Source organism: Nomia melanderi, unplaced genomic scaffold (genome assembly GCF_051020985.1).
Source record: "Nomia melanderi isolate GNS246 unplaced genomic scaffold, iyNomMela1 scaffold0030, whole genome shotgun sequence".
NCBI lineage: Eukaryota > Metazoa > Arthropoda > Insecta > Hymenoptera > Halictidae > Nomia > Nomia melanderi.
In genome coordinates this window covers 1,261,045-1,333,133 of record NW_027475145.1, presented here as the reverse complement: position 1 = coordinate 1,333,133, position 72,089 = coordinate 1,261,045, and positions in this window count along the sequence as shown.

The following is a 72,089-nucleotide window of genomic DNA, read 5'->3' as shown; positions in this document are numbered from 1 at the left end:
GTGCTATTACAGATAGCGCAATAAATCAAAGTGCATTGTCTGTAGGAGGCCCTGGCGCATGAATCTGCGCAGCGGGAACGACCTCGGACCACCAGGGGCCGAGAAAACCACCGTCTCATGGGGCCGGACACTCAGGGTCAGTGAAAAATCCAATATATATCTGGTGATATCTCGGGTTCTATTACAGATAGCGCAATAACTCAAAGTGCATTGTCTGTAGGAGGTCCTGGCTCATGAGTGTGTGCAGCCGGAACGACCTCGGACCACCGGGGGCCGAGAAAACCACAGTCTCATGGGGCCAGACACTCTGGGTCAGGGGAAAATCCAATATATATCTGGTGATATCTCGGGTGCTATTAGAGATAGCGCAATAAACCAAAGTGAATTATCTGCAGGAGGCCCGGGCGCATGAATCTGTGCAACGGGTACGACCTCGGACCACCAGGGGCCGAGAAAACCACAGTCTCATTGGGCCGGACACTCAGGGTCAGGGGAAAATTCAATATATATCAGGTGATATCTCGGGTGCTATTAGAGATTGCGCAATAAACCAAAGTGAATTATCTGCAGGAGGCCCTGGCGCATGAATCTGTGCAGCAGGAACGTCCTCGGACCACCAGGGGCCGAGAAAATTACAAATATTCGGAATCCGTCACCCAAGGTCATGTAAAAATCCAGCATATATCTGGTGATATCACGGGTGCTATTACAGACAGCGCAATAATCCAAAGTGCCTTGTCTGCGGGAGGCCCTGGCGCATGAATCTGTGCAGCGGGATCGACCTCGGACCACCAGGAGCCGAGAAAATCACCGTTTCATGGGGCCGGACACTCAGGGTCAGGGAAAAATCCAGCATATATCTGGTGATATCTCGGGTGCTATTAGAGATAGCGCGATAAATCAAAGTGCATTGTCTGCAGGAAGCCCAGGCGCATGATTTTGTGCAGCGGGAACGACCTCGGACCACAAGGGGCCGAGAAAATCACAGACTCATGGGGCCGGACACTCAGGGTCAGGGGAAAATCCAATATATATCTGCTGATATCTCGGGTGCTATTAGAGGTAGCGCAATAAACCAAAGTGAATTACCTGCAGGAGGCCCTAGGGCATGAATCTGTGCTGCGGGGACGACCTCGGACCACCAGGGGCCGAGAAAACCACAGTCGTATGGGGCCGGACACTCAGGGTCAGGGTAAAATCCAATATATATCTGGTGATATCTTGGGTGATATTAGAGATAGCGCAATAAACCAAAGTGAATTATCTGCAGGAGGCCCTGGCGCATGAATCTGTGCAGCGGTATCTACCTCGGATCACCAGGGTCCGAGAAAATCACCGACACATCGGGCCGGGCACTCAGGGTCAGGGAAAAATCCAATATATATCTGGTGATAGCTCGGGTGCTATTACAGCTGGCGCAATAAATCAAAGTGCATTGTCTGTAGGAAGCCCTGGCGCATGAATCTGTGCAGCGGGAACGACCTCGGACCACCAGGGGCCGAGACAACCACCGTCTCATGGGGCCGGACACTCAGGGTCATGGAAAAATCCAATATATATCTGGTGATATCTCTGGTGCTATTAGAGATAGCGCAATAAACCAAAGTGAATTATCTGCAGGAGGCCCGGGCGCATGAATCTGTGCAACGGGTACGACCTCGGACCACCAGAGGCCGAGAAAACCACAGTCTCATTGGGCTGGACACTCAGGGTCAGGGGAAAATTCAATATATATCAGGTGATATCTCGGGTGCTATTAGAGATTGCGCAATAAACCAAAGTGAATTATCTGCAGGAGGCCCTGGCGCATGAATCTGTGCAGCAGGAACGACCTCGGACCACCAGGGGCCGAGAAAATTACAAATATTCGGAATCCGTCACCCAAGGTCATGTAAAAATCCAGCATATATCTGGTGATATCACGGGTGCTATTACAGATAGCGCAATAATCCAAAGTGCCTTGTCTGCGGGAGGCCCTGGCGCATGAATCTGTGCAGCGGGATCGACCTCGGACCACCAGGAGCCGAGAAAATCACCGTTTCATGGGGCCGGACACTCAGGGTCAGGGAAAAATCCAATATATATCTGGTGATAGCTCGGGTGCTATTACAGATAGCGCAATAAATCAAAGTGCATTGTCTGTATTAGGCCCCGGCGCATGAATCTGTGCAGCGGGAACGACCTCGGACCACCAGGGGCCGAGAAAACCACCGTCTCATGGGGCCGGACACTCAGGGTCAGTGAAAAATCCAATATATATCTGGTGATATCTCGGGTGCTATTACAGATAGCGCAATAAATCAAAATGCATTGTTTGTAGGAGGCCCTGGCGCATGAATCTGTGCAGCGGTATCTACCTCGGATCACCGGGGCCCGAGAAAATCACCGACTCACAGGGCCGGGCACTCAGGGTCAGGGAAAGATCCAATATATATCTGGTGATATCTCGGGTGCTATTATAGATAGCGCAATAAACCAAAGTGAATTATCTGCAGGAGGCCCTGGCGCATGCATGTGAGCAGCGGGAACGACCTCGGACCACCAGGGGCCAAGAAAACCACCGTCTCATGGGGCCGGACACTCAGGGTCAGGGAATAATCCAATATATATCTCGTGATATCTCGCGTGCTATTAGAGATAGCGCTATAAACCAAAGTGAATTATCTGCAGGAGACCGTGGCGCATGAGTCTGTGCAGCGGGAACGACATCGGGCCACCAGGGGCCGAGAAAACCACAGTCTCATGGGGCCGGACACTCAGGATCAGGGAAAAATCCAATATATATCTGGTGATATCTCGGGTGCTATTACAGATAGCGTAATAAATCAAAGTGCATTGTCTGTAGGAGGCCCTGGCGCATGAACCTGTGCAGCGGGTACGACCTCGGACCATCGGGGGTCGAGAAAACCACCGTCTCATGGGCCGGATACTCAGGGTCGGGGAAAAATCCAATATATATCTGGTGATATCTCGGGTGCTATTACAGATAGCGCAATAAATCAAAGTGCATTGTCTGCAGGAGGCCCTAGCGCATGAATCTGTGCAGCGAGATCGATCTCGGACCACCAGGGCCGAGAAAACCACCGACGTATGGGGCCGGGCACTCAGGGTCAGGGAAAAATCCAATATATATCTGGTGATATCTCGGGTTCTATTACAGATAGCGCGGTAAATCAAAGTCCATTGTCTGCAGGAGGCCCTGGCGCAAGAATCTGTGCAGCGGGAACGACCTCGGACCACCAGGGGCCGAGACAACAACCGTCTCATGGGGCCGGACACTCAGGGTCATGGAAGAATCCAATATATACCTGGTGATATCTCGGGTGTTATTAGAGATAGCGCAATAAATCAAAGTGCATCTTCTGCAGGAGGCCCTGGCGCATGAATCTGTGCAGCGGTATCTACCTCGGATCACCAGGGTCCCAGAAAATCACCGACACATGGGGCCGGGCACTCAGGGTCAGGGAAAAATCCAATATATATCTGGTGGTAGCTCGGGTGCTATTACAGATAGCGCAATAAATCAAAAGTGCATTGTCTGTGGGAGGCCCTGGCGCATGAATCTGTGCAGCGGGAACGACCTCGGACCACCAGGGGCCGAGAAAAACACAGTCTCATGGGGCCGGACACTCAGGGTCAGGGTAAAATCCAATATATATCTGGTGATATCTCGGGTTCTATTACAGATAGCGCGATAAATCAAAGTGCCTTGTCTGCAGGAGGCCCTGGCGCATGGATCTGTGCAGCTGCAACGACCTCGGACCACCAGGGGCCAAGAAAATTACAGATTTTCGGTATCCGTCACCCAAGGACATGTATAAATCCAGCATATATCTGGTGATATCTCGGGTGCTATTAGAGATAGCGCAATAAACCAAAGCGCATTGTCTGCAGGGGGCCCTGGCCCATGAATCTGTGCAGCGGTATCTACCTCGGATCACTAGGGTCCGAGAAAATCACCGACACATGGGGCCGGACGCTCAGGGTCAGGGAAATTCCAATATATATCTGGTGATATCTCGGGTGCTATTAGAGATAGCGCAATAATCCAAAATGAATTATCTGCAGGAGGCCCTGGCGCATGCATGAGTGCAGCGGGAACGACCTCGGACCACCAGCGGCCGAGAAAACCACCGACTCATGGGGCCGGACACTCAGGGTCAGGGAAGAATCCAATATATATCTGGTGATATCTCGGGTTCTATTACAGATAGCGCAATAAATCAAAGTGCATTGTCTGTAGGAGGGCCCGGCGCATGAATCTGTGCAGCGGGAACGACCTCGGACCACCAGGGGCCGAGAAAACCACCGTCTCATGGGGCCAGACTGTCAGGGTCAGGGAAAAATCCAATATAAATCTGGTGATACCTCGGGTGCTATTACAGATAGCGCAATAAATCAAAGTGCATTGTCTGCAGGAGGCCCTTGCGCATGAATCTGTGCAGCGGGAATGACCTCGGAACACCAGGGGCCGAGAAAACTAACGTCTCATTGGGTCGGACACTAAGGGTCAGGGAAAAATCCAATATATATCTGGTGATATCTCGGGTGCTGTTAGAGATAGCGCAATAAATCAAAGTTCATTGTCTGTAGGAGGCCCTGGCGCATGAATCTTTGCAGCGGGATCGACCTCGGACCACGAGGGGCCGAGAAAACCATCGACACATGGGGTCGGACACTCAGGGTCAGGGAAAAATCCAATATATATCTGGTGATATCTCTGGTGCTATTGGAGATAACGCAATAAACCAAAGTGCATTGTCTGCAGCAGGCCCTGGCGCATGAATCTGTGCAGGGGGAAGGACCTCGGACCACCAGGGGCCGAGAAAACCACCGTCTCATGGGGCCGGACTGGCAGGGTCACGGAAAAATCCAATATATATCTGGTGATATCTCGGGTGCTATTACAGATAGCGCAATAAATCAATGTGCATTGTCTGTAGGAGGCACTGGCGCATGAATCCGTGAGGCGGGAACGATCTCGGACCGCCAGGGGCCGAGAAAACCACAGTCTTATGGGCCCGGACACTCAGGGTCATGGGAAAATCCAATATATATCTGGTGATATCTCGGGTGCTATTAGAGATAGCGCAATAAACCAAAGTGAATTATCTGCAGGGGGCCCTGGCGCATGAATCTGTGCAGCGGGATCGACCTCTGACCACCAGGGGCCGAGAAAACCACCGTCTCATGGGGCCGGACACTCAGGGTCGGGGAAAAATCCAATATATATCTGGTGATATCTCGGGTGCTTTTAGAGATAGCGCGATAAATCAAAGTGACATATCTGCAGGAGGCTCTGGCGCATGCATCTGTGCAGCGGAAACGACCTCGGACCACCAGGGGCCGAGAAAACCACAGTGTCATGGGGTCGGACACTCAGGGTCAGGGAAAAATCCAATATATATCTGGTGATATCTGGGGTGCTATTGGAGATAGCGCAATAAATCAAAGTGCATTGTCTATAGGAGGCACTGGCGCATGAATCTGTGAGGCCGGAACGATCTCGGACCGCCAGGGGCCGAGAAAACCACAGTCTTATGGGCCCGGACACTCAGGGTCATGGGAAAATCCAATATATATCTGGTGATATCTCGGGTGCTATTAGAGATATTGCAATAAACCAAAGTGCATTATCTGTAGGAGGCCCTGGCGCATGCATCTGTGCAGGGAGAACGACCTCGGACCACCAGCGGCCGAGAAAACCACCGTCTCATGGGCCGGACACTCAGGGTCGGGGAAAAATCCAGTATATATCTGGTGATATCTCGGGTGCTATTACAGATAGCGCAATAAATCAAAGTACATTGTCTTCACGAGGCCCTGGTGCATGAATTTGTGCAGCGGGAACGACCTCGGACCACCAGGGGCCGAGAAAACCACCGTCCCATGGGTTCGGACACTCAGGGTCAGGGAAAAATCCAATATATATCTGGTGATATCTCGGGTGCTATTACAGATAGCGCAATAAATCAGAGTGCATTGTCTGTAGGAGGCCCTGGCGCATGAATCTGTGTAGCGGGAACGACCTCGGACCATCAGCGGCCGAGAAAACCACAGTCTCATGGGGCCGGATACTCAGGGTCAGGGGAAAATCCAATATATATCTGGTGATATCACGGGTTATGTTACAGATAGCACAATAAATCAAAGTGCATTGTCTGTAGGAGGCCCTGGCGCATGAATCTGTGCAGCGGGAACGACCTCGGACCACCAGGGGCCGAGAAAACCACCGTCTCATGGGGCCGGACACTCAGGGTCAGGGAAGAATCCATTATATATCTGGTGATATCTCGGGTGCTATTACAGATAGCCCAAGAAATCAAAGTGCATTGTCTGTATTAGGCCCCGGCGCATGAATCTGTGCAGCGGGAACGACCTCGGACCACCAGGGGCCGAGAAAACCACCGTCTCATGGGGCCGGACACTCAGGGTCAGTGAAAAATCCAATATATATCTGGTGATATCTCGGGTGCTATTACAGATAGCGCAATAAATCAAAATGCATTGTTTGTAGGAGGCCCTGGCGCATGAATCTGTGCAGCGGGAACGACCTCGGACCACCAGGGGCCGAGAAAACCATAGTCTCATGGGGCCGGACACTTAGGGTCAGGGGAAAATCCAACATATATCTGGTCATATCTCGGGTGCTATTAGAGATAGGGCAATAAACCAAAGTGAATTATCTGCAGGAGGCTCTGGCGCATGAATCTGTGCAGCGGTATCTACCTCGCATCACCAGGGTCCGAGAAAATCACCGACACATGGGGCCGGGCACTCAGGGTCAGGGAAAAATCCAATATATATCTGGTGATAGCTCGAGTGCTATTACAGATAGCGCAATAAATCAAAGTACATTGTCTTCACGAGGCCCTGGTGCATGAATTTGTACAGCGGGAACGACCTCGGACCACCAGGGGCCGAGAAAACCACCGTCCCATGGGTTCGGACACTCAGGGTCAGGGAAAAATCCAATATATATCTGGTGATATCTCGGGTGCTATTACAGATAGCGCAATAAATCAGAGTGCATTGTCTGTAGGAGGCCCTGGCGCATGAATCTGTGTAGCGGGAACGACCTCGTACCACCAGGGGCCGCGAAAACCACAGTCTCATGGGGCCGGATACTCAGGGTCAGGCGAAAATCCAATATATATCTGGTGATATCTCGGGTTCTATTACAGATAGCGCAATAAATCAAAGTGCATTGTCTGTAGGAGGCCCTGGCGCATGAATCTGTGCAGCGGGAACGACCTCGGACTACCAGGGGCCGCGAAAACCACCGTCTCATGGGGCCGGACACTCAGGGTCAGTGAAAGATCCAATATATATCTGGTGATATCTCGGGTGCTATTAGAGATAGCGCAATAAACCAAAGTGCATTGTCTGTAGGAGGCCCTGGCGCACGAATCTGTGCAGCGGGAACGACCTCGAGCCACCAGGGGCCGAGACAACCACCGTCTCATGGGGCCGGACACTCAGGGTCATGGAAAAATCCAATATATATCTGGTGATATCTCGGGTGCTATTACAGATAGCGCAATAAATCAAAGTGCATTGTCTGTAGGAGGCCCTGGCGCATGAATCTGCGCAGCGGGAACGACCTCGGACCACCAGGGGCCGAGAAAACCACCGTCTCATGGGGCCGGACACTCAGGGTCAGTGAAAAATCCAATATATATCTGGTGATATCTCGGGTTCTATTACAGATAGCTCAATAACTCAAAGTGCATTGTCTGTAGGAGGTCCTGGCTCATGAGTGTGTGCAGCCGGAACGACCTCGGACCACCAGGGGCCGAGAAAACCACAGTCTCATGGGGCCAGACACTCTGGGTCAGGGGAAAATCCAATATATATCTGGTGATATCTCGGGTGCTATTAGAGATAGCGCAATAAACCAAAGTGAATTATCTGCAGGAGGCCCGGGCGCATGAATCTGTGCAACGGGTACGACCTCGGACCACCAGGGGCCGAGAAAACCACAGTCTCATTGGGCCGGACACTCAGGGTCAGGGGAAAATTCAATATATATCAGGTGATATCTCGGGTGCTATTAGAGATTGCGCAATAAACCAAAGTGAATTATCTGCAGGAGGCCCTGGCGCATGAATCTGTGCAGCAGGAACGTCCTCGGACCACCAGGGGCCGAGAAAATTACAAATATTCGGAATCCGTCACCCAAGGTCATGTAAAAATCCAGCATATATCTGGTGATAACACGGGTGCTATTACAGATAGCGCAATAATCCAAAGTGCCTTGTCTGCGGGAGGCCCTGGCGCATGAATCTGTGCAGCGGGATCGACCTCGGACCACCAGGAGCCGAGAAAATCACCGTTTCATGGGGCCGGACACTCAGGGTCAGGGAAAAATCCAGCATATATCTGGTGATATCTCGGGTGCTATTAGAGATAGCGCGATAAATCAAAGTGCATTGTCTGCAGGAAGCCCAGGCGCATGATTTTGTGCAGCGGGAACGACCTCGGACCACAAGGGGCCGAGAAAATCACAGACTCATGGGGCCGGACACTCAGGGTCAGGGGAGAATCCAATATATATCTGCTGATATCTCGGGTGCTATTAGAGGTAGCGCAATAAACCAAAGTGAATTACCTGCAGGAGGCCCTAGGGCATGAATCTGTGCTGCGGGGACGACCTCGGACCACCAGGGGCCGAGAAAACCACAGTCTCATGGGGCCGGACACTCAGGGTCAGGGTAAAATCCAATATATATCTGGTGATATCTTGGGTGATATTAGAGATAGCGCAATAAACCAAAGTGAATTATCTGCAGGAGGCCCTGGCGCATGAATCTGTGCAGCGGTATCTACCTCGGATCACCAGGGTCCGAGAAAATCACCGACACATCGGGCCGGGCACTCAGGGTCAGGGAAAAATCCAATATATATCTGGTGAAAGCTCGGGTGCTATTACAGCTGGCGCAATAAATCAAAGTGCATTGTCTGTAGGAAGCCCTGGCGCATGAATCTGTGCAGCGGGAACGACCTCGGACCACCAGGGGCCGAGACAACCCCCGTCTCATGGGGCCGGACACTCAGGGTCAGTGAAAAATCCAATATATATCTGGTGATATCTCGGGTTCTATTACAGATAGCGCAATAACTAAAAGTGCATTGTCTGTAGGAAGTCCTGGCTCATGAGTCTGTGCAGCCGGAACGACCTCGGACCACCAGGGGCCGAGAAAACCACAGTCTCATGGGGCCAGACACTCTGGGTCAGGGGAAAATCCAATATATATCTGGTGATATCTCGGGTGCTATTAGAGATAGCGCAATAAACCAAAGTGAATTATCTGCAGGAGGCCCGGGCGCATGAATCTGTGCAACGGGTACGACCTCGGACCACCAGGGGCCGAGAAAACCACAGTCTCATTGGGCCGGACACTCAGGGTCAGGGGAAAATTCAATATATATCAGGTGATATCTCGGGTGCTATTAGAGATTGCGCAATAAACCAAAGTGAATTATCTGCAGGAGGCCCTGGCGCATGAATCTGTGCAGCAGGAACGACCTCGGACCACCAGGGGCCGAGAAAATTACAAATGTTCGGAATCCGTCACCCAAGGTCATGTAAAAATCCAGCATATATCTGGTGATATCACGGGTGCTATTACAGATAGCGCAATAATCCAAAGTGCCTTGTCTGCGGGAGGCCCTGGCGCATGAATCTGTGCAGCGGGATCGACCTCGGACCACCAGGAGCCGAGAAAATCACCGTTTCATGGGGCCGGACACTCAGGGTCAGGGAAAAATCCAGCATATATCTGGTGATATCTCGGGTGCTATTAGAGATAGCGCGATAAATCAAAGTGCATTGTCTGCAGGAAGCCCAGGCGCATGATTTTGTGCAGCGGGAACGACCTCGGACCACAAGGGGCCGAGAAAATCACAGACTCATGGGGCCGGACACTCAGGGTCAGGGGAAAATCCAATATATATCTGCTGATATCTCGGGTGCTATTAGAGGTAGCGCAATAAACCAAAGTGAATTATCTGCAGGAGGCCCTAGGGCATGAATCTGTGCTGCGGGGACGACCTCGGACCACCAGGGGCCGAGAAAACCACAGTCTCATGGGGCCGGACACTCAGGGTCAGGGTAAAATCCAATATATATCTGGTGATATCTTGGGTGATATTAGAGATAGCGCAATAAACCAAAGTGAATTATCTGCAGGAGGCCCTGGCGCATGAATCTGTGCAGCGGTATCTACCTCGGATCACCAGGGTCCGAGAAAATCACCGACACATCGGGCCGGGCACTCAGGGTCAGGGAAAAATCCAATATATATCTGGTGATAGCTCGGGTGCTATTACAGATAGCGCAATAAATCAAAGTGCATTGTCTGTAGGAAGCCCTGGCTCATGAATCTGTGCAGCGGGAACGACCTGGGACCACCAGGGGCCGAGAAAACCACCGTCTCATGGGGCCGGAAACTCAGGGTCAGTGAAAAATCCAATATATATCTGGTGATATCTCGGGTGCTATTACAGATAGCGCAATAAATCAAAGTGCATTGTCTGTAGGAGTCCCTGGCGCATGAATCTGTGCAGCGGGAACGACCTCGGACCACCAGGGGCCGAGAAAACCACAGTCTCATGGGGCCGGACACTCAGGGTCAGGGTAAAATCCAATATACATCTGGTGATATCTCGGGTGCAATTACAGATAGCGCAATAAATCAAAGTGCATTGTCTGTAGGAGGCCCTGGCGCATGAATCTGTGCAGCGGGAACGGCCTCGGACCACCAGGGGCCGAGAAAACCACCGTCTCATGGGGCCGGACACTCAGGGTCAGGGAAAAATCCATTATATATCTGGTGATATCTCGGGTGCTATTACAGATAGCCCAAGAAATAAAAGTGCATTGTCTGTATTAGGCCCCGGCGCATGAATCTGTGCAGCGGGAACGACCTCGGACCACCAGGGGCCGAGAAAACCACCGTCTCATGGGGCCGGACACTCAGGCTCAGTGAAAAATCCAATATACATCTGGTGATATCTCGGGTGCTATTACAGATAGCGCAATAAATCAAAGTGCATTGTCTGTAGGAGGCCCTGGCGCATGATTCTGTGCAGCGGGAACGACCTCGGACCACCAGGGGCGGAGAAAACCACAGTCTCATGGGGCCGGACACTCAGGGTCAGGGGAGAATCCAATATATATCTGGTGATATCTCGGGTGCTATTACAGATAGCGCAATAAATCAGAGTGCATTGTCTGTAGGAGGCCCTGGCGCATGAATCTGTGTAGCGGGAACGACCTCGGACCACCAGGGGCCGAGAAAACCACAGTCTCATGGGGCCGGACGCTCAGGGTCAGGGGAAAATCCAATATATATCTGGTGATATCTCGGGTGCTATTAGGGAGAGCGCAATAAACCAAAGTGAATTATCTGCAGGAGGCCCTGGCGCATGAATCTGTGCAGCGGGAACGACCGCGGACCACCAGGGGCCGAGAAAACCACCGTCTCATGGGGCCGGACACTCAGGGTCAGGGAAAAATCCAATATATATCTGGTGATATCTCGGGTGGTATTACTGATAGCGCAATAAATCAAAGTGCATTGTCTGCAGGAGGCCCTAGCGCATGAATCTGTGCAGCGAGACCGATCTCTGACCACCAGGGGCCGAGAAAACCACCGACGCATGGGGCCGGGCACTCAGGGTCAGGGAAAAATCCAATATATATCTGGTGATATCTCGGGTTCTATTACAGATAGTGCGATAAATCAAAGTGCATTGTCTGTAGGAAGCCCTGGCGCATGAACCTGTGTAGCGGGAACGACCACGGACCACCAGGGGCCGAGAAAACCACAGTCTCATGGGGCCGGACGCTCAGAGTCAGGGGAAAATCCAATATATATCTGGTGATATCTCGGGTGCTATTAGAGATAGCTCAATAAACCAAAGTGAATTATCTGCAGGAGGCCCTGGCGCATGAATCTGTGCAGCGGGAACGACCTCGGACCACCAGGGGCCGAGAAAACCACCGTCTCATGGGGCCGGACACTCAGGGTCAGGGAAAAATCCAATATATATCTGGTGATGTCTCGGGTGGTATTACTGATAGCGCAATAAATCAAAGTCCATTGTCTGCAGGAGGCCCTAGCGCATGAATCTGTGCAGCGAGATCGATCTCTGACCACCAGGGGCCGAGAAAACCACCGACGCATGGGGCCGGGCACTCAGGGTCAGGGAAAAATCCAATATATATCTGGTGATATCTCGGGTTCTATTACAGATAGTGCGATAAATCAAAGTGCATTGTCTGTAGGAAGCCCTGGCGCGTGAATCTGTGCAGCGGGAACGACCTCGGACCACCAGGGGCCGAGAAAACCACAGTCTCATGGGGCCGGACACTCAGGGTCAGTGAAAAATCCAATATATATCTGGTGATATCTCCGGTGCTATTATAGATAGCGCAATAAATCAAAGTGCATTGTCTGTAGGAGGCGCTGGCGCATGAATCTGTGCAGCGGGAACGACCTCAGACCACCAGGGGCCGAGAAAACCACCGTCTCATGGGGCCGGACACTCAGGGTCAGTGACAAATCCAATATATATCTGGTTATATCTCGAGTGCTATTACAGATAGCGCAATAAATCAAAGTGCATTGTCTGTAGGAGGACCTTGCGCATGAATCTGTGCAGCGGGAACTACCTCGGACCACCAGGGGCTGAGAAAAACACAGTCTAATGGGGTCGGACACTCAGGGTCAGGGTAAAATCCAATATATATCTGGTGATATCTCGGGTGCTATTAGAGATAGCGCAATAAACCAAAGTGCATTGTCTGCAGGAGGCGCTATCGCATGAATCTGTGCAGCGAGATCGATCTCGGACCACCAGGGCCCGAGAAAACCACCGACGCATGGGGCCGAGCACTCAGGGTCAGGGAAAAATTCAATATATATCTGGTGATATCTCGGGTGCTATTAGAGATAGCGCAATAAACCAAAGTGAATTATCTGCAGCAGGCCCTGGCGCATGAATCTGTGCAGCGGGAACGACCTCGGACCCTCAGGGGTCGAGACAACAACCGTCTCATGGGGCCGGACCCTCAGGGTCAGGGAAAAATCCAATATATATCTGGTGATATCTCGGGTTATATTATAGATTGCACAATAAATCAAAGTGCATTGTCTGTAGGAGGCCCTGGCGCATGAATCTGTGCAGCGGCAACGGCCTCGGACCACCAGGGGCCGAGAAAACCACCGTCTCATGGGGCCGGACACTCAGGGTCAGGGAAGAATCCATTATATATCTGGTGATATCTCGGGTGCTATTACAGATAGCCCAAGAAATCAAATTGCGTTGTCTGTATTAGGCCCCGGCGCATAAATCTGTGCAGCGGGAACGACCTCGGACCACCAGGGGCCGAGAAAACCACCGTCTCATGGGGCCGGACACTCAGGGTCAGTGAAAAATCCAATATATATCTGGTGATATCTCGGGTGCTATTACAGATAGCGCAATAATCCAAAGTGTATTATCTGCAGGAGGCCCTGGCGCATGAATCTGTGCAACGGGAACGACCTCGGACCACCAGGGGCCAAGAAAACCACCGTCTCATGGGGCCGGACACTCAGGGTCAGTGAAAAATCCAATATATATCTTGTTATATCTCGAGTGCTATTACAGATAGCGCAATAAATCAAAGTGCATTGTCTGTAGGAGGACCTTGCGCATGAATCTGTGCAGCGGGAACTACCTCGAACCACCAGGGGCCGAGAAAACCACAGTCTCATGGGGTCGGACACTCAGTGTCAGGGAAAAATCCAATATTTATCTGGTGATATCTCGGGTGCTATTAGAGATAGCGCAATAAACCAAAGTGAATTATCTGCAGGGGCTCCTGGCGCATGAATCTGTGCTGCGGGAACGTCCTCGGACCTCCAGGGGCCGAGACAACTACCGTCTCATGGGCCCGGACACTCAGGGTCAGGGTAAAATCCAATATATATCTGGTGATATCTCGGGTGCTATTACAGATAGCGCAATAAACCAAAGTGAATTGTCTGCAGGAGGCCCTGTCGCATGAATCTGTGCAGCGGGATCGACCTCGGACCACGAGGGACCGAGAAAACCATCGACGCATGGGGCCGGACACTCAGGGTCAGTGAAAAATCCAATATATATCTGGTGATATCTCGGGTGCTATTACAGATAGCGCAATAAATCAAAGTGCATTGTCTGTAGGAGGCCCTGCCGCGTCAATCTGGGCAGTCGGAACGACCTCGGACCACCAGGGGCTGAGAAAACCACAGTCCCATGGGACGGACACTCAGGGTCAGGGGAAAATCCAATATATATCTGGTGATATCTCGGGTGCTATTAGAGATAGCGCAATAAATCAAAGTGAATTATATGCAGGCGGCCCTGGCGCATGAATCTGTGCAGCGGGATCGACCTCGGACCACCAGGGGCCGAGGAAATCACCGCCTCATGGGGCCGGACTGTCAGGGTCAGGGAAAAGTCCAATATATATCTGTTGATATCTCGGCTGCTATTAGAGATAGCGCAATAAATCAAAGTGAATTATCTGCAGGCGGCCCTGGCGCATGAATCTGTGCAGCGGGATAGACCTCGGACCACAAGCGGCTGAGGAAATCACCGCCTCATGGGGCCGGACTGTCAGGCTCAGGGAAAAGTCCAATATATATCTGTTGATATCTCGGGTGCTATTAGTGATAGAACAATAAATCAAAGTGCATTGTCTGTAGGAGGCACTGGCGAATGAATCTGTGCAGCGGGATCGACCTCGGACCACGAGGGACCGAGAAAACCATCGACGCATGGGGCCGGACTGTCAGGGTCAGGGAAAAATCGATTATATGTCAGGTGATATCTCGGTTGCTATTTGAGATAGCGCGATAAATCAAAGTGCATCGTCTGCTGGAAGCCCTGCCGCATGAATCTGTGCAGCAGGAACGACCTCGAACCACCAGGGGCCGAGAAAACCACCGTCTTATGGGGCTGGACTGTCAGGGTCAGGGAAAAATCCAATATATATCTGGTGATATCTCGGGTGCAATTAGAGATAGCGCAATAAACCAAAGTGATTTGTCTGCAGGAGGCCCTGTCGCATGAATCTGTGCAGCGGGATCGACCTCGGACCACGAGGGACCGAGAAAACCATCGACGCATGGGGCCGGACTGTCAGGGTCAGGTTAAAATCCAATATATATCTGGTGATATCTCGGGTGCTATTACAGATAGCGCAATAAATCAAAGTGCATTGTCTGTAGGAGGCCCTGGCGCACGAATCTGTGCAGCGGGAACGACCTCGAACCACCAGGGGCCGAGAAAACCACAGTCACATGGGGCCGGACGCTCAGGGTCAGGGGAAAATCCAATATATATCTGGTGATATCTCGGGTGCTATTAGAGATAGAGCAATAAACCGAAGTGAATTATCTGCAGGAGGCCCTGGCGCATGAATCCGTTCAGCGGGAACGTCCTCGGACCTCCAGGGGCCGAGACAACCCCCGTCTCATGGGGCCGGTCATTCAGGGTCAGGGTAAAATCCAATATATATCTGGTGATATCTCGGGTGCTATTACAGATAGCGCAATAATCCAAAGTGTATTATCTGCAGGAGGCCCTGGCGCATGAATCTGTGCAACGGGAACGACCTCGGACCACCAGGGGCCAAGAAAACCACCGTCTCATGGGGCCGGACACTCAGGGTCAGTGAAAAATCCAATATATATCTTGTTATATCTCGAGTGCTATTACAGATAGCGCAATAAATCAAAGTGCATTGTCTGTAGGAGGACCTTGCGCATGAATCTGTGCAGCGGGAACTACCTCGAACCACCAGGGGCCGAGAAAACCACAGTCTCATGGGGTCGGACACTCAGTGTCAGGGAAAAATCCAATATTTATCTGGTGATATCTCGGGTGCTATTAGAGATAGCGCAATAAACCAAAGTGAATTATCTGCAGGGGCTCCTGGCGCATGAATCTGTGCTGCGGGAACGTCCTCGGACCTCCAGGGGCCGAGACAACTACCGTCTCATGGGCCCGGACACTCAGGGTCAGGGTAAAATCCAATATATATCTGGTGATATCTCGGGTGCTATTACAGATAGCGCAATAAACCAAAGTGAATTGTCTGCAGGAGGCCCTGTCGCATGAATCTGTGCAGCGGGATCGACCTCGGACCACGAGGGACCGAGAAAACCATCGACGCATGGGGCCGGACACTCAGGGTCAGTGAAAAATCCAATATATATCTGGTGATATCTCGGGTGCTATTACAGATAGCGCAATAAATCAAAGTGCATTGTCTGTAGGAGGCCCTGCCGCGTCAATCTGGGCAGTCGGAACGACCTCGGACCACCAGGGGCTGAGAAAACCACAGTCCCATGGGACGGACACTCAGGGTCAGGGGAAAATCCAATATATATCTGGTGATATCTCGGGTGCTATTAGAGATAGCGCAATAAATCAAAGTGAATTATATGCAGGCGGCCCTGGCGCATGAATCTGTGCAGCGGGATCGACCTCGGACCACCAGGGGCCGAGGAAATCACCGCCTCATGGGGCCGGACTGTCAGGGTCAGGGAAAAGTCCAATATATATCTGTTGATATCTCGGCTGCTATTAGAGATAGCGCAATAAATCAAAGTGAATTATCTGCAGGCGGCCCTGGCGCATGAATCTGTGCAGCGGGATAGACCTCGGACCACAAGCGGCTGAGGAAATCACCGCCTCATGGGGCCGGACTGTCAGGCTCAGGGAAAAGTCCAATATATATCTGTTGATATCTCGGGTGCTATTAGTGATAGAACAATAAATCAAAGTGCATTGTCTGTAGGAGGCACTGGCGAATGAATCTGTGCAGCGGGATCGACCTCGGACCACGAGGGACCGAGAAAACCATCGACGCATGGGGCCGGACTGTCAGGGTCAGGGAAAAATCGATTATATGTCAGGTGATATCTCGGTTGCTATTTGAGATAGCGCGATAAATCAAAGTGCATCGTCTGCTGGAAGCCCTGCCGCATGAATCTGTGCAGCAGGAACGACCTCGAACCACCAGGGGCCGAGAAAACCACCGTCTTATGGGGCTGGACTGTCAGGGTCAGGGAAAAATCCAATATATATCTGGTGATATCTCGGGTGCAATTAGAGATAGCGCAATAAACCAAAGTGATTTGTCTGCAGGAGGCCCTGTCGCATGAATCTGTGCAGCGGGATCGACCTCGGACCACGAGGGACCGAGAAAACCATCGACGCATGGGGCCGGACTGTCAGGGTCAGGTTAAAATCCAATATATATCTGGTGATATCTCGGGTGCTATTACAGATAGCGCAATAAATCAAAGTGCATTGTCTGTAGGAGGCCCTGGCGCACGAATCTGTGCAGCGGGAACGACCTCGAACCACCAGGGGCCGAGAAAACCACAGTCACATGGGGCCGGACGCTCAGGGTCAGGGGAAAATCCAATATATATCTGGTGATATCTCGGGTGCTATTAGAGATAGAGCAATAAACCGAAGTGAATTATCTGCAGGAGGCCCTGGCGCATGAATCCGTTCAGCGGGAACGTCCTCGGACCTCCAGGGGCCGAGACAACCCCCGTCTCATGGGGCCGGTCATTCAGGGTCAGGGTAAAATCCAATATATATCTGGTGATATCTCGGGTGCTTTTACAGATAGCGCAATAATCCAAAGTGTATTATCTGCAAGAGGCCCTGGCGCATGAATCTGTGCAACGGGAACGACCTCGGACCACCAGGGGCCAAGAAAACCACCGTCTCATGGGGCCGGACACTCAGGGTCAGTGAAAAATCCAATATATATCTTGTTATATCTCGAGTGCTATTACAGATAGCGCAATAAATCAAAGTGCATTGTCTGTAGGAGGACCTTGCGCATGAATCTGTGCAGCGGGAACTACCTCGAACCACCAGGGGCCGAGAAAACCACAGTCTCATGGGGTCGGACACTCAGTGTCAGGGAAAAATCCAATATTTATCTGGTGATATCTCGGGTGCTATTAGAGATAGCGCAATAAACCAAAGTGAATTATCTGCAGGGGCTCCTGGCGCATGAATCTGTGCTGCGGGAACGTCCTCGGACCTCCAGGGGCCGAGACAACTACCGTCTCATGGGCCCGGACACTCAGGGTCAGGGTAAAATCCAATATATATCTGGTGATATCTCGGGTGCTATTACAGATAGCGCAATAAACCAAAGTGAATTGTCTGCAGGAGGCCCTGTCGCATGAATCTGTGCAGCGGGATCGACCTCGGACCACGAGGGACCGAGAAAACCATCGACGCATGGGGCCGGACACTCAGGGTCAGTGAAAAATCCAATATATATCTGGTGATATCTCGGGTGCTATTACAGATAGCGCAATAAATCAAAGTGCATTGTCTGTAGGAGGCCCTGCCGCGTCAATCTGGGCAGTCGGAACGACCTCGGACCACCAGGGGCTGAGAAAACCACAGTCCCATGGGACGGACACTCAGGGTCAGGGGAAAATCCAATATATATCTGGTGATATCTCGGGTGCTATTAGAGATAGCGCAATAAATCAAAGTGAATTATATGCAGGCGGCCCTGGCGCATGAATCTGTGCAGCGGGATCGACCTCGGACCACCAGGGGCCGAGGAAATCACCGCCTCATGGGGCCGGACTGTCAGGGTCAGGGAAAAGTCCAATATATATCTGTTGATATCTCGGCTGCTATTAGAGATAGCGCAATAAATCAAAGTGAATTATCTGCAGGCGGCCCTGGCGCATGAATCTGTGCAGCGGGATAGACCTCGGACCACAAGCGGCTGAGGAAATCACCGCGTCATGGGGCCGGACTGTCAGGGTCAGGGAAAAGTCCAATATATATCTGTTGATATCTCGGGTGCTATTAGTGATAGAACAATAAATCAAAGTGCATTGTCTGTAGGAGGCACTGGCGAATGAATCTGTGCAGCGGGATCGACCTCGGACCACGAGGGACCGAGAAAACCATCGACGCATGGGGCCGGACTGTCAGGGTCAGGGAAAAATCGATTATATGTCAGGTGATATCTCGGTTGCTATTTGAGATAGCGCGATAAATCAAAGTGCATCGTCTGCTGGAAGCCCTGCCGCATGAATCTGTGCAGCAGGAACGACCTCGAACCACCAGGGGCCGAGAAAACCACAGTCACATGGGGCCGGACACTCAGGGTCAGGGGAAAATCCAATATATATCTGGTGATATCTCGGGTGCTATTAGAGATAGCGCAATAAATCAAACTGAATTATCTGCAGGGGGCCCTGTCGCATGAATCTGTGCACCGGGAACCACCTTGGACCACCAGGGGCCGAGAAAACCACCGTCTTATGGGGCTGGACTGTCAGGGTCAGGGAAAAATCCAATATATATCTGGTGATATCTCGGGTGCAATTAGAGATAGCGCAATAAACCAAAGTGATTTGTCTGCAGGAGGCCCTGTCGCATGAATCTGTGCAGCGGGATCGACCTCGGACCACGAGGGACCGAGAAAACCATTGACGCATGGGGCCGGACTGTCAGGGTCAGGTTAAAATCCAATATATATCTGGTGATATCTCGGGTGCTATTACAGATAGCGCAATAAATCAAAGTGCATTGTCTGTAGGAGGCCCTGGCGCACGAATTTGTGCAGCGGGAACGACCTCGAACCACCAGGGGCCGAGAAAACCACAGTCACATGGGGCCGGACCCTCAGGGTCAGGGGAAAATCCAATATATATCTGGTGATATCTCGGGTGCTATTAGAGATAGAGCAATAAACCGAAGTGAATTATCTGCAGGAGGCCCTGGCGCATGAATCGGTGCAGCGGGAACGTCCTCGGACCTCCAGGGGCCGAGACAACCACCGTCTCATGGGGCCGGACATTCAGGGTCAGGGTAAAATCCAATATATATCTGGTGATATCTCGGGTGCTATTACAGATAGCGCAATAAATCAAAGTGCATTGTCTGTAGGAGGCACTGGCGAATGAATCTGTGCAGCAGGAACGACCTCGGTCCACCAGGGGCCGAGGAAATTACAGATATCCGGAATCCGTCACCCAAGGTCATGTAAAAATCCAGCATACATCTGGTGATATCTCGGGTGCTATTACAGATAGCGCAATAAATCAAAGTGCATTGTCTGCAGCAGGCCCTGGCGAATGAATCTGTGCAGCGGGAACGACCTCGGACCACCAGGGGCCGCGAAAACCACCGTCTCATGGGGCCGGACACTCAGGGTCAGTGAAAGATCCAATATATATCTGGTGATATCTCGGGTGCTATTACAGATAGCGCAATAAATAAAAGTGCATTGTCTGTAGGAGGCCCTGGCGCATGAATCTGTGCAGCGGGAACGACCTCGGACCACCAGGGGCCGAGAAAACCACAGTCTCATGGGGCCGGACACTCACGGTCAGGGGAAAATCCAACATATATCTGGTGATATCTCGGGTGCTATTAGAGATAGCGCAATAAACCAAAGCGAATTATCTGCAGGAGGCCCTGGCGCATGAATCTGTGCAGCGGGAACGACCTCGGACCACCAGGGGCCGAGAAAACCACCGTCTCATGGAGCCGGACACTCAGGGTCAGGGAAAAATCCAATATATATCTTGTGATATCTCGGGTGCTATTACAGATAGCGCAATAAATCAAAGTGCATTGTCTATAGGAGGCCCGGCCGCGTCAATCTGGGCAGCAGGAACGACCTCGGACCACCAGGGGCCGAGACAACCACAGTCTCATGGGGCCGGACACTCAGGGTCAGTGAAAAATCCAATACATATCTGGTGATATCTCGGGTGCTATTGCAGATAGCGCAATAAATCAAAGTGCATTGTCTGTAGGAGGCCCTGCCGCGTCAATCTGGGCAGTGGGAACGAAGTCGGACCACCGGGGGCCGAGAAAACCACAGTCCCATGGGGCCGGACTGTCAGGGTCAGGTAAAAATCCAATATATATCAGGTGATATCTCGGGTGCTATTAGAGATAGCGCAATAAATCAAAGTGAATTATCTGCAGGCGGCCCTGGCGCATGAATCTGTGCAGCGGGATCGACCTCGGAAGACCAGGGGCCGAGGAAATCACCGCCTCATGGGGCCGGACTGTCAGGGTCAGGGTAAAGTCCAATATATATCTGGTGATATCTCGGGTGCTATAAGAGATAGCGCAATAAATCAAAGTGAATTATCTGCAGGGGTCCCTGTCGCATGAATCTGTGCAGCGGGAACCATGTCGGACCACCAGGGGCCGAGAAAACCACCGTCTCATGGGGCTGGACTGTCAGGATCAGGGAAAAATCCGTGATATATCTGGTGATATCTCGGGTGCTATTAGAGATAGCGCAATAAATCAAAGTGCATTGTCTGTAGGAGGCACTGGCGAATGAATCTGTGCAGCAGGAACGACCTCGGTCCACCAGGGGCCGAGGAAATTACAGATATCCGGAATCCGTCACACAAGGTCATGTAAAAATCCAGCATACATCTGGTGATATCTCGGGTGCTCTTACAGATAGCGCAATAAACCAAAGTGCGTTGTCTGCGGGAGGTCCTGGCGCATGAATCTGTGCAGCGGCAACGACCTCGGACCACCAGGGGCAGAGGAAATCACCGCCTCATGGGGCCGGACTGTCAGGGTCAGGGAAAAGTCCAATATATATCTTGTGATATCTCGGGTGCTATTAGAGATAGCCCAATTAACCAAAGTGAATTATCTGCAGGAGGCCCTGCCGCATGAATCTCTGCAGCGGGAACGACCTCGGACCACCAGGGGCCGAGAAAACCACAGCCTCATGAGGCCGGACACTCAGGGTCAGGGGAAAATTCAATATATATCTGGTGATATCTCGGGTGCTATTAGAGATAGCGCAATAAATCAAAGTGCATTGTCTGTAGGAGGCCCTGCCGCATGAATCTCTGCAGCGGTAACGACCTCGGACCACCAGGGGCCGAGAAAACCAGAGTCACATGGGGCCGGACACTCAGGGTCAGGGGAAAATCCAATATATAACTGGTGATATCTCGGGTGCTATTACAGATAGCGCAATAAATCAAAGTGCATTGTCTGTATTAGGCCCCGGCGCATGAATCTGTGCAGCGGGAACGACCTCGGACCACCAGGGGCCGAGAAAATCACCGTCTCATGGGGCCGGACACTCAGGGTCAGGGAAGAATCTAACATATACCTGGTGATATCTCGGGTGCTATTAGAGATAGCGCAATAAACCAAAGTGAATTATCTGCAGGAGGCCCTGGTGCATGAATCTGTGCAGCGGGAACGACCTCGGACCACCAGGGGCCGAGACAACAACCGTCTCATGGCGCCGGATACTCAGGGTCTGGGGAAAATCCAATATATATCTGGTCATATCTCGGGTGCTATTACAGATAGCGCAATAAATCAAAGTGCATTGTCTGTAGGAGGCCCTGGCGCATGAATCTGTGCAGAGGGAACGACCTCGGACCACCAGGGGCCGAGAAAACCACCGTCTCATGGCGCCGGACACTCAGGGTCTGGGGAAAATCCAATATATATCTGGTGATATCTCGGGTGCTATTAGAGATAGCCCAATAAACCAAAGTGAATTATCTGCAGGAGGCCCTGGCGCATGAATCTGTGCAGCGCGAACGACCTCGGACCACCAGGGGCCGAGAAAACCACCGTCTCATGGGGCCGGACACTCACGGTCAGGGAAAAATCAAATATATATCTGTTGATATCTCGGGTGCTATTAGAGATAGCCCAATAAACCAAAGTGAATTATCTGCAGGAGGTCCTGGCGCATGAATCTGTGCAGCGGGAACGACCTCAGGCCGCCAGGGGCCGAGAAAACCACCGTCTCATGAGGCCGGACACTCAGGGTAAGGGGAAAATTCAATATATATCTGGTGATATCTCGGGTGCTATTACAGATAGCGCAATAAATCAAAGTGCATTGTTTGTTGGAGGCCCTGCCGCATGAATCTCTGCCGCGGGAACGACCTCGGACCACCAGGGGCCGAGAAAACCACAGTCACATGCGGCCGGACACTCACGGTCAGGGGAAAATCCAATATATATCTGGTGATATCTCGGGTGCTATTACAGATAGCGCAATAAATCAAAGTGCATTGTCTGTAGGAGGCCCGGCCGCGTCAATCTGGGCAGCGGGAACGACCTCGGACCACCAGGGGCCAAGAAAACCACAGTCTCATGGGGCCGGACACTCAGAGTCAGGGGAAAATCCAATATATATCTGGTGATATCTCGGGTGCTATTAGAGATAGCGCAATAAACCGAAGTGAATTATCTGCAGGAGGCCCTGGCGCATGAATGGGTGCAGCGGGAACGTCCTCGGACCTCCAGGGGCCGAGACAACCACCGTCTCATGGGGCCGGACACTCAGGGTCAGTGAAAAATCCAATATATATCTGGTGATATCTCGGGTGCTATTACAGATAGCGCAATAAATCAAAGTGCATTGTCTGTAAGAGGCCCTGGCGAATGAATCTGTGCAGCGGGAACGACCTCGGACCACCAGGGGCCGCGAAAACCACCGTCTCATGGGGCCGGACACTCAGGGTCAGTGAAAGATCCAATATATATCTGGTGATATCTCGGGTGCTATTACAGATAGCGCAATAAATAAAAGTGCATTGTCTGTAGGAGGCCCTGGCGCATGAATCTGTGCAGCGGGAACGACCTCGGACCACCAGGGGCCGAGAAAACCACAGTCTCATGGGGCCGGACACTCACGGTCAGGGGAAAATCCAACATATATCTGGTGATATCTCGGGTGCTATTACAGATAGCACAATAAATCAAAGTGCATTGTCTGTAGAAGGCCCTGGCGAATGAAACTGTGCAGCGGGATGGACCTCGGACCACCAGGGGCCGAGGAAATCACCGCCTCAAGGGGCTGGACTGTCAGGGTCAGGGAAAAGTCCAATATATATCTGTTGATATCTCGGGTGCTATTAGAGATAGAACAATAAATCAAAGTGAATTGACTGTAGGAGGCACTGGCGAATGAATCTGTGCAGCGGGATCGACCACGGACCACGAGGGACCGAGAAAACCATCGACGCATGGGGCCGGACTGTCAGGGTCAGGGAAAGATCCATTATATATCTGGTGATATCTCGGCTGCTATTAGAGATAGCGCAATAAATCAAAGTGAATTATCTGCAGGCGGCCCTGGCGCATGAATCTGTGCAGCGGGAACGACCTCGGACCAGCAGGGGCCGAGAAAAGTACAGATATTCGGAATCCGTCACCCAAGGCCATGTAAAAATCCTATATATATCTTGTGATATCTCGGGTGCTATTACAGATAGCGCAATAAAGCAAAGTGCCTTGTCTGTAGGAGGCCCTGGCGCATGAATCTGTGCAGCGGGATCGACGTGGGACCACCAGGGGCACAGAAAACCAGCGTCTCATGGGGTCGGACTGTCAGGGTCAGCGAAAAATGCGATATATATCTGGTGATATCTCGGGTGCTATTAGAGATAGCGCAATAAATCAAAGTGCATTGTCTGCAGGAGGTCCTAGCGCATGAATTATGTGCATTGGGAACGACCTCGGACCACCAGGGGCCGAGAAAAGTACCGTCTCATGGGGTCGGACTGTCAGGGTCAAGGAAAAATCCGATATATATATATGGTGATATCTCGGGTGTTATTAGAGATAGCGCAATAAATCAAAGTGAATTATCTGCAGGTGGCCCTGGCGCAAGAATCTGTGCAGTGGGAACCACCTCGGACCACCAGGGGCCGAGAAAACAACCGTCTCATGGGGCTGGACTGTCAGGGTCAGGGAAAAATTCAATATATATCTGGTGATATCTCGGGTGCTATTATAGATAGCGCAATAAATCAAAGTGCATTGTCTGTAGGAGGCCCTGGCCCATGAATCTGTGCAGCGGGATCGACCTCAGACCACCAGGGGCCGAGAAAATCACCGTCTGATGGGGCCGGACTGTCAGGGTCAGGGAAAAATCCAATATATATCTGGTGATATCTCGGGTGCTATTAGAGATAGCGCAATAAACCAAAGTGAATTATCTGCAAGAGGCCCTGGCGCATGAATCTGTGCAGCGGGAACGACCTCGGATCACTAGGGTCCGAGAAAATCACCGTCTCATGGGGCCGGATTATCAGTGTCAGGGAAAAATCCAATATTTATCTGGTGATATCTCGGGTGCTATTAGAGATAGCGCAATAAACCACAGTGAATTATCTATAGGAGGCCCTGGCGCATGAATCTGAGCAGCGGGAACGACCTCGGACCAGCAGGGGCCGAGAAAAGTACAGATATTCGGAATCCGTCACCCAAGGTCATGTAAAAATCCTATATATATCTTGTGATATCTCGGGTGCTATTACAGATAGCGCAATAAAGCAGAGTGCCTTGTCTGTAGGAGGCCCTGGCGCATGAATCTGTGCAGCGGGATCGACGTGGGACCACCAGGGGCACAGAAAACCAGCGTCTCATGGGGTCGGACTGTCAGGGTCAGGGAAAAATCCGATATATATCTGGTGATATCTGAGGTGCTATTAGAGATAGGGGAATAAATCAAAGTGAGTTATCTGCGGGGGGCCCTGGCGCATGAATCTGTGCAGCGGCATCGACCTCGGACCACGCGGGACGGAGAAAACCATCGACACATGTGGCCGGACTGTCAGGGTCAAGGAAAAATCCAATATATATCTGGTGATATCTCGGGTGCTATTAGAGATAGGGCAATAATTCAAAGTGAATTATCTGCAGGGGGCCCTGGCGCATGAATCTATGCAGCGGGAACGACCTCGGACCACCAGGGGCCGAGAAAATCACCGTCTCATGGGGCCGGACTGTCAGGGTCAGGGAAAAATCCGATATATATCTGGTGATATCACGGGTGCTATTAGAGATAGGGTAATATATCAAAGTGAACTATCTGCAAGGGGCCCTGGCGCATGAATCTGTGCAGCGGGAACGACCTCGGACCACCAGGGGCCGAGAAAACCAGCGTCTCATGGGGTCGGACACTCGGGGTCAGGCAAAAATCCAATATAAATCTGGTGATATCTCGGGTGCTATTAGAGATAGCGCAATAAATCAAAGTGCATTGTCTGCAGGAGGCCCTGGCGCATGAATCTGTGCAGCGGGAACGACCTCGGACCACCAGGGGCCGAGAAAACCACCTTCTCAGGGGGTCGGACACTCAGGGTCAGGGAAAAATCCAATATATATCTGGTGATATCTCGGGTGCTATTATAGATAGCGCAATAAATCAAAGTGCATTGTCTGTAGGAGGCCCTGGCCCATGAATCTGTGCAGCGGGATCGACCTCGGACCACCAGGGGCCGAGAAAATCACCGTCTCATGGGGCGGGACTGTCAGGGTCAGGGAAAAATCCAATATATATCTGGTGATATCTCGGGTGCTATTAGAGATAGCGCAATAAATCAAAGTGCATTGTCTGTAGGAGGCCCTGGCGCATGAATCTGTGCAGCGGGATCGACCTCGGACCACCAGGGGCCGAGAAAATTACCGTCTCATGGGGTCGGACACTCAGGGTCTGGGACAAATCCAATATGTATATGGTGATATCTCGGGTGCTATTATAGATAGCGCAATAAATCAAAGTGCATTGTCTGTAGGAGGCCCTGGCCCATGAATCTGTGCAGCGGGATCGACCTCGGACCACCAGGGGCCGAGAAAATCACCGTCTCATGGGGCGGGACTGTCAGGGTCAGGGAAAAATCCAATATATATCTGGTGATATCTCGGGTGCTATTAGAGATAGCGCAATAAATCAAAGTGCATTGTCTGTAGGAGGCCCTGGCGCATGAATCTGTGCAGCGGGATCGACCTCGGACCACCAGGGGCCGAGAAAATTACCGTCTCATGGGGTCGGACACTCAGGGTCTGGGACAAATCCAATATGTATATGGTGATATCTCGGGTGCTATTACAGATAGCGCAATAAATCAAAGTGCATTGTCTGTAGGAGGCACTGGCGCATGAATCTGTGCAGGGGGAACGACCTCGGGCCACCAGGGGCCGAGAAAACCACCGTCTCATGGGGTCGTACACTCAGGGTCAGGGAAAAATCCAATATATATCTGGTGATATCTCGGGTGCTATTAGAGATAGCGTAATAAGTCAAAGTGCATTGTCTGTAGGAGGCCCTGGCGCATGAATCTGTGCAGCGGGATCGACCTCGGAACACCAGGGGCCGAGAAAACTACCGTCTCATAGGGTCGGACACTCAGGGTCAGGGACAAATCCAATATGTATATGGTGATATCTCGGGTGCTATTACAGATAGCGCAATAAATCAAAGTGCATTGTCTGTAGGAGGCCCTGGCGCATGAATCTGTGCAGCGGGAACGACCTCGGACCACCAGGGGCCGTGAAAACCACCGTCTCATGGGGTCGGACACTCAGGGTCAGGGAAAAATCCAATATAAATCTGGTAATATCTCGGGTGCTATAAGGGATAGCGACATAAATCAAAGTGCATTGTCTGCAGGAGGCCCTGGCCCATGAATCTGTGCGGCGGGATCGACCTCGGAACACCAGGGGCCGAGAAAATCACCGTCTCATGGGGCGGGACTGTCAGGGTCAGGGAAAAATCCAATATATATCCGGTGATATCTCGGGTGCTATAAGCGATAGCGCAATAAATCAAAGTGCATTGTCTGCAGGAGTCCCTGGCGCATGAATCTGTGCAGCGGGATCGACCTCGGACCACCAGCGGCCGAGAAAACTACCGTCTCATGGGGTCGGACACTCAGGGTCAGGGGAAAATCCAATATATATATGGTGATATCTCGGGTGCTATTAGAGATAGCGAAATAAATCAAAGTGCATTGTTTGTAGGAGGCCCTGGCGCATGAATCTGTGCAGCGGGAACGACCTCGGAGCACCAGGGGCCGAGGAAACCAGCGTCTCATGGGGTCGGACACTCGGGGTCAGGGAAAAATCCAATATATATCTGGTGATATCTCGGGTGCTATTATAGATAGCGCAATAAATCAAAGTGCATTATCTGCAGGGGGCCCTGGCGCATGAATCTGTGCAGCGGGATCGACCTCGGACCACCAGGGGCCGAGAAAATTACCGTCTCATGGGGTCGGACACTCAGGGTCAGGGACAAATCCAATATGTATATGGTGATATCTCGCGTGCTATTACAGATAGCGCAATAAATCAAAGTGCATTGTCTGCAGCAGGCCGTGGCGCATGAATCTGTGCAGCGGGAACGACCTCGGACCACCAGGGGCCGAGAAAACCACCGTCTCATGGGGCCGGACACTCAGGGTCAGGGGAAAATCCAATATATATATGGTGATATCTCGGGTGCTATTAGAGATAGCGAAATAAATCAAAGTGCATTGTTTGTAGGAGGCCCTGGCGCATGAATCTGTGCAGCGGGAACGACCTCGGAGCACCAGGGGCCGAGGAAACCAGCGTCTCATGGGGTCGGACACTCGGGGTCAGGGAAAAATCCAATATATATCTGGTGATATCTCGGGTGCTATTATAGATAGCGCAATAAATCAAAGCGCATTATCTGCAGGGGGCCCTGGCGCATGAATCTGTGCAGCGGGAACGACCTCGGACCACCAGGGGCCGAGAAAACCACCGTCTCAGGGGGCCGGACTGTCAGGGTCACGGAAAAATCCAATATATATCTGGTGATATCTCGGGTGCTATTAGAGATAGCGCAATAAATCAAAGTGAATTATCTGCAGGGGGCCCTGGCGCATGTATCTGTGCAGCGGGAACGACCTCGGACGACCAGGGGCCGAGAAAATCGCCGACGCACGGGGCCGGACTGTCAGGGTCAGGGAAAAATCCAATATATATCTGGTGATACCTCGGGTGCTATTAGAGATAGCGCAATAAATCAAAGTGCATTGTCTGTAGGAGGCCCTGGCGCATGAAACTGTGCAGCGGGATCGACCTCGGACCACCAGGGGCCGAGAAAATTACCGTCTCATGGGGTCGGACACTCAGGGTCAGGGACAAATCCAATATGTATATGGTGATACCTCGGGTGCTATTACAGATAGCGCAATAAATCAAAGTGCATTGTCTGTAGGAGGCACTGGCGCATGAATCTGTGCAGGGGGAACGACCTCGGGCCACCAGGGGCCGAGAAAACCACCGTCTCATGGGGTCGTACACTCAGGGTCAGGGAAAAATCCGATATATATCTGGTGATATCTCGGGTGCTATTATAGATAGCGCAATAAACCAAAGTGCATTGTCTGTAGGAGGCACTGGCGCATGAATCTGTGCAGGGGGAACGACCTCGGGCCACCAGGGGCCGAGAAAACCACCGTCTCATGGGGTCGTACACTCAGGGTCAGGGAAAAATCCAATATATATCTGGTGATATCTCGGGTGCTATTAGAGATAGCGCAATAAATCAAAGTGCATTGTCTGTAGGAGGCCCTGGCGCATGAATCTGTGCAGCGGGATCGACCTCGGACCACCAGGGGCCGAGAAAAGTACCGTCTCATAGGGTCGGACACTCAGGGTCAGGGACAAATCCAATATGTATATGGTGATATCTCGGGTGCTATTACAGATAGCGCAATAAATCAAAGTGCATTGTCTGTAGGAGGCCCTGGCGCATGAATCTGTGCAGGGGGAACGACCTCGGGCCACCAGGGGCCGAGAAAACCACCGTCTCATGGGGTCGGGCACTCAGGGTCAGGGAAAAATCCAATATAAATCTGGTGATATCTCGGGTGCTATAAGGGATAGCGACATAAATCAAAGTGCATTGTCTGCAGGAGGCCCTGGCGCATGAATCTGTGCAGCGGGAACGACCTCGGACCACCAGGGGCCGAGAAAACCACCGTCGCATGGGGTCGGACACTCGGGGTCAGGGAAAAATCCAATATAAATCTGGTGATATCTCGGGTGCTATTACAGAAAGCGCAATAAATCAAAGTGCATTGTCTGCAGGAGTTCCTGGCGCATGAATCTGTGCAGCGGGAGCGACCTCGGAGAACCAGGGGCCGAGAAAACCAGCGTCTCATGGGGCGGGACTGTCAGGGTCAGGGAAAAATCCAATATATATCCGGTGATATCTCGGGTGCTATAAGAGATATCGCAATAAATCAAAGTGCATTGTCTGCAGGAGGCCCTGGCGCATGAATCTGTGCAGCGGGATCGACCTCGGACCACCAGCGGCCGAGAAAACTACCGTCTCATGGGGTCGGACACTCAGGGTCAGGGGAAAATCCAATATATATATGGTGATATCTCGGGTGCTATTAGAGATAGCGAAATAAATCAAAGTGCATTGTTTGTAGGAGGCCCTGGCGCATGAATCTGTGCAGCGGGAACGACCTCGGAGCACCAGGGGCCGAGGAAACCAGCGTCTCATGGGGTCGGACACTCGGGGTCAGGGAAAAATCCGATATATATCTGGTGATATCTCGGGTGCTATTATAGATAGCGCAATAAACCAAAGTGCATTATCTGCAGGGGGCCCTGGCGCATGAATCTGTGCAGCGGGAACGACCTCGGACCACCAGGGGCCGAGAAAACCACCGTCTCAGGGGGCCGGACTGTCAGGGTCACGGAAAAATCCAATATATATCTGGTGATATCTCGGGTGCTATTAGAGATAGCGCAATAAATCAAAGTGAATTATCTGCAGGGGGCCCTGGCGCATGTATCTGTGCAGCGGGAACGACCTCGGACGACCAGGGGCCGAGAAAATCGCCGACGCACGGGGCCGGACTGTCAGGGTCAGGGAAAAATCCAATATATATCTGGTGATATCTCGGGTGCTATTAGAGATAGCGAAATAAATCAAAGTGCATTGTCTGCAGTAGGCCCTGGCGCATGAATCTGTGCAGCGGGAACGACCTCGGACCACCAGGGGCCGAGAAAACCACCGTCGCATGGGGTCGGACACACGGGGTCAGGGAAAAATCCAATATAAATCTGGTGATATCTCGGGTGCTATTACAGAAAGCGCAATAAAGCAAAGTGCATTGTCTGCAGGAGTTCCTGGCGCATGAATCTGTGCAGCGGGAGCGACCTCGGAGAACCAGGGGCCGAGAAAACCAGCGTCTCATGGGGTCGGACACTCGGGGTCAGGGAAAAATCCAATATAAATCTGGTGATATCTCGGGTGCTATTATAGATAGCGCAATAAATCAAAGTGCATTGTCTGTAGGAGGCCCTGGCCCATGAATCTGTGCAGCGGGATCGACCTCGGACCACCAGGGGCCGAGAAAATCACCGTCTCATGGGGCGGGACTGTCAGGGTCAGGGAAAAATCCAATATATATCTGGTGATATCTCGGGTGCTATTAGAGATAGCGCAATAAATCAAAGTGCATTGTCTGTAGGAGGCCCTGGCGCATGAATCTGTGCAGCGGGATCGACCTCGGACCACCAGGGGCCGAGAAAATTACCGTCTCATGGGGTCGGACACTCAGGGTCTGGGACAAATCCAATATGTATATGGTGATATCTCGGGTGCTATTACAGATAGCGCAATAAATCAAAGTGCATTGTCTGTAGGAGGCACTGGCGCATGAATCTGTGCAGGGGGAACGACCTCGGGCCACCAGGGGCCGAGAAAACCACCGTCTCATGGGGTCGTACACTCAGGGTCAGGGAAAAATCCAATATATATCTGGTGATATCTCGGGTGCTATTAGAGATAGCGTAATAAGTCAAAGTGCATTGTCTGTAGGAGGCCCTGGCGCATGAATCTGTGCAGCGGGATCGACCTCGGAACACCAGGGGCCGAGAAAACTACCGTCTCATAGGGTCGGACACTCAGGGTCAGGGACAAATCCAATATGTATATGGTGATATCTCGGGTGCTATTACAGATAGCGCAATAAATCAAAGTGCATTGTCTGTAGGAGGCCCTGGCGCATGAATCTGTGCAGCGGGAACGACCTCGGACCACCAGGGGCCGTGAAAACCACCGTCTCATGGGGTCGGACACTCAGGGTCAGGGAAAAATCCAATATAAATCTGGTAATATCTCGGGTGCTATAAGGGATAGCGACATAAATCAAAGTGCATTGTCTGCAGGAGGCCCTGGCCCATGAATCTGTGCGGCGGGATCGACCTCGGAACACCAGGGGCCGAGAAAATCACCGTCTCATGGGGCGGGACTGTCAGGGTCAGGGAAAAATCCAATATATATCCGGTGATATCTCGGGTGCTATAAGCGATAGCGCAATAAATCAAAGTGCATTGTCTGCAGGAGTCCCTGGCGCATGAATCTGTGCAGCGGGATCGACCTCGGACCACCAGCGGCCGAGAAAACTACCGTCTCATGGGGTCGGACACTCAGGGTCAGGGGAAAATCCAATATATATATGGTGATATCTCGGGTGCTATTAGAGATAGCGAAATAAATCAAAGTGCATTGTTTGTAGGAGGCCCTGGCGCATGAATCTGTGCAGCGGGAACGACCTCGGAGCACCAGGGGCCGAGGAAACCAGCGTCTCATGGGGTCGGACACTCGGGGTCAGGGAAAAATCCAATATATATCTGGTGATATCTCGGGTGCTATTATAGATAGCGCAATAAATCAAAGTGCATTATCTGCAGGGGGCCCTGGCGCATGAATCTGTGCAGCGGGATCGACCTCGGACCACCAGGGGCCGAGAAAATTACCGTCTCATGGGGTCGGACACTCAGGGTCAGGGACAAATCCAATATGTATATGGTGATATCTCGCGTGCTATTACAGATAGCGCAATAAATCAAAGTGCATTGTCTGCAGCAGGCCGTGGCGCATGAATCTGTGCAGCGGGAACGACCTCGGACCACCAGGGGCCGAGAAAACCACCGTCTCATGGGGCCGGACACTCAGGGTCAGGGGAAAATCCAATATATATATGGTGATATCTCGGGTGCTATTAGAGATAGCGAAATAAATCAAAGTGCATTGTTTGTAGGAGGCCCTGGCGCATGAATCTGTGCAGCGGGAACGACCTCGGAGCACCAGGGGCCGAGGAAACCAGCGTCTCATGGGGTCGGACACTCGGGGTCAGGGAAAAATCCAATATATATCTGGTGATATCTCGGGTGCTATTATAGATAGCGCAATAAATCAAAGCGCATTATCTGCAGGGGGCCCTGGCGCATGAATCTGTGCAGCGGGAACGACCTCGGACCACCAGGGGCCGAGAAAACCACCGTCTCAGGGGGCCGGACTGTCAGGGTCACGGAAAAATCCAATATATATCTGGTGATATCTCGGGTGCTATTAGAGATAGCGCAATAAATCAAAGTGAATTATCTGCAGGGGGCCCTGGCGCATGTATCTGTGCAGCGGGAACGACCTCGGACGACCAGGGGCCGAGAAAATCGCCGACGCACGGGGCCGGACTGTCAGGGTCAGGGAAAAATCCAATATATATCTGGTGATACCTCGGGTGCTATTAGAGATAGCGCAATAAATCAAAGTGCATTGTCTGTAGGAGGCCCTGGCGCATGAAACTGTGCAGCGGGATCGACCTCGGACCACCAGGGGCCGAGAAAATTACCGTCTCATGGGGTCGGACACTCAGGGTCAGGGACAAATCCAATATGTATATGGTGATACCTCGGGTGCTATTACAGATAGCGCAATAAATCAAAGTGCATTGTCTGTAGGAGGCACTGGCGCATGAATCTGTGCAGGGGGAACGACCTCGGGCCACCAGGGGCCGAGAAAACCACCGTCTCATGGGGTCGTACACTCAGGGTCAGGGAAAAATCCAATATATATCTGGTGATATCTCGGGTGCTATTAGAGATAGCGCAATAAATCAAAGTGCATTGTCTGTAGGAGGCCCTGGCGCATGAATCTGTGCAGCGGGATCGACCTCGGACCACCAGGGGCCGAGAAAAGTACCGTCTCATAGGGTCGGACACTCAGGGTCAGGGACAAATCCAATATGTATATGGTGATATCTCGGGTGCTATTACAGATAGCGCAATAAATCAAAGTGCATTGTCTGTAGGAGGCCCTGGCGCATGAATCTGTGCAGGGGGAACGACCTCGGGCCACCAGGGGCCGAGAAAACCACCGTCTCATGGGGTCGGGCACTCAGGGTCAGGGAAAAATCCAATATAAATCTGGTGATATCTCGGGTGCTATAAGGGATAGCGACATAAATCAAAGTGCATTGTCTGCAGGAGGCCCTGGCGCATGAATCTGTGCAGCGGGAACGACCTCGGACCACCAGGGGCCGAGAAAACCACCGTCGCATGGGGTCGGACACTCGGGGTCAGGGAAAAATCCAATATAAATCTGGTGATATCTCGGGTGCTATTACAGAAAGCGCAATAAATCAAAGTGCATTGTCTGCAGGAGTTCCTGGCGCATGAATCTGTGCAGCGGGAGCGACCTCGGAGAACCAGGGGCCGAGAAAACCAGCGTCTCATGGGGCGGGACTGTCAGGGTCAGGGAAAAATCCAATATATATCCGGTGATATCTCGGGTGCTATAAGAGATATCGCAATAAATCAAAGTGCATTGTCTGCAGGAGGCCCTGGCGCATGAATCTGTGCAGCGGGATCGACCTCGGACCACCAGCGGCCGAGAAAACTACCGTCTCATGGGGTCGGACACTCAGGGTCAGGGGAAAATCCAATATATATATGGTGATATCTCGGGTGCTATTAGAGATAGCGAAATAAATCAAAGTGCATTGTTTGTAGGAGGCCCTGGCGCATGAATCTGTGCAGCGGGAACGACCTCGGAGCACCAGGGGCCGAGGAAACCAGCGTCTCATGGGGTCGGACACTCGGGGTCAGGGAAAAATCCGATATATATCTGGTGATATCTCGGGTGCTATTATAGATAGCGCAATAAACCAAAGTGCATTATCTGCAGGGGGCCCTGGCGCATGAATCTGTGCAGCGGGAACGACCTCGGACCACCAGGGGCCGAGAAAACCACCGTCTCAGGGGGCCGGACTGTCAGGGTCACGGAAAAATCCAATATATATCTGGTGATATCTCGGGTGCTATTAGAGATAGCGCAATAAATCAAAGTGAATTATCTGCAGGGGGCCCTGGCGCATGTATCTGTGCAGCGGGAACGACCTCGGACGACCAGGGGCCGAGAAAATCGCCGACGCACGGGGCCGGACTGTCAGGGTCAGGGAAAAATCCAATATATATCTGGTGATATCTCGGGTGCTATTAGAGATAGCGAAATAAATCAAAGTGCATTGTCTGCAGTAGGCCCTGGCGCATGAATCTGTGCAGCGGGAACGACCTCGGACCACCAGGGGCCGAGAAAACCACCGTCGCATGGGGTCGGACACACGGGGTCAGGGAAAAATCCAATATAAATCTGGTGATATCTCGGGTGCTATTACAGAAAGCGCAATAAAGCAAAGTGCATTGTCTGCAGGAGTTCCTGGCGCATGAATCTGTGCAGCGGGAGCGACCTCGGAGAACCAGGGGCCGAGAAAACCAGCGTCTCCTGGGGTCGGACACTCGGGGTCAGGGAAAAATCCAATATAAATCTGGTGATATCTCGGGTGCTATTACAGATAGCGCAATAAATCAAAGTGCATTGTCTGCAGGAGGCCCTGGCGCATGAATCTGTGCAGCGGGATCGACCTCGGACCACCAGGGGCCGAGAAAATCACCGTCTCATGGGGCGGGACTGTCAGGGTCAGGGAAAAATCCAATATATATCTGGTGATATCTCGGGTGCTATTAGAGATAGCGCAATAAATCAAAGTGCATTGTCTGTAGGAGGCCCTGGCGCATGAATCTGTGCAGCGGGATCGACCTCGGACCACCAGGGGCCGAGAAAATTACCGTCTCATGGGGTCGGACACTCAGGGTCAGGGACAAATCCAATATGTATATGGTGATATCTCGGGTGCTATTACAGATAGCGCAATAAATCAAAGTGCATTGTCTGCAGCAGGCCGTGGCGCATGAATCTGTGCAGCGGGAACGACCTCGGACCACCAGGGGCCGAGAAAACCACCGTCTCATGGGGCCGGACACTCAGGGTCAGGGGAAAATCCAATATATATATGGTGATATCTCGGGTGCTATTAGAGATAGCGAAATAAATCAAAGTGCATTGTTTGTAGGAGTTCCTGGCGCATGAATCTGTGCAGCGGGAGCGACATCGGAGAACCAGGGGCCGAGAAAACCAGCGTCTCATGGGGTCGGACACTCGGGGTCAGGGAAAAATCCAATATAAATCTGGTGATATCTCGGGTGCTATTACAGATAGCGCAATAAATCAAAGTGCATTGTCTGCAGGAGGCCCTGGCGCATGAATCTGTGCGGCGGGAACGACCTCGGACCACCAGGGGCCGAGAAAACCACCTTCTCAGGGGGTCGGACACTCAGGGTCAGGGAAAAATCCAATATATATCTGGTGATATCTCGGGTGCTATTAGAGATAGCGCAATAAATCAAAGTGCATTGTCTGTAGGAGGCCCTGGCGCATGAAACTGTGCAGCGGGATCGACCTCGGACGACCAGGGGCCGAGAAAATCGCCGACGCACGGGGCCGGACTGTCAGGGTCAGGGAAAAATCCAATATATATCTGGTGATACCTCGGGTGCTATTAGAGATAGCGCAATAAATCAAAGTGCATTGTCTGTAGGAGGCCCTGGCGCATGAAACTGTGCAGCGGGATCGACCTCGGACCACCAGGGGCCGAGAAAATCGCCGACGCACGGGGCCGGACTGTCAGGGTCAGGGAAAAATCCAATATATATCTGGTGATACCTCGGGTGCTATTAGAGATAGCGCAATAAATCAAAGTGCATTGTCTGTAGGAGGCCCTGGCGCATGAAACTGTGCAGCGGGATCGACCTCGGACCACCAGGGGCCGGGAAAATTACCGTATCATGGGGTCGGACACTCAGGGTCAGGGACAAATCCAATATGTATATGGTGATATCTCTGGTGCTATTACAGATAGCGCAATAAATCAAAGTGCATTGTCTGTAGGAGGCACTGGCGCATGAATCTGTGCAGGGGGAACGACCTCGGGCCACCAGGGGCCGAGAAAACCACCGTCTCATGGGGTCGTACACTCAGGGTCAGGGAAAAATCCAATATATATCTGGTGATATCTCGGGTGCTATTATAGATAGCGCAATAAATCAAAGTGCATTGTCTGTAGGAGGCCCTGGCCCATGAATCTGTGCAGGGGGATCGACCTCGGACCACCAGGGGCCGAGAAAATCACCGTCTCATGGGGCGGGACTGTCAGGGTCAGGGAAAAATCCAATATATATCTGGTGATATCTCGGGTGCTATTAGAGATAGCGCAATAAATCAAAGTGCATTGTCTGTAGGAGGCCCTGGCGCATGAATCTGTGCAGCGGGATCGACCTCGGACCACCAGGGGCCGAGAAAATTACCGTCTCATGGGGTCGGACACTCAGGGTCAGGGAAAAATCCAATATATATCTGGTGATATCTCGGGTGCTATTACAGATAGGGCAATAAATCAAAGTGCATTGTCTGTAGGAGGCACTGGCGCATGAATCTGTGCAGGGGGAACGACCTCGGGCCACCAGGGGCCGAGAAAACCACCGTCTCATGGGGTCGTACACTCAGGGTCAGGGAAAAATCCAATATATATCTGGTGATATCTCGGGTGCTATTAGAGATAGCGCAATAAATCAAAGTGCATTGTCTGTAGGAGGCCCTGGCGCATGAATCTCTGCAGGGGGAACGACCTCGGGCCACCAGGGGCCGAGAAAACCAGCGTCTCAAGGGGTCGGGCACTCAGGGTCAGGGAAAGATCCAGTATAAATCTGGTGATATCTCGGGTGCTATAAGGGATAGCGACATAAATCAAAGTGCATTGTCTGCAGGAGGCCCTGGCGCATGAATCTGTGCAGCGGGAGCGACCTCGGAGCACCAGAGGCCGAGGAAACCAGCGTCTCATGGGGTCGGACACTCGGGGTCAGGGAAAAATCCAATATATATCTGGTGATATCTCGGGTGCTATTATAGATAGCGCAATAAATCAAAGTGCATTGTCTGCAGGTGGCCCTGGCGCATGAATCTCTGCAGCGGGAACGACCTCGGACCACCAGGCGCCGAGAAAACCACCGTCTCGTGGGGTCGGACACTCAGGGTCAGGGCAAAATCCAATATATATCTGGTGATATCTCGGGTGCTATTAGAGATAGCGCAATAAACCAAAGTGCATTGTCTGCAGGAGGCCCTGGCGCATGAATCTGTGCAGCGGGATCGACCTCGTACCACCAGGGGCCGAGAAAATCACTGTCTCATGGGGCCGGACACTCAGGGTCAGGGAAAAATCCAATATAAATCTGGTGATATCTAGGGTGCTATTACAGATAGCGCAATAAATCAAAGTGCATTCTCTGCAGGAGGCCCTGGCGTATGAATCTGTGCAGCGGGAAGGACTTCGGACCACCAGGGGCCGAGAAAACCATCGACACATGGGGTCGGACACTCAGGGTCAGGGAAAAATCCAATATAAATCTGGTGATATCTCGGGTGCTATTACAGATAGCGCGGTAAATCAAAGTGCATTGTCTGCAGGAGGCCCTAGCGCATGAATCTGTGCAGCGGGAACGACCTCGGACCACAAGGGGCCGAGGAAATCACCGTCCCATGGGGCCGGAATGTCACGGTCAGGAAAAAATCCAATATATATTTGGTGATATCTCGGGTGCTATTAGAGATAGCTCAATAAATCAAAGTGCATTGTCTGCAGGAGGCCCTGGCGCATGAATCTGTGCAGCAGGAATGACCTCGGACCACCAGGCGCCGAAAAAATTACAGATATTTGGAATCTGTCACCCAAGGTCATGTAAAAATACAGCATATATCTGGTGATATCTCTGGTGCTATTAGAGATAGCGCAATAAATCAAAGTGCATTGTCTGTAGGAGGCCCGGGCGCATGAATCTGTGCAGCGGGAACGACCTCGGACCACGAGGGGCCGAGAAAACCAGTCTCATGGGATCGGACACTCAGGGTCAGGGGAAAATCCGATGTTTATATGGTGATATCTCGGGTGCTATTGGAGATAGCGCAATAAACAAAAATGAATTATCTGCAGGAGGCCCTGGCGCATGAATCTGTGCAGCGGGAACGACCTCGGACCACCAGGGACCGAGAAAACCACAGTCTCATGGGGCTGGACCCTCAGGGTCAGGGGAAAATCCAATATATATCTGGTGATATCTCGGGTGCGATTACGGATAGCGCAATAAATCAAAGTGCATTGTCTGTAGGAGGCCCTGGCGCATGAATCTGTGCAGCGGGAACGACCTCGGACCACCAGGGGCCGAGAAAACCACAGTCTCATGGGGCTGGACCCTCAGGGTCAGGGGAAAATCCAATATATATCTGGTGATATCTCGGGTGCGATTACGGATAGCGCAATAAATCAAAGTGCATTGTCTGTAGGAGGCCCTGGCGCATGAATCTGTACAGCGGGAACGACCTCGGACCACCAGGGTCCGAGAAAAACACCGTCTCATGGGGCCGGACACTCAGGGTCAGTGAAAAATAAAATATATATCTGGTGATATCTCGGGTGCTATTACAGATAGCGCAATAAATCAAAGTGCACTGTCTGTAGGAGGCCCTGGCGCATGAATCTGTACAGCGGGAACGACCTCGGACCACCAGGGGCCGAGAAAACCACAGTCTCATTGGGCAGGACACTCAGGGTCAGTGAAAAATCCAATATATATCTGGTGATATCTCGGGTGCTATTACAGATAGCGCAATAAATCAAAGTGCGTTGTCTGTAGGAGACCCTGGCGCATGAACCTGTTCAGCGGGAACGTTCTCGGACCTCCAGGGGCCGAGAAAACCACAGTCTCATGGGGCCGGACACTCAGGGTCAGGGGAAAATCCATTATATATCTGGTGATATCTCGGGTGCTATTAGAGATAGCGCAATAAATCAAAGTGCATTGTCTGTAGGAGGCCCTGGCGCATGAATCTGTGCAGCGGGATCGACCTCGGACCACCAGGGGCCGAGAAAACTACCGTCTCATAGGGTCGGACACTCAGGGTCAGGGACAAATCCAATATGTATATGGTGATATATCGGGTGCTATTACAGATAGCGCAATAAATCAAAGTGCATTGTCTGTAGGAGGCCGTGGCGCATGAATCTCTGCAGGGGGAACGACCTCGGGCCACCAGGGGCCGAGAAAACCAGCGTCTCAAGGGGTCGGGCACTCAGGGTCAGGGAAAGATCCAGTATAAATCTGGTGATATCTCGGGTGCTATAAGGGATAGCGACATAAATCAAAGTGCATTGTCTGCAGGAGGCCCTGGCGCATGAATCTGTGCAGCGGGAACGACCTCGGACCACCAGGGGCCGAGAAAACCAGCGTCTCATGGGGTCGGACACTCGGGGTCAGGGAAAAATCCAATATAAATCTGGTGATATCTCGGGTGCTATTACAGATAGCGCAATAAATCAAAGTGCATTGTCTGCAGGAGGCCCTGGCGCATGAATCTGTGCAGCGGGAACGACCTCGGACCACCAGGGGCCGAGAAAACCACCTTCTCAGGGGGTCGGACACTCAGGGTCAGGGAAAAATCCAATATATATCTGGTGATATCTCGGGTGCTATTATAGATAGCGCAATAAATCAAAGTGCATTGTCTGTAGGAGGCCCTGGCCCATGAATCTGTGCAGCGGGATCGACCTCGGACCACCAGGGGCCGAGAAAACCACCTTCTCAGGGGGTCGGACACTCAGGGTCAGGGAAAAATCCAATATATATCTGGTGATATCTCGGGTGCTATTAGAGATAGCGCAATAAATCAAAGTGCATTGTCTGCAGGAGGACCTGGCGCATGAATTTGTGCAGCGGGAGCGACCTCGGAGCACCAGAGGCCGAGGAAACCAGCGTCTCATGGGGTCGGACACTCGGGGTCAGGGAAAAATCCAATATAAATCTGGTGATATCTCGGGTGCTATTACAGATAGCGCAATAAATCAAAGTGCATTGTCTGCAGGAGGCCCTGGCGCATGAATCTGTGCAGCGGGAACGACCTCGGACCACCAGGGGCCGAGAAAACCACCTTCTCAGGGGGTCGGACACTCAGGGTCAGGGAAAAATCCAATATATATCTGGTGATATCTCGGGTGCTATTATAGATAGCGCAATAAATCAAAGTGCATTGTCTGCAGGTGGCCCTGGCGCATGAATCTCTGCAGCGGGAACGACCTCGGACCACCAGGCGCCGAGAAAACCACCGTCTCGTGGGGTCGGACACTCAGGGTCAGGGAAAAATCCAATATATATCTGGTGATATCTCGGGTGCTATTAGAGATAGCGCAATAAACCAAAGTGCATTGTCTGCAGGAGGCCCTGGCGCATGAATCTGTGCAGCGGGATCGACCTCGTACCACCAGGGGCCGAGAAAATCACTGTCTCATGGGGCCGGACTGTCAGGGTCAGGGAAAAATCCAATATACATCTGGTGATATCTCGGGTGCTATTAGAGATAGCGCAATAAATCAAAGTGAATTTTCTGCAGGGCGCCCTGGCGCGTGAATCTGTGCAGCGGGATCGACGTCGGACTACGAGGGACCGAGGAAACCATCGACACATGCGGTCGGACTATCAGGGTCAAGGAAAAATCCAATATATATCTGGTGATATCTCGGGTGCTATTAGAGATAGCTCAATAAATCAAAGTGCATTGTCTGCAGGAGGCCCTAGCGCATGAATCTGTGCAGCGGGAACGACCTCGGACCACAAGGGGCCGAGAAAATCACCGTCCCATGTGGCCGGACTGTCACGGTCAGGGACAAATCCAATATATATCTGGTGATATCTCGGGTGCTATTAGGGATAGCGAAATAAATCAAAGTGCTTTGCCTGCAGGAGGCCCTGGCGCATCAATCTGTGCATCGGGAACGACCTCGGACCACCAGGGGCCGAGAAAACCACCGTCTCATGGGGTTGGACACTCAGGGTCAGGGAAAAATCCAATATAAATCTGGTGATATCTAGGGTGCTATTACAGATAGCGCAATAAATCAAAGTGCATTCTCTGCAGGAGGCCCTGGCGTATGAATCTGTGCAGCGGGAAGGACTTCGGACCACCAGGGGCCGAGAAAACCATCGACACATGGGGTCGGACACTCAGGGTCAGGGAAAAATCCAATATAAATCTGGTGATATCTCGGGTGCTATTACAGATAGCGCGGTAAATCAAAGTGCATTGTCTGCAGGAGGCCCTAGCGCATGAATCTGTGCAGCGGGAACGACCTCGGACCACAAGGGGCCGAGGAAATCACCGTCCCATGGGGCCGGAATGTCACGGTCAGGAAAAAATCCAATATATATTTGGTGATATCTCGGGTGCTATTAGAGATAGCTCAATAAATCAAAGTGCATTGTCTGCAGGAGGCCCTGGCGCATGAATCTGTGCAGCAGGAATGACCTCGGACCACCAGGCGCCGAAAAAATTACAGATATTTGGAATCCGTCACCCAAGGTCATGTAAAAATACAGCATATATCTGGTGATATCTCTGGTGCTATTAGAGATAGCGCAATAAATCAAAGTGCATTGTCTGTAGGAGGCCCGGGCGCATGAATCTGTGCAGCGGGAACGACCTCGGACCACGAGGGGCCGAGAAAACCAGTCTCATGGGATCGGACACTCAGGGTCAGGGGAAAATCCGATGTTTATATGGTGATATCTCGGGTGCTATTGGAGATAGCGCAATAAACAAAAATGAATTATCTGCAGGAGGCCCTGGCGCATGAATCTGTGCAGCGGGAACGACCTCGGACCACCAGGGACCGAGAAAACCACAGTCTCATGGGGCCGGACACTCAGGGTCAGGGGAAAATCCAATATATATCTGGTGATATCTCGGGTGCGATTACGGATAGCGCAATAAATCAAAGTGAATTATCTGCAGGAGGCCCTGGCGCATGAATCTGTGCAACGGGAACGACCTCGGACCACCAGGGGCCGAGAAAACCACAGTCTCATGGGGCCGGATACTCAGGGTCAGGGGAAAATCCACTATATATCTGGTGATATCTCGGGTGCTATTACAGATAGCGCAATAAATCAAAGTGCATTGTCTGTAGGAGGCCCTGGCGCAAGAATCTGTGCAGCGGGAACGACCTCGGAACACCAGGGACCGAGAAAACCACCGTCTCATGGGGCCGGACACTCAGGGTCAGTGAAAAATCCAATATATATGTGGTGATATCTCGGGTGCTATTACAGATAGCGCATTAAACCAAAGTAAATTATCTGCAGGAGGCCCTGGCGCATGAATCTGTGCAACGGGAACGACCTCGGACCACCAGGGGCCGAGAAAACCACAGTCTCATGGGGCCGGATACTCAGGGTCAGGGAAAAATCCAATATATATCTGGTGATATCTCGGGTGCTATTATAGATAGCGCAATAAATCAAAGTGCAATGTCTGTAGGAGACCCTGGCGCATGAACCTGTGCAGCGGGATCGACCTCGGACCACCAGGGGCCGAGAAAACGACCGTCTCATGGGGCCGGACGCTCAGGGTCAGTGAAAAATCCAATATATATCTGGTGATATCTCGGGTGCTATTACAGATAACGCAAGAAATCAAAGTGCATTGTCTGTAGGAGACCCTGGCGCATGAACCTGTGCAGCGGGAACGTTCTCGGACCTCCAGGGGCCGAGAAAACCACAGTCTCATGGGGCCGGACACTCAGGGTCAGGGGAAAATCCAATATATATCTGGTGATATCTCGGGTGCTATTAGAGATAGCGCAATAAACCAAAGTGAATTATCTGCAGGAGGCCCTGGCGCATGAATCTGTGCAACGGGAACGACCTCGGACCACCAGGGGCCGAGAAAACCACAGTCTCATGGGGCCGGATACTCAGGGTCAGGGGAAAATCCAATATATATCTCGTGATATCTCGGGTGCTCTTACAGATATCGCACTAAACAAAAGTGACTTATCTGCAGGGGGCCCTGGCGCATGAATCTGTGCAGCTGGAACGACCTCGGACCACTAGGGGCCGAGACACCCACCGTCTCATGGGGCCGGACACTCAGGGTCAGGGCAAAATCCAATATATATCTGGTGATATCTCGGGTGCTATTATAGATAGCGCAATAAATCAAAGTGCATTATCTGTAGAAGGCCCTGGGGCATGAATCTGTGCAGCGGGAACGACCTCGGCCCGCCAGAGGCCGAGAAAACCACCGTCTCATGGTGCCGGACACTCAGGGTCAGGGAAAAATCCAATATATATCTGCTGATATCTCGGGTGCTATTACAGAAGCGCAATAAATCAAAGTGAATTATCTGTAGTAGGCCCTGGCGCATGAATCTGGCCAGCGGGAACGACCTCGGACCGCCAGGGGCCGAGAAAACCACAGTTACATGGGGCCGGACACTCAGGGTGAGGGGAAAATCCAATATATATCTGGTGATATCTGGGGTGCTATAAGAGATAGTGCAATAAAATAAAGTGGATTATCTGCAGGAGGCCCTGGCGCATGCATCTGTGCAGAGGGAACGACCTCGGACCACCAGGGGACAAGAAAACCACCGTCTCATGGGGCCGGACACTCAGGGTCAGGGGAAAATCCAATATATATCTGGTGATATCTCGGGTGCTATTAGAGATAGCGCAATAAAGCAAAGTGCATTGTCTGTAGGAGGCACTGGCGAATGCATCTGTGCAGTGGGAACGACCTCGGACCACCAGGGGTCGAGAAAACCAGCGTCTCATGGGGCCGGACACTCAGGGTCAGGGAAAAATCCAATATATATCTGGTGATATCTCGGGTGCTATTACAGATAGCACAATAAATCAAAGTGCATTGTCTGTAGGAGGCCCTGGTGCATGAATCTGTGCAGCTCGAACGACCTCGGACCACCAGGACCCGAGAAAACCACCGTCTCATGGGGCCGGACACTCAGGGTCAGGGGAAAATCCAATATATATCTGGTGATATCTCGGGTGCTATTAGAGATAGCGCAATAAACCAAAGTCTATTATCTGCAGGAGGCCCTGGCGCATGCATCTGTGCAGCGGGAACGACCTCGGACCACCACGGGCCGAGAAAACCACCGGCTCATGGGGCCGGACACTCAGGTTCAGGGAATAATCCAATATATATCTGGTGATATCTCGGGTACTATTACAGATAGCGCAATAAATAAAAGTGCATTGTCTGTAGGAGGCCCTGGCGCATGAACCTGGACAGCGGGAACGACCTCAGACCACCAGGGGCCGAGAAAACCACCGTCTCATGGGGCCGGAGACTCAGGGTCAGTGAAAAATCCAATATATATCTGGGGACTTCTCGGGTGCTATTACAGATAGCGCAATAAACCAAAGTGCATTGTCTGTAGGAGGCCATGGCGCATGAATCTGTGCAGCGGGAACGACCTCGGACGACCAGGGGCCGAGAAAACCACCGTCTCATGGCTCCGGACACTCAGGGTCAGGGAAAAATCCAGTATATATCTGGTGATATCTCGGGTGCTATTACAGATAGCGCAATAAATCAAAGTGCATTGTCCGTAGGAGGCTCTGGCGCATGAATCTGTGCAGAGCGAACGACCTCAGACCACCAGGGGCCGAGAAAACCACCGTCTCATGGGGCCGGTCACTCAGGGTCAGGGGAAAATCCAATATATATCTGGTGATATCTCGGGTGCTATTAGAGATAGCGCAATAAACCAAAGTGCATTGTCTGTAGGAGGCCCTGGCGCATGAACCTGTGCTGAGGGAACGACCTCGGACCACCAGGGGCCGAGAAAACTACAGTCTCATGGGGCCGGTCACTCAGGGTCTGGGGAAAATCCAATATATATCTGGTGATATCTCGGGTCCTATTACAGATAGCGAAATAAACCAAAGTGAATTATCTGCAGGAGGCCCTGGCGCATGAATCTGTGCAGCGGGAACGACCTCGGACCGCCAGGGGCCGAGAAAACCACAGTCTCATGGGTCTGGACACTCAGGGTCAGGGAAAAGTCCAATATATATCTGGTGAAATCTCGGGTGCTATTACAGATAGAGCAATAAATCAAAGTGCATTCTCTGTAGGAGTCCCTGGCGCATGAATCAGTGCAGCGGGAACAACCTCGGACCACCAGGGGCCGAGAAAACCACAGTCTCATGGGGCCGGACACTCAGGGCCAGGGGAAAATCCAATATATATCTGGTGATATCTCGGGTGCTATTAGATACAGCGCAATAAACCAAAGTGAATTATCTGCAGGAGGCCCTGGCGCATGAATCTGGGCAGCGGGAACGACCTCGGACCACCAGGGGCCGAGAAAACCACAGTCCAATGGGGCCGGACACTCAGGGTCAGGGGAAAATCCAATATATATCTGGTGATATCTCGGGTGCTATTAGATACAGCGCAATAAACCAAAGTGAATTATCTGAAAGAGGCCCTGGCGCATGCATCTGTGCAGCGGGAACGACCTCAGACCACCAGGGGCCGAGAAAACCACCGTCTCATGGGGCCGGACACTCAGAGTCAGGGGAAAATCCAATATATATCTGGTGATATCTCGGGTGCTATTAGAGATAGCGCAATAAACCAAAGGGAATTATCTGCAGGAGGCCCTGGCGCATGCATCTGTGCAGGGGGAACGACCTAGGACCACCAGGGGCCGAGAAAACCACCGTCTCATGGGGCCGGACACTCAGGGTAAGGGAAAAATCCAATATATATCTGGTGATATCTCGGGTGCTATTAGAGATAGCGCAATAAACCAAAGTGAATTATCTGCAGGAGGCCGTGGCGCATGAATCTGGGCAGCGGGAACGACCTCGGACCAAAAGGGGCCGAGAAAACTACGGTCTCATGGGGCCGGCCACTCAGGGTCAGGGGAGAATCCAATATATATCTGGCGATATCTCGGGTGCTATTAGATACAGCGCAATAAACCAAAGTGAATTACCTGCAGGAGGCCCTGGCGCATGAATCTGGGCAGCGGGAACGACCTCGGTCCCCGAGGGGCCGAGAAAACCACCTTCTCATGGGGCTGGACACTCAGGGTGAGGGAAATATCCAATATATATCTGGTGATGTCTCGGGTGCTATTACAGATAGCGCAATAAATCGAAGTGCATTGTCTGTAGGAGGCCGTGGCGCATGAATCTGGGCAGCGGGAACGACCTCGGACCACCAGGGGCCGAGAAAACTACCGTCTCATGGGGCCGGCCACTCAGGGTCAGGGGAGAATCCAATATATATCTGGTGATATCTCGGGTGCTGTTAGAGATAGCGCAATAAGCCAAAGGGAATTATCTGCAGGAGGCCCTGGCGCTTGCATCTGTGCAGCGGGAACGACCTAGGACCACCAGGGGCCGAGAAAACCACCGTCTCATGGGGCCGGACAGTCAGGGTAAGGGAAAAATCCAATATATATCTGGTGATATCTCGGGTGCTATTAGAGATAGCGCAATAAACGAAAGTGAATTATCTGCAGGTCGCCCTGGCGCATGAAGCTGTGCAGCGGGAACGACCTCGGACCACCAGGGGCCGGAAAACTATAGTCTCATGGGGTCGGACACTCAGGGTCTGAGGAAAATCCAATATATATCTGGTGATATCTCGGGTCCTATTAGAGATAGCGAAATAAACCAAAGTGAATTATCTGCAGGAGGCCCTGGCGCATGAATCTGTGCAGCGGGAACGACCTCGGTCCACCAGGGGCCGAGAAAACCACCGTCTCATGGGGCTGGACACGCAGGGTGAGGGAAATATCCAATATATATCTGGTGATATCTCGGGTGCTATTACAGATAGCTCAATAAATCAAAGTGCATTGTCTGCAGGAGGCCCTGGCGCATGAACCTGTGCAGCGGGGACGACCTCGGACCACCAGGGGCCGAGAAAACCACCGTCTCATGGGGCCGGACGCTCTGGGCCAGGGAAAAATAAAATATATATGTGGTGATATCCCGGGTGCTATTACAGATAGCGCAATAAATCAAAGTGCATTGTCTGTAGGAGGCCCTGGCGCATGAAGCTGTGCAGCGGGAACGACCTCGGACCACCAGGGGCCGAGAAAACCACCGTCTCATGGGGCCGGAAACTCAGGGTCAGGGCAAAAGCCAATATATATCTGGTGATATCTCGGTTGCTATTGCAGATAGAGCAATAAATCAAAGTGCATTGTCTGTAGGAGGCCCTGGCGCATGAATCTGTGCAGCGGGAACAACCTCGGACCACCAGGGGCCGAGAAAAACACAGTCTCATGGGGCCGGACACTCAGGGTCAGGGCAAAAGCCAATATATATCTGGTGATATCTCGGGTGCTATTAGAGATAGCGCAATAAACCAAAGTGAATTATCTGCAGGAGGCCCTGGCGCATGCATGTGTGCAGCGGGAACGACCTCGGACCACCAGGGGCCGAGAAAACCGCAGTCTCATGGGGCCGGACACTCAGGGTCAGGGAAAAATCCAATATATATCTGGTGATATCTCCGGTGCTATTAGAGATAGAGCAATAAACCAAAGTGAATTATCTGCAGGAGGCCCTAGCGCATGCATCTGTGCAGCGGGAACGACCTCGGACCACCAGGGGCCGAGAAAACCACCGTCTCATGGGGCCGGACACTCTGGGTCAGGGAAAAATCCAATATATATGTGGTGATATCTCGGGTGCTATTACAGATAGCGCAATAAATCAAAGTGCATTGTCCGTAGGAGGCTCTGGCGCATGAATCTGTGCAGAGCGAACGACCTCAGACCACCAGGGGCCGAGAAAACCACCGTCTCATGGGGCCGGTCACTCAGGGTCAGGGGAAAATCCAATATATATCTGGTGATATCTCGGGTGCTATTAGAGATAGCGCAATAAACCAAAGTGCATTGTCTGTAGGAGGCCCTGGCGCATGAACCTGTGCTGCGGGAACGACCTCGGACCACCAGGGGCCGAGAAAACTACAGTCTCATGGGGCCGGTCACTCAGGGTCTGGGGAAAATCCAATATATATCTGGTGATATCTCGGGTCCTATTACAGATAGCGAAATAAACCAAAGTGAATTATCTGAAAGAGGCCCTGGCGCATGCATCTGTGCAGCGGGAACGACCTCAGACCACCAGGGGCCGAGAAAACCACCGTCTCATGGGCCGGCCACTCAGGGTCAGGGGAGAATCCAATATATATCTGGCGATATCTCGGGTGCTATTAGATACAGCGCAATAAACCAAAGTGAATTACCTGCAGGAGGCCCTGGCGCATGAATCTGGTCAGCGGGAACGACCTCGGTCACCGAGGGGCCGAGAAAACCACCTTCTCATGGGGCTGGACACTCAGGGTGAGGGAAATATCCAATATATATCTGGTGATGTCTCGGGTGCTATTACAGATAGCGCAATAAATCGAAGTGAATTATCTGCAGGAGGCCCTGGCGCATGCATGTGTGCAGCGGGAACGACCTCGGACCACCAGGGGCCGAGAAAACCGCAGTCTCATGGGGCCGGACACTCAGGGTCGGGGAAAAATCCAATATATATCTGGTGATATCTCGGGTGCTATTAGAGATAGCGCAATAATCCAAAATGAATAATCTGCAGGAGGCCCTGGCGCATGCATGAGTGCAGCAGGAACGACCTCGGACCACCAGCGGCCGAGAAAACCACCGTCTCATGGGGCCGGACACTCAGGGTCGGGGAAAAATCCAATATATATCTGGTGATATCTCGGGTGCTATTAGAGATAGCGCAATAAACCAAAGTGAATTATCTGCAGGAGGCCCAGGCGCATGAATCTGTGGAGCGGGAACGACCTCGGACCACCAGGGGCCGAGAAAACCACCGTCACATGAGGCCGGACACTCAGGGTCAGGGATAAATCCAATATATATCTGGTGGTATCTCGGGTTCTATTACAGATAGCGCGATAAATCAGAGTATATTGTCTGCAGGAGGCCCTGGCGCATTAATCTGTGCCGCGGGAACGACCTCGGACCACCAGGGGCCGAGAAAACCACAGTCTCATGGGGCCGGACACGCAGGGTCAGGGTAAAATCCAATATATATCTGGTGATATCTCGGGTGCTATTAGAGATAGCGCAATAATCCAAAATGAATTATCTGCAGGAGGCCCTGGCGCATGCATGTGTGCAGCGGGAACGACCTCGGACCACCAGGGGCCGAGAAAACCACCGACACATGGGGCCGGACACTCAGGGTCAGGGAAATATCCAATATATATCTGGTGATATCTCGGGTGCTAGTAAAGAGAGCGCAATAAACCAAAGTGAATTATCTGCAGGAGGCCCTAGCGCATGAATCTGTGCAGCGGAATCGACCTCGGACCCCCAGGGGCCGAGAAAACTACCGTCTCATGGGGCCGGTCACTCAGTGTCAGTGAAAAATCCAATATATATCTGCTGATATCTCGGGTGCTAATAGAGATAGCGCAATAAATCAAAGTGCATTGTCTGTAGGAGGCCCTGGTGCATGAATCTGGCCAGCGGGAACGACCTCGGACCACCAGCGGCCGAGAAAACCACCGTCTCATGGGGCCGGACACTCAGGGTCAGTGAAAAATCCAATATATATCTGCTGATATCTCGGGTGCTATTACAGATAGCGCAATAAATCAAAGTGCATTGTCTGTAGGAGGCCCTGGCGCATGAATCTGTGCAGCGGGAACGACCTCGGACCACCAGGGGCCGAGAAAACCACAGTCTCATGGTGGCCGGACACTCAGGGTCAGGGGAAAATCCAATATATATCTGGTGATATGTCGGGTGCTATTAGAGATAGCGCAATAAACCAAAGTGAATTTTCTGCGGGAGGCCCTGGCGCCATGAATCTGTGCAGCGGGGACGACCTCGGACCACCAGGGGCCGAGAAAACTACCGTCTCATGGGGTCGGACACTCAGGGTCAGGGTAAAATCCAATATATATCTGGTGATATCTCGGGTGCTATTACAGATAGCGCAATAAATCAAAGTGCATTGTCTGTAGGAGGCCCTGGCGCATGAATCTGTGCAGCGGGAACGACCTCGGACCACCAGGGGCCGAAAAAACCACCGTCTCATGGGGCCGGACACTCAGGGTCGCGGAAAAATCCAATATATATCTGGTGATATCTCGGGTGCTATTACCGATAGCGCAATAAATCAAAGTGCATTGTCCGAAGGAAACCCTTGCGAATGAATCTGTTCAGCGGGAACGACCTCGGATCACCAGACGCCGAGAAAACCACCGTCTCATGGGGCCGGACACTCATGGTCAGGGAAAAATCCAATATATATCTGGTGATATCTCGGTTGCTATTACACATAGCGCAATAAATCAAAGTGCATTGTCTGTAGGAGGCCCTGGCGCATGAATCTGGCCAGCGGGAACGACCGCGGACCACCTGCGGCCGAGAAAACCACCGTCTCATGGGGCCGGACACTCAGGGTCGGGGAAAAATCCAATATATATCTGGTGATATCTCTGGTGCTATTAGAGATAGCGCAATAAACCACAGTGAATTATCTGCAGGAGGCCCTGGCGCATGAATCTGTGCAGCGGGAACGACCTCGGACAACCAGGGGCCGAGAAAACGACTGTCTCATGGGGCCGGACACTCAGGGCCAGTGAAAAATCCAATATATATGTGGTGATATCTCGGGTGCTATTACAGATAGCGCAATAAATCAAAGTGCATTGTCTGTAGGAGGCCCTGGCGCATGAATATGTGCAGCGGGAACGACCTCGGACCACCAGGGGCTGAGAAAGCCACAGTCTCGTGGGGCCGGACACTCATGGTCAGGGGAAAATCCAATATATATCTGGTGATATCTCGGGTGCTATTAGAGATAGCGCAATAAACCAAAGTGAATTATCTGCAGGAGGCCCTGGCGCATGAATCTGTGCAGCGGGAACTACCTCGGACCACCAGGGGCCGAGAAAACTACCGTCTCATGGGGCCGGTCACTCAGGGTCAGTGAAAAATCCAATATATATCTGCTGATATCTCGGGTGCTATTAGCGATAGCGCAATAAACCAAAGTGAATTATCTGCAGGAGGCCCTGGCGCATGAATCTGTGCAGCGGGAACGACCTCGGACCACCAGGGGCCGAGAAAACGACCGCCTCATGGGGCCGGACACTCAGGGTCAGTGAAAAATCCAGTATATATGTGGTGATATCTCGGGTGCTATTACAGATAGCGCAATAAATCAAAGTGCATTGTCTGTAGGAGACCCTGGCGCATGACCCTGTGCAGCGGGAACGACCTCGGACCACCAGGGGCCGAGAAAACCACAGTCTCATCGGGCCGGACACTCAGGGTCAGGGGAAAATCCAATATATATCTGGTGATATCTCGGGTGCTATTAGAGATAGCGCAATAAACCAAGGTGAATTATCTGCAGGAGGCCCTGGCGCATAAATCTGTGCAGCGGGAACGACCTCGGACCACCAGGGGCCGAGAAAACCACCGTCTCATGGGGCCGGACACTCAGGGTCGCGGAAAAATCCAATATATATCTGGTGATATCTCGGGTGGTATTACCGATAGCGCAATAAATCAAAGTGCATTGTCCGAAGGAAACCCTTGCGAATGAATCTGTTCAGCGGGAACGACCTCGGACCACCAGGGGCCGAGAAAACCACCGTCTCATGGGGCCGGACACTCAGGGTCGCGGAAAAATCCAATATATATCTGGTGATATCTCGGGTGCTATTACCGATAGCGCAATAAATCAAAGTGCATTGTCCGAAGGAAACCCTTGCGAATGAATCTGTTCAGCGGGAACGACCTCGGATCACCAGACGCCGAGAAAACCACCGTCTCATGGGGCCGGACACTCAGGGTCAGGGAAAAATCCAATATATATCTGGTGATATCTCGGGTGCTATTACCGATAGCGCAATAAATCAAAGTGCATTGTCCGAAGGAAACCCTTGCGAATGAATCTGTTCAGCGGGAACGACCTCGGATCACCAGACGCCGAGAAAACCACCGTCTCATGGGGCCGGACACTCAGGGTCAGGGGAAAATCCAATATATATCTGGTGATATCTCGGGTGCTATTAGAGATAGCGCAATAAACCAAAGTGAATTATCTGCAGGAGGCCCTGGCGCATGAATCTGAGCAGCGGGAACGACCTCGGACCACCAGGGGCCGAGAAAACCACCGTCTCATGGGGCCGGACACTCAGGGTCTGGGAATAATGCAATATATATCTGGAGATATCTCGGGTGTTATTACAGATAGCGCAATAAATCAAAGTTCATTGTCTGCAGGAGGCCCTAGCGCATGAATGTGTGCAGCGAGATCGATCTCGGACCACCAGACGCCGAGAAAACCACCGTCTCATGGGGCCGGACACTCAGGGTCAGGGAAAAATCCAATATATATCTGGTGATATCTCGGGTGCTATTACAGATAGCGCAATAAATCAAAGTGCATTGTCTGTAGGAGGCCCTGGCGCATGAATCTGGCCAGCGGGAACGACCTCGGACCACCAGCGGCCGAGAAAGCCACAGTCTCGTGGGGCCGGACACTCAGGGTCGGGGAAAAATCCAATATATATCTGGTGATATCTCGGGTGCTATTAGAGATAGCGCAATAAACCAAAGTGAATTGTCTGCAGGAGGCCCTGGCGCATGAACCTGTGCAGCGGGAACGACCTCAGACCACCAGGGGCCGAGAAAACCACAGTCTCATGGGGCCGGACACTCAGGGTCAGGGGAAAATCCAATATATATCTCGTGATATCTCGGGTGCTATTAGAGATAGCGCAATAAACCAAAGTGAATTATCTGCAGGAGGCCCTGGCGCATGAATCTGTGCAGCGGGAACGACCTCGGACCACCAGGGGCCGAGAAAACTACCGTCTCATGGGTCCGGTCACTCAGGGTCAGTGAAAAATCCAATATATATCTGCTGATATCTCGGGTGCTAATAGAGATAGCGCAATAAACCAAAGTGAATTATCTGCAGGAGGCCTTGGCGCATGAATCTGTGAAGCGGGAACGACCTTGGACCACCAGGGGCCGAGAAAACTACCGTCTCATGGGGTCGGACACTCAGGGTCAGGGTAAAATCCAATATATATCTGGTGATATCTCGGGTGCTATTACAGATAGCGCAATAAATCAAAGTGCATTGTCTGTAGGAGGCCCTGGCGCATGAATCTGTGCAGCGGGGACGACCTCGGACATCCAGGGGCCGAGAAAACGACCGTCTCATGGGGCCGGACACTCAGGGTCAGTGAAAAATCCAATATATATGTGGTGATATCTCGGGTTCTATTACAGATAGCGCGATAAATCAAAGTCTATTGTCTGCAGGAGGCCCTGGCGCATTAATCTGTGCCGCGGGAACGACCTCAGACCACCAGGGGCCGAGAAAACCACAGTCTCATGGGGCCGGACACGCAGGGTCAGGGTAAAATCCAATATATATCTGGTGATATCTCGGGTGCTATTAGAGGTAGCGCAATAAACCAAAGTGAATTATCTGCAGGAGGCCCTGGCGCAAGAATCTGTGCAGCGGGAACGACCTCGGACCACCAGGGGCCGAGACAACAACCGTCTCATGGGGCCGGACACTCAGGGTCAGGGGAAAATCCAATATATATCTGGTGATATCTCGGGTGCTATTACAGATAGCCCAAGAAATCAAAGTGCATTGTCTGTATTAGGCCCCGGCGCATGAATCTGTGCAGCAGGAACGACCTCGGGCCACCAGGGGCCGAGAAAACCACCGTCTCATGGGGCCGGACACTCAGGGTCATGGAAGATTCCAATATATACGTGGTGTTATCTCGGGTGCTATTAGAGATAGCGCAATAAACCAAAGTGAATTATCTGCAGGAGGCCCTGGCGCGTGAATCTGTGCAGCGGGAACGACGTCGGACCACCAGGGGCCGAGAAAACCATCGTCTCATGGGGCCGGACACTCAGGGTCAGGGAATAATGCAATATATATCTGGTGATATCTCGGGTGTTATTACAGATAGCGCAATAAATCAAAGTGCATTGTCTGCAGGAGGCCCTAGCGCATGAATGTGTGCAGCGAGATCGATCTCGGACCACCAGGGGCCGAGAAAACCACCGACGCATGGGGCCGGGCACTCAGGGTCAGGGAAAAATCCAATATATATCTAGTGATATCTCGCGTTCTATTACAGATAGCGCGATAAATCAAAGTGCATTGCCTGCAGGAGGCCGTGGCGCATTAATCTGTGCAGCGGGAACGACCTCGGACCACCAGGGGCCAAGAAAACCACAGTCTCATGGGGCCGGACACGCAGGGTCAGGGTAAAATCCAATATATATCTGGTGATATCTCGGGTGCTATTAGAGATAGCGCAATAAACCAAAGTGAATTATCTGCAGGAGGCTCTGGCGCAAGAATCTGTGCAGCGGGAACGACCTCGGACCACCAGGGGCAGAGACAACAACCGTCTCATGGGGCCGGACACTCAGGGTCAGGGAAAAATCCAATATATATCTGGTGATATCTCGGGTTCTATTACAGGTAGCGCGATAAATCAAAGTGCATTGTCTGCAGGAGGCCCTGGCGCATTATTCTGTGCAGCGAGACCGACCTCGGACCACCAGGGGCCGAGAAAACCACAGTCTCATGGGGCCGGACACGCAGGGTCAGGGTAAAATCCAATATATATCTGGTGATATCTCGGGTGCTATTAGAGGTAGCGCAATAAACCAAAGTGAATTATCTGCAGGAGGCCCTGGCGCAAGAATCTGTGAAGCGGGAACGACCTCGGACCACCAGGGGCCGAGACAACAACCGTCTCATGGGGCCGGACACTCAGGGTCAGGGTAAAATCCAATATATATCTGGTGATATCTCGGGTGCTATTACAGATAGCGCAATAAATCAAAGTGCATTATCTGCAGGGGGCCCTGGCGCATGAATCTGTACAGCAGCAACGACGTCGGAACACCAGGGGCCAAAAAAATTACAGATTTTCGGTATCCGTCACCCAAGGTCATGTAAAAATCCAGCTTATATCTGGTGATATCTCGGGTGCTATTAGAGATAGCGCAATAATCCAAAATGAATAATCTGCAGGAGGCCCTGGCGCATGCATGAGTGCAGCAGGAACGACCTCGGACCACCAGCGGCCGAGAAAACCACCGTCTCATGGGGCCGGACACTCAGGGTCGGGGAAAAATCCAATATATATCTGGTGATGTCTCGGGTGCTATTAGAGATAGCGCAATAAACCAAAGTGAATTATCTGCAGGAGGCCCAGGCGCATGAATCTGTGGAGCGGGAACGTCCTCGGACAACCAGGGGCCGAGAAAACCACCGTCTCATGAGGCCGGACACTCAGGGTCAGGGATATATCCAATATATATCTGGTGGTATCTCGGGTTCTATTACAGATAGCGCGATAAATCAGAGTATATTGTCTGCAGGAGGCCCTGGCGCATTAATCTGTGCCGCGGGAACGACCTCGGACCACCAGGGGCCGAGAAAACCACAGTCTCATGGGGCCGGACACGCAGGGTCAGGGTAAAATCCAATATATATCTGGTGATATCTCGGGTGCTATTAGAGATAGCGCAATAATCCAAAATGAATTATCTGCAGGAGGCCCTGGCGCATGCATGTGTGCAGCGGGAACGACCTCGGACCACCAGGGGCCGAGAAAACCACCGACACATGGGGCCGGACACTCAGGGTCAGGGAAATATCCAATATATATCTGGTGATATCTCGGGTGCTAGTAAAGAGAGCGCAATAAACCAAAGTGAATTATCTGCAGGAGGCCCTAGCGCATGAATCTGTGCAGCGGAATCGACCTCGGACCCCCAGGGGCCGAGAATACCACAGACACATGGGGCCGGGCACTCAGGGTCAGGGAAAAATCCAATATATATCTGGTGATATCTCGGGTGCTATTACAGATAGCGCAATAAATCAAAGTGCATTGTCTGTAGGAGGCCCTGGTGCATGAATCTGTGCAGCGGGAACGACCTCGGACCACGAGGGGCCGAGAAAACCACCGTCTCATGGGGCCGGACACTCAGGGTCTGGGAAAAATCCAATATATATCTGGTGATATCTCGGGTGCTATTACAGATAGCCAAAGAAATCAAAGTGCATTGTCTGTATTAGGCCCCGGCGCATGAATCTGTGCAGCAGGAACGACCTCGGGCCACCAGGGGCCGAGAAAACCACCGTCTCATTGGGCCGGACACGCAGGGTCAGGGTAAAATCCAATATATATCTGGTGACATCTCGGGTGCTATTAGAGATAGCGCAATAAATCAAAGTGCATTGTCTGCTGGAGGCCCTGGCGCATGCATCTGTGCAGCGGGAACGACCTCGGACCACCAGGGGCCGAGAAAACCACCGTCTCATGGGGCCGGACACTCAGGGTCAGGGAAAAATCCAATATATATCTGGTGATACCTCGGGTGCTATTAGAGATAGCGCAATAAATCAAAGTGCATTGTCTGCAGGAGACCCTGGCGCATGAATCTGTGCAATGGGAACGACCTCGGACCACCAGGGGCCGAGAAAACCACCGTCTCATGGGGCCGGACACTCAGGGTCAGAGAAAAATCCAATATATATCTGGCGATACCTCGGGTGCTATTAGAGATAGCGCAATAAATCAAAGTGCATTGTCTGCTGGAGGCCCTGGCGCATGCATCTGTGCAGCAGGAACGACCTCGGGCCACCAGGGGCCGAGAAAACCACAGTCTCATGGGGCCGGACACTTAGGGTCAGGGGAAAATCCAACATATATCTGGTCATATCTCGGGTGCTATTAGAGATAGGGCAATAAACCAAAGTGAATTATCTGCAGGAGGCCCTGGCGCATGAATCTGTGCAGCGGTATCTACCTCGCATCACCAGGGTCCGAGAAAATCACCGACACATGGGGCCGGGCACTCAGGGTCAGGGAAAAATCCAATATATATCTGGTGATAGCTCGAGTGCTATTACAGATAGCGCAATAAATCAAAGTACATTGTCTTCACGAGGCCCTGGTGCATGAATTTGTACAGCGGGAACGACCTCGGACCACCAGGGGCCGAGAAAACCACCGTCCCATGGGTTCGGACACTCAGGGTCAGGGAAAAATCCAATATATATCTGGTGATATCTCGGGTGCTATTACAGATAGCGCAATAAATCAGAGTGCATTGTCTGTAGGAGGCCCTGGCGCATGAATCTGTGTAGCGGGAACGACCTCGTACCACCAGGGGCCGCGAAAACCACAGTCTCATGGGGCCGGATACTCAGGGTCAGGCGAAAATCCAATATATATCTGGTGATATCTCGGGTTCTATTACAGATAGCGCAATAAATCAAAGTGCATTGTCTGTAGGAGGCCCTGGCGCATGAATCTGTGCAGCGGGAACGACCTCGGACTACCAGGGGCCGCGAAAACCACCGTCTCATGGGGCCGGACACTCAGGGTCAGTGAAAGATCCAATATATATCTGGTGATATCTCGGGTGCTATTAGAGATAGCGCAATAAACCAAAGTGCATTGTCTGTAGGAGGCCCTGGCGCACGAATCTGTGCAGCGGGAACGACCTCGAGCCACCAGGGGCCGAGACAACCACCGTCTCATGGGGCCGGACACTCAGGGTCATGGAAAAATCCAATATATATCTGGTGATATCTCGGGTGCTATTACAGATAGCGCAATAAATCAAAGTGCATTGTCTGTAGGAGGCCCTGGCGCATGAATCTGCGCAGCGGGAACGACCTCGGACCACCAGGGGCCGAGAAAACCACCGTCTCATGGGGCCGGACACTCAGGGTCAGTGAAAAATCCAATATATATCTGGTGATATCTCGGGTTCTATTACAGATAGCTCAATAACTCAAAGTGCATTGTCTGTAGGAGGTCCTGCCTCATGAGTGTGTGCAGCCGGAACGACCTCGGACCACCAGGGGCCGAGAAAACCACAGTCTCATGGGGCCAGACACTCTGGGTCAGGGGAAAATCCAATATATATCTGGTGATATCTCGGGTGCTATTAGAGATAGCGCAATAAACCAAAGTGAATTATCTGCAGGAGGCCCGGGCGCATGAATCTGTGCAACGGGTACGACCTCGGACCACCAGGGGCCGAGAAAACCACAGTCTCATTGGGCCGGACACTCAGGGTCAGGGGAAAATTCAATATATATCAGGTGATATCTCGGGTGCTATTAGAGATTGCGCAATAAACCAAAGTGAATTATCTGCAGGAGGCCCTGGCGCATGAATCTGTGCAGCAGGAACGTCCTCGGACCACCAGGGGCCGAGAAAATTACAAATATTCGGAATCCGTCACCCAAGGTCATGTAAAAATCCAGCATATATCTGGTGATAACACGGGTGCTATTACAGATAGCGCAATAAATCAAAGTGCCTTGTCTGCGGGAGGCCCTGGCGCATGAATCTGTGCAGCGGTATCTACCTCGGATCACCAGGGTCCGAGAAAATCACCGACACATCTGGCCGGGCACTCAGGGTCAGGGAAAAATCCAATATATATCTGGTGAAAGCTCGGGTGCTATTACAGCTGGCGCAATAAATCAAAGTGCATTGTCTGTAGGAAGCCCTGGCGCATGAATCTGTGCAGCGGGAACGACCTCGGACCACCAGGGGCCGAGACAACCACAGTCTCATGGGGCCGGACACTCAGGGTCAGGGTAAAATCCAATATACATCTGGTGATATCTCGGGTGCTATTACAGATAGCGCAATAAATCAAAGTGCATTGTCTGTAGGAGGCCCTGGCGCATGAATCTGTGCAGCGGGAACGGCCTCGGACCACCAGGGGCCGAGAAAACCACCGTCTCATGGGGCCGGACACTCAGGGTCAGGGAAGAATCCATTATATATCTGGTGATATCTCGGGTGCTATTATAGATAGCCCAAGAAATAAAAGTGCATTGTCTGTATTAGGCCCCGGCGCATGAATCTGTGCAGCGGGAACGACCTCGGACCACCAGGGGCCGAGAAAACCACCGTCTCATGGGGCCGGACACTCAGGCTCAGTGAAAAATCCAATATACATCTGGTGATATCTCGGGTGCTATTACAGATAGCGCAATAAATCAAAGTGCATTGTCTGTAGGAGGCCCTGGCGCATGATTCTGTGCAGCGGGAACGACCTCGGACCACCAGGGGCGGAGAAAACCACAGTCTCATGGGGCCGGACACTCAGGGTCAGGGGAGAATCCAATATATATCTGGTGATATCTCGGGTGCTATTACAGATAGCGCAATAAATCAGAGTGCATTGTCTGTAGGAGGCCCTGGCGCATGAATCTGTGTAGCGGGAACGACCTCGGACCACCAGGGGCCGAGAAAACCACAGTCTCATGGGGCCGGACGCTCAGGGTCAGGGGAAAATCCAATATATATCTGGTGATATCTCGGGTGCTATTAGGGAGAGCGCAATAAACCAAAGTGAATTATCTGCAGGAGGCCCTGGCGCATGAATCTGTGCAGCGGGAACGACCGCGGACCACCAGGGGCCGAGAAAACCACCGTCTCATGGGGCCGGACACTCAGGGTCAGGGAAAAATCCAATATATATCTGGTGATATCTCGGGTGGTATTACTGATAGCGCAATAAATCAAAGTGCATTGTCTGCAGGAGGCCCTAGCGCATGAATCTGTGCAGCGAGACCGATCTCTGACCACCAGGGGCCGAGAAAACCACCGACGCATGGGGCCGGGCACTCAGGGTCAGGGAAAAATCCAATATATATCTGGTGATATCTCGGGTTCTATTACAGATAGTGCGATAAATCAAAGTGCATTGTCTGTAGGAAGCCCTGGCGCATGAACCTGTGTAGCGGGAACGACCACGGACCACCAGGGGCCGAGAAAACCACAGTCTCATGGGGCCGGACGCTCAGAGTCAGGGGAAAATCCAATATATATCTGGTGATATCTCGGGTGCTATTAGAGATAGCTCAATAAACCAAAGTGAATTATCTGCAGGAGGCCCTGGCGCATGAATCTGTGCAGCGGGAACGACCTCGGACCACCAGGGGCCGAGAAAACCACCGTCTCATGGGGCCGGACACTCAGGGTCAGGGAAAAATCCAATATATATCTGGTGATGTCTCGGGTGGTATTACTGATAGCGCAATAAATCAAAGTCCATTGTCTGCAGGAGGCCCTAGCGCATGAATCTGTGCAGCGAGATCGATCTCTGACCACCAGGGGCCGAGAAAACCACCGACGCATGGGGCCGGGCACTCAGGGTCAGGGAAAAATCCAATATATATCTGGTGATATCTCGGGTTCTATTACAGATAGTGCGATAAATCAAAGTGCATTGTCTGTACAAAGCCCTGGCGCGTGAATCTGTGCAGCGGGAACGACCTCGGACCACCAGGGGCCGAGAAAACCACAGTCTCATGGGGCCGGACACTCAGGGTCAGTGAAAAATCCAATATATATCTGGTGATATCTCCGGTGCTATTATAGATAGCGCAATAAATCAAAGTGCATTGTCTGTAGGAGGCGCTGGCGCATGAATCTGTGCAGCGGGAACGACCTCGGACCACCAGGGGCCGAGAAAACCACAGTCTCATGGGGCCGGACACTCAGGGTCAGGGGAAAATCCAATATATATCTGGTGATATCTCGGGTGCTATTAGAGATAGCGCAATAAACCAAAGTGTATTATCTGCAGGAGGCCCTGGCGCATGAATCTGTGCAACGGGAACGACCTCGGACCACCAGGGGCCGAGAAAACCACCGTCTCATGGGGCCGGACACTCAGGGTCAGTGACAAATCCAATATATATCTGGTTATATCTCGAGTGCTATTACAGATAGCGCAATAAATCAAAGTGCATTGTCTGTAGGAGGACCTTGCGCATGAATCTGTGCAGCGGGAACTACCTCGGACCACCAGGGGCTGAGAAAAACACAGTCTAATGGGGTCGGACACTCAGGGTCAGGGTAAAATCCAATATATATCTGGTGATATCTCGGGTGCTATTAGAGATAGCGCAATAAACCAAAGTGCATTGTCTGCAGGAGGCGCTATCGCATGAATCTGTGCAGCGAGATCGATCTCGGACCACCAGGGCCCGAGAAAACCACCGACGCATGGGGCCGAGCACTCAGGGTCAGGGAAAAATTCAATATATATCTGGTGATATCTCGGGTGCTATTAGAGATAGCGCAATAAACCAAAGTGAATTATCTGCAGCAGGCCCTGGCGCATGAATCTGTGCAGCGGGAACGACCTCGGACCCTCAGGGGTCGAGACAACAACCGTCTCATGGGGCCGGACCCTCAGGGTCAGGGAAAAATCCAATATATATCTGGTGATATCTCGGGTTATATTATAGATTGCACAATAAATCAAAGTGCATTGTCTGTAGGAGGCCCTGGCGCATGAATCTGTGCAGCGGGAACGGCCTCGGACCACCAGGGGCCGAGAAAACCACCGTCTCATGGTTCCGGACACTCAGGGTCAGGGAAGAATCCATTATATATCTGGTGATATCTCGGGTGCTATTACAGATAGCCCAAGAAATCAAATTGCGTTGTCTGTATTAGGCCCCGGCGCATAAATCTGTGCAGCGGGAACGACCTCGGACCACCAGGGGCCGAGGAAATCACCGCCTCATGGGGCCGGACTGTCAGGGTCAGGGAAAAGTCCAATATATATCTGTTGATATCTCGGCTGCTATTAGAGATAGCGCAATAAATCAAAGTGAATTATCTGCAGGCGGCCCTGGCGCATGAATCTGTGCAGCGGGATAGACCTCGGACCACAAGCGGCTGAGGAAATCACCGCCTCATGGGGCCGGACTGTCAGGCTCAGGGAAAAGTCCAATATATATCTGTTGATATCTCGGGTGCTATTAGTGATAGAACAATAAATCAAAGTGCATTGTCTGTAGGAGGCACTGGCGAATGAATCTGTGCAGCGGGATCGACCTCGGACCACGAGGGACCGAGAAAACCATCGACGCATGGGGCCGGACTGTCAGGGTCAGGGAAAAATCGATTATATGTCAGGTGATATCTCGGTTGCTATTTGAGATAGCGCGATAAATCAAAGTGCATCGTCTGCTGGAAGCCCTGCCGCATGAATCTGTGCAGCAGGAACGACCTCGAACCACCAGGGGCCGAGAAAACCACCGTCTTATGGGGCTGGACTGTCAGGGTCAGGGAAAAATCCAATATATATCTGGTGATATCTCGGGTGCAATTAGAGATAGCGCAATAAACCAAAGTGATTTGTCTGCAGGAGGCCCTGTCGCATGAATCTGTGCAGCGGGATCGACCTCGGACCACGAGGGACCGAGAAAACCATCGACGCATGGGGCCGGACTGTCAGGGTCAGGTTAAAATCCAATATATATCTGGTGATATCTCGGGTGCTATTACAGATAGCGCAATAAATCAAAGTGCATTGTCTGTAGGAGGCCCTGGCGCACGAATCTGTGCAGCGGGAACGACCTCGAACCACCAGGGGCCGAGAAAACCACAGTCACATGGGGCCGGACGCTCAGGGTCAGGGGAAAATCCAATATATATCTGGTGATATCTCGGGTGCTATTAGAGATAGAGCAATAAACCGAAGTGAATTATCTGCAGGAGGCCCTGGCGCATGAATCGGTTCAGCGGGAACGTCCTCGGACCTCCAGGGGCCGAGACAACCACCGTCTCATGGGGCCGGACATTCAGGGTCAGGGTAAAATCCAATATATATCTGGTGATATCTCGGGTGCTATTACAGATAGCGCAATAATCCAAAGTGTATTATCTGCAGGAGGCCCTGGCGCATGAATCTGTGCAACGGGAACGACCTCGGACCACCAGGGGCCAAGAAAACCACCGTCTCATGGGGCCGGACACTCAGGGTCAGTGAAAAATCCAATATATATCTTGTTATATCTCGAGTGCTATTACAGATAGCGCAATAAATCAAAGTGCATTGTCTGTAGGAGGACCTTGCGCATGAATCTGTGCAGCGGGAACTACCTCGAACCACCAGGGGCCGAGAAAACCACAGTCTCATGGGGTCGGACACTCAGTGTCAGGGAAAAATCCAATATTTATCTGGTGATATCTCGGGTGCTATTAGAGATAGCGCAATAAACCAAAGTGAATTATCTGCAGGGGCTCCTGGCGCATGAATCTGTGCTGCGGGAACGTCCTCGGACCTCCAGGGGCCGAGACAACTACCGTCTCATGGGCCCGGACACTCAGGGTCAGGGTAAAATCCAATATATATCTGGTGATATCTCGGGTGCTATTACAGATAGCGCCATAAACCAAAGTGAATTGTCTGCAGGAGGCCCTGTCGCATGAATCTGTGCAGCGGGATCGACCTCGGACCACGAGGGACCGAGAAAACCATCGACGCATGGGGCCGGACACTCAGGGTCAGTGAAAAATCCAATATATATCTGGTGATATCTCGGGTGCTATTACAGATAGCGCAATAAATCAAAGTGCATTGTCTGTAGGAGGCCCTGCCGCGTCAATCTGGGCAGTCGGAACGACCTCGGACCACCAGGGGCTGAGAAAACCACAGTCCCATGGGACGGACACTCAGGGTCAGGGGAAAATCCAATACATATCTGGTGATATCTCGGGTGCTATTAGAGATAGCGCAATAAATCAAACTGAATTATCTGCAGGGGGCCCTGTCGCATGAATCTGTGCACCGGGAACCACCTTGGACCACCAGGGGCCGAGAAAACCACCGTCTTATGGGGCTGGACTGTCAGGGTCAGGGAAAAATCCAATATATATCTGGTGATATCTCGGGTGCAATTAGAGATAGCGCAATAAACCAAAGTGATTTGTCTGCAGGAGGCCCTGTCGCATGAATCTGTGCAGCGGGATCGACCTCGGACCACGAGGGACCGAGAAAACCATCGACGCATGGGGCCGGACTGTCAGGGTCAGGTTAAAATCCAATATATATCTGGTGATATCTCGGGTGCTATTACAGATAGCGCAATAAATCAAAGTGCATTGTCTGTAGGAGGCCCTGGCGCACGAATTTGTGCAGCGGGAACGACCTCGAACCACCAGGGGCCGAGAAAACCACAGTCACATGGGGCCGGACGCTCAGGGTCAGGGGAAAATCCAATATATATCTGGTGATATCTCGGGTGCTATTAGAGATAGAGCAATAAACCGAAGTGAATTATCTGCAGGAGGCCCTGGCGCATGAATCGGTGCAGCGGGAACGTCCTCGGACCTCCAGGGGCCGAGACAACCACCGTCTCATGGGGCCGGACATTCAGGGTCAGGGTAAAATCCAATATATATCTGGTGATATCTCGGGTGCTATTACAGATAGCGCAATAAATCAAAGTGCATTGTCTGTAGGAGGCACTGGCGAATGAATCTGTGCAGCAGGAACGACCTCGGTCCACCAGGGGCCGAGGAAATTACAGATATCCGGAATCCGTCACCCAAGGTCATGTAAAAATCCAGCATACATCTGGTGATATCTCGGGTGCTATTACAGATAGCGCAATAAATCAAAGTGCATTGTCTGCAGCAGGCCCTGGCGAATGAATCTGTGCAGCGGGAACGACCTCGGACCACCAGGGGCCGCGAAAACCACCGTCTCATGGGGCCGGACACTCAGGGTCAGTGAAAGATCCAATATATATCTGGTGATATCTCGGGTGCTATTACAGATAGCGCAATAAATAAAAGTGCACTGTCTGTAGGAGGCCCTGGCGCATGAATCTGTGCAGCGGGAACGACCTCGGACCACCAGGGGCCGAGAAAACCACAGTCTCATGGGGCCGGACACTCACGGTCAGGGGAAAATCCAACATATATCTGGTGATATCTCGGGTGCTATTAGAGATAGCGCAATAAACCAAAGCGAATTATCTGCAGGAGGCCCTGGCGCATGAATCTGTGCAGCGGGAACGACCTCGGACCACCAGGGGCCGAGAAAACCACCGTCTCATGGAGCCGGACACTCAGGGTCAGGGAAAAATCCAATATATATCTTGTGATATCTCGGGTGCTATTACAGATAGCGCAATAAATCAAAGTGCATTGTCTATAGGAGGCCCGGCCGCGTCAATCTGGGCAGCGGGAACGACCTCGGACCACCAGGGGCCGAGACAACCACAGTCTCATGGGGCCGGACTGTCAGGGTCAGGTAAAAATCCAATATATATCTGGTGATATCTCGGGTGCTATAAGAGATAGCGCAATAAATCAAAGTGAATTATCTGCAGGGGTCCCTGTCGCATGAATCTGTGCAGCGGGAACCATGTCGGACCACCAGGGGCCGAGAAAACCACCGTCTCATGGGGCTGGACTGTCAGGATCAGGGAAAAATCCGTGATATATCTGGTGATATCTCGGGTGCTATTAGAGATAGCGCAATAAATCAAAGTGCATTGTCTGTAGGAGGCACTGGCGAATGAATCTGTGCAGCAGGAACGACCTCGGTCCACCAGGGGCCGAGGAAATTACAGATATCCGGAATCCGTCACACAAGGTCATGTAAAAATCCAGCATACATCTGGTGATATCTCGGGTGCTCTTACAGATAGCGCAATAAACCAAAGTGCGTTGTCTGCGGGAGGTCCTGGCGCATGAATCTGTGCAGCGGCAACGACCTCGGACCACCAGGGGCAGAGGAAATCACCGCCTCATGGGGCCGGACTGTCAGGGTCAGGGAAAAGTCCAATATATATCTTGTGATATCTCGGGTGCTATTAGAGATAGCCCAATTAACCAAAGTGAATTATCTGCAGGAGGCCCTGCCGCATGAATCTCTGCAGCGGGAACGACCTCGGACCACCAGGGGCCGAGAAAACCACAGCCTCATGAGGCCGGACACTCAGGGTCAGGGGAAAATTCAATATATATCTGGTGATATCTCGGGTGCTATTAGAGATAGCGCAATAAATCAAAGTGCATTGTCTGTAGGAGGCCCTGCCGCATGAATCTCTGCAGCGGTAACGACCTCGGACCACCAGGGGCCGAGAAAACCAGAGTCACATGGGGCCGGACACTCAGGGTAAGGGGAAAATCCAATATATAACTGGTGATATCTCGGGTGCTATTACAGATAGCGCAATAAATCAAAGTGCATTGTCTGTATTAGGCCCCGGCGCATGAATCTGTGCAGCGGGAACGACCTCGGACCACCAGGGGCCGAGAAAATCACCGTCTCATGGGGCCGGACACTCAGGGTCAGGGAAGAATCTAACATATACCTGGTGATATCTCGGGTGCTATTAGAGATAGCGCAATAAACCAAAGTGAATTATCTGCAGGAGGCCCTGGTGCATGAATCTGTGCAGCGGGAACGACCTCGGACCACCAGGGGCCGAGACAACAACCGTCTCATGGCGCCGGATACTCAGGGTCTGGGGAAAATCCAATATATATCTGGTGATATCTCGGGTGCTATTAGTGATAGCGCAATAAATCAAAGTGCATTGTCCGTAGGAGGCCCTTGCGCAAAAATCTGTGCAGCAGGAACGACATCGGACCACCAGGGGCCGAGTAAACCACCGTCTCATGGGGCCGGACACACAGGGTCATGGGAAAATCCAATATATATCTGGTGATATCTCGGGTGCTATTAGAGACAGCGCAATAATCCAAAGTGGATTATCTGCAGGAGGCTCTGGCGCATGAATCTGTGCAGAGGGAACGACCTCGGACCACCAGGGGCCGAGAAAACCACCGTCTCATGGCGCCGGACACTCAGGGTCTGGGGAAAATCCAATATATATCTGTTGATATCTCGGGTGCTATTAGAGATAGCCCAATAAACCAAAGTGAATTATCTGCAGGAGGTCCTGGCGCATGAATCTGTGCAGCGGGAACGACCTCGGGCCGCCAGGGGCCGAGAAAACCACCGTCTCATGAGGCCGGACACTCAGGGTAAGGGGAAAATTCAATATATATCTGGTGATATCTCGGGTGCTATTACAGATAGCGCAATAAATCAAAGTGCATTGTTTGTTGGAGGCCCTGCCGCATGAATCTCTGCCGCGGGAACGACCTCGGACCACCAGGGGCCGAGAAAACCACAGTCACATGGGGCCGGACACTCACGGTCAGGGGAAAATCCAATATATATCTGGTGATATCTCGGGTGCTATTACAGATAGCGCAATAAATCAAAGTGCATTGTCTGTAGGAGGCCCGGCCGCGTCAATCTGGGCAGCGGGAACGACCTCGGACCACCAGGGGCCAAGACAACCACAGTCTCATGGGGCCGGACACTCAGAGTCAGGGGAAAATCCAATATATATCTGGTGATATCTCGGGTGCTATTAGAGATAGCGCAATAAACCGAAGTGAATTATCTGCAGGAGGCCCTGGCGCATGAATGGGTGCAGCGGGAACGTCCTCGGACCTCCAGGGGCCGAGACAACCACCGTCTCATGGGGCCGGACACTCAGGGTCAGTGAAAAATCCAATATATATCTGGTGATATCTCGGGTGCTATTACAGATAGCGCAATAAATCAAAGTGCATTGTCTGTAAGAGGCCCTGGCGAATGAATCTGTGCAGCGGGAACGACCTCGGACCACCAGGGGCCGCGAAAACCACCGTCTCATGGGGCCGGACACTCAGGGTCAGTGAAAGATCCAATATATATCTGGTGATATCTCGGGTGCTATTACAGATAGCGCAATAAATAAAAGTGCATTGTCTGTAGGAGGCCCTGGCGCATGAATCTGTGCAGCGGGAACGACCTCGGACCACCAGGGGCCGAGAAAACCACAGTCTCATGGGGCCGGACACTCACGGTCAGGGGAAAATCCAACATATATCTGGTGATATCTCGGGTGCTATTAGAGATAGCGCAATAAACCAAAGCGAATTATCTGCAGGAGGCCCTGGCGCACGAATCTGTGCAGCGGGAACGACCTCGAACCACCAGGGGCCGAGACAACCGCCGTCTCATGGAGCCGGACAATCAGGGTCAGGGAAAAATCCAATATATATCTGGTGATATCTCGGGTGCTATTACAGATAGCACAATAAATCAAAGTGCATTGTCTGTAGAAGGCCCTGGCGAATGAAACTGTGCAGCGGGATGGACCTCGGACCACCAGGGGCCGAGGAAATCACCGCCTCATGGGGCTGGACTGTCAGGGTCAGGGAAAAGTCCAATATATATCTGTTGATATCTCGGGTGCTATTAGAGATAGAACAATAAATCAAAGTGAATTGACTGTAGGAGGCACTGGCGAATGAATCTGTGCAGCGGGATCGACCACGGACCACGAGGGACCGAGAAAACCATCGACGCATGGGGCCGGACTGTCAGGGTCAGGGAAAGATCCATTATATATCTGGTGATATCTCGGCTGCTATTAGAGATAGCGCAATAAATCAAAGTGAATTATCTGCAGGCGGCCCTGGCGCATGAATCTGTGCAGCGGGAACGACCTCGGACCAGCAGGGGCCGAGAAAAGTACAGATATTCGGAATCCGTCACCCAAGGCCATGTAAAAATCCTATATATATCTTGTGATATCTCGGGTGCTATTACAGATAGCGCAATAAAGCAAAGTGCCTTGTCTGTAGGAGGCCCTGGCGCATGAATCTGTGCAGCGGGATCGACGTGGGACCACCAGGGGCACAGAAAACCAGCGTCTCATGGGGTCGGACTGTCAGGGTCAGGGAAAAATGCGATATATATCTGGTGATATCTCGGGTGCTATTAGAGATAGCGCAATAAATCAAAGTGCATTGTCTGCAGGAGGTCCTAGCGCATGAATTATGTGCATTGGGAACGACCTCGGACCACCAGGGGCCGAGAAAAGTACCGTCTCATGGGGTCGGACTGTCAGGGTCAAGGAAAAATCCGATATATATATATGGTGATATCTCGGGTGTTATTAGAGATAGCGCAATAAATCAAAGTGAATTATCTGCAGGTGGCCCTGGCGCAAGAATCTGTGCAGTGGGAACCACCTCGGACCACCAGGGGCCGAGAAAACAACCGTCTCATGGGGCTGGACTGTCAGGGTCAGGGAAAAATCCAATATATATCTGGTGATATCTCGGGTGCTATTAGAGATAGCGCAATAAACCAAAGTGAATTATCTGCAAGAGGCCCTGGCGCATGAATCTGTGCAGCGGGAACGACCTCGGATCACCAGGGTCCGAGAAAATCACCGTCTCATGGGGCCGGATTATCAGTGTCAGGGAAAAATCCAATATTTATCTGGTGATATCTCGGGTGCTATTAGAGATAGCGCAATAAACCACAGTGAATTATCTATAGGAGGCCCTGGCGCATGAATCTGAGCAGCGGGAACGACCTCGGACCAGCAGGGGCCGAGAAAAGTACAGATATTCGGAATCCGTCACCCAAGGTCATGTAAAAATCCTATATATATCTTGTGATATCTCGGGTGCTATTACAGATAGCGCAATAAAGCAGAGTGCCTTGTCTGTAGGAGGCCCTGGCGCATGAATCTGTGCAGCGGGATCGACGTGGGACCACCAGGGGCACAGAAAACCAGCGTCTCATGGGGTCGGACTGTCAGGGTCAGGGAAAAATCCGATATATATCTGGTGATATCTGAGGTGCTATTAGAGATAGGGGAATAAATCAAAGTGAGTTATCTGCGGGGGGCCCTGGCGCATGAATCTGTGCAGCGGCATCGACCTCGGACCACGCGGGACGGAGAAAACCATCGACACATGTGGCCGGACTGTCAGGGTCAAGGAAAAATCCAATATATATCTGGTGATATCTCGGGTGCTATTAGAGATAGGGCAATAATTCAAAGTGAATTATCTGCAGGGGGCCCTGGCGCATGAATCTATGCAGCGGGAACGACCTCGGACCACCAGGGGCCGAGAAAATCACCGTCTCATGGGGCCGGACTGTCAGGGTCAGGGAAAAATCCGATATATATCTGGTGATATCACGGGTGCTATTAGAGATAGGGTAATATATCAAAGTGAACTATCTGCAAGGGGCCCTGGCGCATGAATCTGTGCAGCGGGAACGACCTCGGACCACCAGGGGCCGAGAAAACCAGCGTCTCATGGGGTCGGACACTCGGGGTCAGGCAAAAATCCAATATAAATCTGGTGATATCTCGGGTGCTATTACAGATAGCGCAATAAATCAAAGTGCATTGTCTGCAGGAGGCCCTGGCGCATGAATCTGTGCAGCGGGAACGACCTCGGACCACCAGGGGCCGAGAAAACCACCTTCTCAGGGGGTCGGACACTCAGGGTCAGGGAAAAATCCAATATATATCTGGTGATATCTCGGGTGCTATTATAGATAGCGCAATAAATCAAAGTGCATTGTCTGTAGGAGGCCCTGGCCCATGAATCTGTGCAGCGGGATCGACCTCGGACCACCAGGGGCCGAGAAAATCACCGTCTCATGGGGCGGGACTGTCAGGGTCAGGGAAAAATCCAATATATATCTGGTGATATCTCGGGTGCTATTAGAGATAGCGCAATAAATCAAAGTGCATTGTCTGTAGGAGGCCCTGCCGCATGAATCTGTGCAGCGGGATCGACCTCGGACCACCAGGGGCCGAGAAAATTACCGTCTCATGGGGTCGGACACTCAGGGTCTGGGACAAATCCAATATGTATATGGTGATATCTCGGGTGCTATTACAGATAGCGCAATAAATCAAAGTGCATTGTCTGTAGGAGGCACTGGCGCATGAATCTGTGCAGGGGGAACGACCTCGGGCCACCAGGGGCCGAGAAAACCACCGTCTCATGGGGTCGTACACTCAGGGTCAGGGAAAAATCCAATATATATCTGGTGATATCTCGGGTGCTATTAGAGATAGCGCAATAAGTCAAAGTGCATTGTCTGTAGGAGGCCCTGGCGCATGAATCTGTGCAGCGGGATCGACCTCGGAACACCAGGGGCCGAGAAAACTACCGTCTCATAGGGTCGGACACTCAGGGTCAGGGACAAATCCAATATGTATATGGTGATATCTCGGGTGCTATTACAGATAGCGCAATAAATCAAAGTGCATTGTCTGTAGGAGGCCCTGGCGCATGAATCTGTGCAGCGGGAACGACCTCGGACCACCAGGGGCCGTGAAAACCACCGTCTCATGGGGTCGGACACTCAGGGTCAGGGAAAAATCCAATATAAATCTGGTAATAT